Below are 64402 nucleotides of genomic sequence, written 5' to 3' on the forward strand. Positions count from 1 at the left end.
CTAGTTTTAAAATAAAATTTTTTTAGGGGGCCATTTGCAAAAAAAGCGCTATAGATGATCTTATGTATTTGGCAATTTAGAATAATTTCTCCTATTTTAACTCTTAAATTAAAATTTTATTTATAAAATAGCTACTAAAACTATTAAGTTTGATTGAATTTTTGAATAAAGTTATTAGAATACTTTAACTCTACAAATATTAAAAGTTAAAAATATTAATAAAAAAATAGCTTTTATTATATATAAAAGGATATATAAGTTTGTTTTGTATTTTTCATTATAAATTTTTTTAGTTTTAAAATTTTAAAAATTATGTATATTAATTTACTGAAATATTATCTACCCGCCATGAAGCGCGGGTCCTATACTAGTTATATAAATAGGGGAATTTATTAAGTAGTGTTTAATAAGGTTTCAGTATTCATATTCTGATTCTAGAGTGATTCAAATGATGACATATTTTCTTGAAGGGTCCATTTAAAAAAATCGTGTCACAAGCTTAGGCTCCTACATATGAGAACAAAGGTATAATTAATGTTGTAATTATATAATATCAAAATCTGAGCAAGTAGATGAGGGGCGGGCAAACCAGGGGCGGAGAAGAGTGTAGAACAAAGGTATAATTAATGTTGTAATTATATAATATCAGAACCTGAGCAAGTAGATGAGGGGCGGCCAGACCAGGGGTGGCCAGACGAAGGTCAGAGATTGAGAGGGGAAGAAGTACCTCTGGAGGCAGGGGAGTGGTGTGAGCGGGGACGGGAGGCGCGTGTTGGCGTCCCAGACGAGGCGGGGACNGTTAGAGACTGGAAGAGTGGGGGGCGGACCAGGGGCGGAGTAGACAAGGGGGGCGGGCGAACCAAGGGCGGAGCTCATGGGGGACGGAGTCAGACGCCGCCCCGAAGGGAGGGGGGAAGGGGGACGGGGTGTGTGTCTTGGGGGGCGGACAAGGGGTTGGGCGAAGCCGGGGGTGGAGCAGAACCAGGGGCGGAGAGGGTAAGGGGAGAGGGGCGGGCGCAGGAGTAGATGCAGCGCCGATGTGGGGGGGGGATAGGGTTTTTTGGTGGTGGCAGTGTGGGGAAGGGGGGAGGACATCTTTTTTGGGGGGGGGAATTAGGGTTTTTTATGAGAGAGTTGGCGGGAAAGAGAAATTTGAGAGGGAACTAGAGTTTTTTAAAGAGAGTTGGGGGAAAGAGAAAAAAATTGAATTTTTTTTTTACAGATATTAGAGGCAGTTTTGAAAAACTACCTCTAATCTGCCTGTAATATTATAGCTTAGAGGCAGTTATAACAACCGCCTTTTTACAATCGTCTCTACGAGCGTTTTTTTTGTATAGCCTCTTTGGGAAGTGCTTCATTTTCACAAATTGCTAAAATTGCAATATAACCCTCCAAATTCAAAGTTTCTTACTGAGAACTCACCAGTGCATGTATTTTCGCACAGTTGCATTTTTTTCTGGAGTTTCATGCAATTTGGCATATGAAAGGTTGTGCCTTTTCTATAAAAAAATTCAATCTTTTCAAAATGACCACTTTTTTTTTTCACTTAATACAGCACTTTAATTAGCCTCATCGAATTTGAAAACGGGTTTCATCATGACCTTCAGCACTGCCAAACCATTAGAGTGGTGATTTCGTTTCATTAGAAACGGGTCCAAGTAGCAAAAATACTTTATCCTCATTTATGTTTTCCTATTGAACTTGGATTCCAAATTAATATTTAAACTTAAAATTTGAAATATTAATTTTTCCAAATTTGAAATTTTGGTTTCCTACAAATACACAAAAATAGAGGTTTGGTTACAAAAGAATATGTAAGGTGTCGACGAGTAAATCAAGTCTAAGCAAAAAATCTCGTACTTTTTAAGAAGATTTAAGTCCTCTACAGTTGGCACAGCCATCAAACAAATGTAGCAGAATACCGACTTGTCCCCTCGAGGATACAATGGCTAAACTCTCGTCGTGTGGTTTCACCAACTCTGCACAAGTAAATGAGCCCGAAATTCTATAAAAAAAAAACACATTTTTTCGACCTCTCTCTTAAGTAGAATAGAGATAGTAAAAGTAGATTTATAAGTTTTTGTTGCATGTTCAAAGAGTAAAGAAGCTCACTATATATAGGCTTCACAAGCCTATAGGTTACAAGATATTAACTTGCTAATAAGTTACAAAAATTAAGGTGTGAAAGTTATAGGAATGAATGTACATAGGTTATGTCTCCTTTAGCTGCAAATTCAAAGCCACAATTGAAATACATAGGTCTTTTTTTTTCTTTTTTTTCTTTTTTTTGAGAAATAGATTGCATGCTACCCACTTCGTTTATTTCATTTAGAAATAAATTTAACTGGAAATGTAAATCAACTAGGATTCGAACTTGGGTCTCGGGTACCAACCACCAAGCCCTTTGCCACTTGCTGTAGGGACGGTCGGTTTAAAATAAATAGGTTAGAGACTGAAACATATAGGTTAATTACAAGCAATCATCTTCAATCCATACGTTATCAAAATTAAATTTTTCATATTTAATAATAAAATATTACAACAAATTCTAACCTTCATCCACAAAATAAATTTTTCATGTCATGCGTGCAAGTTATTACTAGATAAAATTGTTCGGAAGCTTGATAGCTCACGCTGCAACGTGGTGCATGAGGAACAAACATTGTGTTTGCGGAAGCATTTTATGAGATGCTTATTGTATCACAAAGTGCATGCAAAACAGAGAAAACATTATGCATAATCAGTAAGCTAGTAATTAATCAACTGGTTGACACGATAGTTAGAATAGAATTGTCAGGTTTCACCAAACTTCTAATCTTGCAAACGAAACAAGCCTCGATGAAACAAACACGCGCTGCACTCATCCATCCCATCCTTCTAGTGATGTAATGTGGGCAGAGCCAGGCTGGCAAGGTGGCATGGCACACATAAGCTTGGCGATTCTGGCCAACTTGGTTGAAGACTTGGGTTGGGCGACACCAGCCCGCTTTCAAAGAGCAAGGCCTGGCCTGGCCCCTCCAACCTGCCCAGCATGGGCCGGGCCGGGCCGGTCCGGTCCGGACCAGCTTTGTGCCAGCCGAGTAATAGGCAAAATTTTCACTTATTTTATTTTTTGAAAAGGAGGCATCTAGCCCTTAAATTATCATTTTTTGACTTTATACGAACAATAAATTTAACTTTTTAATATTATCAATTTGTAGTATCATATAGAATTTAAAACTAAAGATCAATCATTTTAACTTTTTATTATTATATAGAGTTTTAATATAATTTTTTTAATTTACTTTTTTTTTGGTCCAACATCCAACTTTAATATAAAATTAATATTAATTTTTTAATAACTTTCTAATATTATTTGAAGAGATATTGATATTCTATAAAAAGGATGATGATAAAAAAAATATATAAATTTTGAATTAATCATATTACAAAATTACATTGGAAGAAAAAAAAATCTATGAAAAAAGTGAGACGGGCTAGACCGGGCCGCGTTGGGCCGACGGGCCCTGGGAGCGAGGGCGGGCCCAAAGAGCCTGGCTAGGCTGGCTGTACCCGTGCCAGGCCACAGCCCAGCCCAGAGTCATGCCCTGCCCGTCAACCCACGGGCCTCCCGGCTCGTTTCACATCGCGACATCCTGCCATACAGAACCTTCCAACACTTGCTGCTTGCCTGCTTGTTACAATTTGGTTAAATTCATAATTCAATTTTGGATAAATTAAAATAAATATTTAAATTTATTTAAGACAAATCGAGTAAAATTTAATTTAAATTAGAATAAAAATTCTAATGATAGTAAATTTGGGGTACGATTTCATAGATGCATTATGTAATGCATAAAATGCTAATTAGTTGTTCAGGGTGGTGCGGCTGAGAGGTGTGTGCCCTGATGATCCATCCCGGGTGGAATTAAGAGAAAAACTTGGCCGGTTTGCATGCACCCAGTGCTGGGATGTAAATGAAAGAGAGAGAGGATAGTCTCCTCCCCCGGGCCCCTTAGGTTCAACAGCTATGTAGCAAAATTACGAATTTGATCCTATTTGGAGTCATATTTCAAACCAAACGGAAAATGCTTCTTGCACACCCAAAGAAAGAATGTAGATCTTACATTCTCCATCCTAGAATTAATAAAAATTCAAATAATTTTTAGTAAAAATAAAAATATTGATGTGACAAATAGAGCGTTAATAGTTTTGTAATGGAATTGGTGTAAAATATATACCCTATTTTGGAGTATATTTGTAGCATTGCTTTATTCCAAATTTTGCCCGGTAAAAGTACCCTCTCCAACCATAACTCTTACTGCCAAAAGGGAATGTCCAAAATCATGACGACCTGAAGGTATGACGGATCATCCATCCAAAACTAGATACAAAAGGAAGCATCAATTAAGGGCAACTATAAAGGTTAATACTCTTTGAAAAGAAATGTTAGTGATGTTTGTATGGTTAGCCATTACTATATATTATATGCTCATAGGTTTAGTGCAGTTGTTAGTGTTCTAGTAGTTTTTTCTTTCTATGTAGGATAGTTAGTGGGGTATGGATAGTTACTAGCAGTATGAATGTTTTAAGTTGTATTTATTTGAACCTCGTGATAGAAAAATATTATCTATGTTCTCTTATCCAACAAATACTATTGTATCTTGTTAACAATGGAGGAAGGTTCTCCCTCGAAGAAGACCATCAACTTGCAAGAGTTGATTAAAGCTTGAATCTCTCAATTTATCTTGCAATTCTTTCAAACAACAACCACGGGAAAGAACAAGAAGAAGTCATCAGATTTTTGGCTAGTTAAGCCATCATCGGACTTGCCTGAGTCAATTCCATCAGAAGCTACTCGAAGGGTTACAAGATCCCAATCCGTCCGTAACATATTGGTATCAGAGCCAGGTTTGTCGGGGCATGATAAAGATTCACGAATCAACCAGTTAGAAGCCGAGGTAGGCCGACTATCCGAAAATTTGGACAAAATCTTTGCAGCCATTAATGCAAGATTTGATAGTTTGGAGACTCGACAAAGAGAGAGAGTTGAGTCCTCAAACAATCAGATGGGAAATAGAGGCTCTAGATTCACGAGGTGTCTACAAGATCTCTAATCCCAAAGTCTGTTAAAATAAATTTTCCTCGATTCAAGGGCACTGAGGATCCAACTAGTTGGTTATGTAGAGCAGAAAATTTTTTCGAGATACATGGCATGCTTGAAGAAGAGAAAGTGCAGATTGCTTCTATCAATATGGAAGGGGATGCACAACTTTGGTACTAATTATTCAAAAAGGAGCAAGGTCTGGTCACTTGGGAGTCATTCAAAGAAGGATTGAATATTCGTTATGGTCTGATGCAATATCAAGATTTCTTTGGAGATCTGACCAAGCTTAAGCAAATGGGATCAGTAAGAGATTATCAAACCCAATTTGAGAGATTGCTTATTCAGGCAGGCACGCTAACAGCAATACAACGAGTTGGATGTTTTGTAAGTGGGTTGAAAGAGAGCATTCGTACAGATGTGCAAGCTTGTAAGCCGTCTACCCTTTCAGCGGCTATAGGTTTAGCACGGTTATATGAGTCTCGTGAACAGGCATCTCGACGCTCTATCCCTTCTACAACTGATCTGAAGCGCACGCCAACTGAAAAGGAGCAAAACCAAAGTCGTTCAATATTACCGGTCAAAAAGCTAACACCCGCCGAGTTAAAAGAACGTAGAGAAAAGGGGCTTTGTTTTAATTGTAATGAGAAGTTTGGACCTGGCCATCGATGCCGTAAATTATTTTTGATAGAAGGAAGTTGGACAGATGATGAAGAAGATGATGTCATTGATAAAGCAGAATCACAATTGCTTAAAGAAAAAACAGAGATGCCGGAGATTTCTCTTCATGCAATATATGGAGCACAAATGCCACAAACTATGCGAGTCCGAGAAAGAATTGATCAGCAACGCATCACAATTTTAAAAGACTCAGGTAGCACTCATAATTTTCTTGATGATTGCATGGCTAAAAATTTGGGCCTTTATCCTCATCATAAAGGAAAATTTGAAGTCACTGTTGCTAATGGAGAAAAATTATGTAGCAGTGGTAGGTGTAGAGACGTTTGCATATTATTGAATGGCCTTTCTATTGTTGTTGATCTATATCTTGTTACCTTTAGAGGGTTGTGATGTTGTATTGGGTGCTCAATGGCTTTATACACTTGGCCTATTATATGGGATTTCTCAAAACTTCAAATGAAATTTAATTTGGATGGAAGAGAAGTGGCATTACAAGGAGTTTCATCACCTGATGATAAAGTTGTTGGAGAAGCCAAAATAGCAAAAGAAGTGCAAAAGCAAAAGGAGGGGATTTTGCTACAAATAAATTCTCTTTCATTACAGGATCCATTCGATATTGCTCCATTTCTAAATCAACTCATCATTAATCCAGATTTAGAACAATTAATGCAAGAATTCACTGATGTATTTAGTGAACCCCATGGATTACCACCACCTCGTGCGCATGATCATCGAATACCATTGATTTCCGGAAGTGGAACACTATGTGTGTGGCCTTATAGATATCCACAATTATTGAAGAATGAAATTGAGAGGCTTGTGACTGATTTGCTTGTTAATGGGGTTATACGCCCTAGTAATAGCCCCTATTCCTCACCGGTATTACTTGTCAAGAAGTCCGATGGTTCATGGCGTTTATGCATCGATTACCGTGCACTAAACAAAATTACAATTAAGGATAAGTTTCCAATTCCGGTGATAGATGAGCTTCTTGATGAGTTGTATGGTGTGAAATTCTTCACTAAATTGGATCTCCGTTCCGGCTACCATCAGATCCGAATGAATCCGGATGACATATCCAAAACTGCATTCCGCACACATCAGGGGCATTATGAATTCTTAGTTATGCCCTTCGGCCTCACAAATGCACCGTCAACCTTTCAATCATTGATGAATGAAATATTCAAAGAACATCTCCGTAAGTTTATTCTAGTCTTTTTTGATGATATATTAATTTATAGCAAGACTTGGTTGGAGCATCTTGAACATTTGAAAATCACTCTACTTATTTTACGTGCTCATCAATTATATGCAAAGAAAGAAAAGTGCAGTTTTGGGCAAAAAGAAGTCAAGTATCTTGGTCATATAATCTCTCACAATGGTGTAGCAGTTGATCCAGAAAAAATTTCAGCAATGATAGAATGGCCAAAACCATTAACCATCCAAGCACTTCGTGGATTCTTAGGCCTAATAGGATATTACCGGAAATTTATTCAAAACTATGGCAAGATAGCGGCTCCTCTCACTAATATGCTCAAGAAGGATGCTTTCCAATGGGATTCACGAGCAGAGGCGGCTTTCGACAAATTAAAACATGCAATGACGGATGCTCCGGTACTCTCTTTACCAGATTTTTCTAAGCCTTTTATAGTTGAATGTGATGCTTCTGGTATAGGTATTGGAGCAGTTTTAATGCAAGAAAATAGGCCCATTGCGTTCTTTAGTCATGCTTTAAAGGAAAAAAATTTGTTACTATCAACTTATGAAAAAGAAATACTTGCACTTGTATTAGCTGTGCAAAAATGGAGGCCATATTTATTGGGTCGATTCTTCATTGTACGTACAGACCAGAGGAGCTTAAAATTTTTATGGGAGCAAAAGATAACAACTGCGATGCAACAAAGGTGTTGGCAAAATTAATGGGTTATGACTTTATCATTGAATATAAAAGAGGAGTGGAAAATAAAGTTGCAGATGCTTTATCTCGTAGAGATAAAGAATCAAATTTATATGCAATCTCTAGGCCTATTCCAAATTGGCTTGAACCCATCAGAGAAGACATCCAAACTATACCAGAGCTTCAAGCATTAGTTGAGAAGTGCAAAAAAGATGAAGCTTTGGGTCCATGGGAGTACATCGATGGAATTCTTTTCTTCAAAAATCGGATCTATTTGCACCCTAAATCTTCATTAAAAAATACCATTCTTGCTGAATTACATGGGAGTACTCATGAAGGGTATCATAAAACATTGCATCGAGTTCGATCAATGTTTTACTGGCAAGGAATGCGGAAAAACATCAAAGAGCATATTAAGACTTGTGATACTTGTCAACGGAACAAAGGGGAAAATACATCTCCAGCTGGATTATTACAACCACTTCCTATTCCCTCTAAGGTATGGAGTGACATTTCTATGGATTTCATTGATAGCCTTCCAAATTCAAAGGGCAAAAGTGTTATATTTGTAGTTGTGGATCGACTTTCTAAATATTCACATTTTATTCCAATCTCTCACCCATACATAGCGACCATTGTGGCTCAAGTCTTCTTTGAAAATATTTCAAATTATATGGAATGCCGGAAACTATTGTATGTGATAGAGATAAAGTATTTACAAGTTTGTTTTGGAAGGAATTATTCCGTTTACAGGGAACTCATTTTAATTTTAGCTCTTCATACCACCCTCAAACGGATGGGCAAACTGAAGTAGTTAATCGAACTTTGGAGATGTATCTACGTTGTTTCACGAGTAACAAGCCAAGAGAATGGGTGAAATGGATCCCATGGGCTGAATATTGTTACAATACAAGCAAACACTCATCAACAAAAAGAACACCATATGAGGTGTTATATGGCCGAGAACCACCTACTCTTTTGTCGTACGTAAGCGGCACAACAAAAATTGCAGCAGTTGATATGTTATTAAAGGAAAGAGAATATATCATGAAGGATCTAGAACATGCAGAAGCACAGAATCGTATGAAAAAAATCTATGATGCACATCACACTGATCGAGAGTTCCAAGTGGGTGATTTTGTTTATCTAAGGCTTCAACCTTATCGGCAAGTTTCGCTCTCTCTTCGCAAAAATTTAAAGCTTTCACCGAAATTTTATGGGCCATATGAAGTGCTCAAACGTATAGGGGCAGTTGCATATGAGCTTAAGCTACCACCTGAGTCGAAACTCCATCCGGTATTTCATGTTTCATGCCTGAAGAAGAAACTTGGTGATCATCAATTGGCTCAAGATACCCTTCCTATTGTTCCAACAACAGAAGATTCAATTGTACCATTACCTCAAGCTATTCTAGATCAACGAATCCGTAAGGGTAAGAAGGAAGTCTTAATCCATTGGCAAGGGCTCTCACCAGTTGATGCAACATGGGAAAATTTAGACGAGATGAAAATTCGATTTTCTGAATCAGTCCTTGAGGACAAGGACACTTTTTAGGGGGAAGAAATGTTAGTGATGTTTGTATGGTTAGCCATTACTATATATTATATACTCATAGGTTTAGTGCAGTTGTTAGTGTTCTAGTAGTTTTTTCTTTCTATGTAGGATAGTGGGGTATGGGTAGTTACTAGCAGTATGAAACTGTTTTTAAGTTGTATTTATTGGAACCTTATGATAGTAAAATATTATCTATGTTCTCTTATCCAACAAATACTATTGTATCTTGTTAACAATGGAGGAAGGTTCTCCCTCGAAGAAGACCATCAACTTGCAAGAGTTGATTAAAGCTTGAGTCTCTCAATTTGTCTTGCAATTCTTTCAAACAACAACCACGGGAAAGAATAAGAAGAAGTCGTCAAATTTTTGGCTAGTTAAGCCATCATCGGACTTGCCGGAGTCAATTCCATCAGAAGCTACTCGAAGGGCTACAAGATCCCAATCCGTCCGTAACCAAAGTACAAGCGAAAACAAGATAATTCAGGATATATGTATTGTCATATATTTTTTTTTTTTTTGAGAGATAGGTAGCACGCTACCCGCTTCGTTTATTTCATTTGGAAATAAACTCAGCTGGAAATGTGAATCAACTATGATTCGAACTTGAGTCTCGGGTACCAACCACCAAACCCTTTGCCACTTGCTCTAGGGACGATCGGTATGTATTGTCATATATTAATAAGGATAATTCTAGGGCATGTTTGGTTTATTGTTTTCTCATTCTGAAATCGAAATCGGAGTGGACGAATCCGTTTGTCCGTATTTGGTATGCGGAATTTTTATTTCAATCTCGATTTTCGGGTGAACGAGAATCCCCCAATTACCTATTTTTCTAATCCGGCCTAGGAGGACGAATTGGAAATTGAATCTGGGCGGAATGGATTTGTTCGGATTAAATTTAACTTCTTTAAGCTTATTTTTTAATTAAAACATAAGTTTAAGTTTAAAAATTATATTTATAAATTTTAATTTTAATTTGAAATTAAATTAAAAATTAAAATTCAATCAAGAATTTTAAATCTAATTTACAAATTTGATTTTAAATTTAAATTAAATTTCAAATCTAAAGTTTTATTCAAAATTTATTTAAAATTTAAATTAAATTTATGGATTCAAATTGAAATTTAAATCATAATTTTAAGTTTGAATTTGAATAAATTGAAATTTAATTTTATAATTTGAATTATCCATTCAATTTCAAATTTTAATTTTTTAAAAAATATATATATTTAAAATTTTTGACATCATTTTAAAATTTTGACCTATATTTTTAATATTTAATTTTTCAATTTGAATTTAAATTAATATATTATAAAGATAAAATTTACATATTAATTTGATTACGTTTCTGATATCTATCTAAACCAATCGTCGACAATGGGAATGATTCATTCCGATTCCGATTGAGTTGACGAACCAAACAGAATGAAGTAATGAATCATTCTGATTCCGTTTCCAGCTTATTCTCATTCCAATTCTGATACCGATTCCGACTTCGAACCAAACACACTTCTATAGTGTCTCTCCACCCAGCAATTACACAACCCAAAACAACAGAATATTTTCAACAACCAAAAAGATGAGCACCTAGTATTGATAGTACTAATCCCAAGTGTGGCTCCCACCAGTACTCTCAACTAGAGGTGGCAATCCAGCCGGCTATTCACAAGCCAGCTCATGTTCAGCTCGCAATGAGCTCGAAATCGAATCGCTCGTTTAGTAAATAAGCCGAACATGAACTAAATTTTTCAGCTCGTTTAATAAACGAGCTAAACACGGGCTAAGATCAGCTCACTCGTGTTCGACTCAATAACAGCTCGAATATATATATTTTATATTTATATAATTTATATTTATATATATAATACAGATTTTTATTATTTTATTTTTAGTCCAATCTAAATATAAAATCCAACTAAATTATAAAAAGGCTCAGTTATATGTAAAGTTTCAACCATTAGATCAAAGTCTAATGGGGAAGATCTCACAAATTTATTTTCTATACATACCCTTTCTAATCTTTTTAACTTGTTGTTCGTGAGCTAGTTCGTGTTCGGCTCATTAATAAACGAGCCAAATACGAGCTAAACTTTTCAACTCAATACTTTAATGAGCTAGCTCGTGTTCGGCTTATCATTCGAAAATGATTGTATCTTGAAAATGATTGTACTCTCGATCGGAATGACCATTCAAGATATCACAGATCAATTGATGGCCAGTAAAACGTCTGGTACAACATTGTCGTTTATTAGATGTATTACTATATGTCAAATATCCTTGGTCAATGAGCAATACGAATACGTGATCCCAATAGTCATCATCTTCATCTAATATTGTCATCAGATTGCTTATCACTGGTGAAGAAAACACAATGGAATATAACGACTAACCCATCACTGCTGTAAGGATTTCATATTCATCACCACAATATTAGAATCATTTATACAATTTCATTGCATGACATGTATTCACAATACATGTTGAAAAAAATATATAAATCACACAATTAACATGTAGTAATAAAGTAAATAAAACATAATATATGAACATGAGCATTCCTTACCAATGCAATCTACCTCAGTCATCATAGTATGCGAAAGATAAGCATTACATGGAAGTAAAGTCACGTACGATTACATACACAGTACTAAATTAAAACATAATATAGATACAAAGATTAATGCTGAAATAAGTAAACATAAATAGTAAGCACCGTCCACCAACATTTCAGCCTTGTTCTACAAGCCAGGAAAATATTATTTGTATAAAATATTTTGAGCTGCAACTTGCCGGTCGACCCACATGCATGCTAGCTCATCATAATAGTCATAAAAACTTGACGATTCTTGTTGTCTCTTAACGCATCATCCGCTACCAAAATTCGCTCATTTGTCATCCGAGGGAGATTATACATTCTTATCATGCATGTTTCGATTGTAGGGATGCTTGCTCGATTGCAGACCTCAGTATGGTAAATTTGTCGTACTAGATCTAGTTTTTGTTTATCAAGTTCTACCATCTCTACTACCGCGTCACTCGTGGTATTATTTTTTTTGCGTCGTCCTCCAGATGATGATGCTTGTTTCCGTGGAGGATTGCAGGCTGTGGGGAACGAGGCTTTTTCCTACCAGAGGAGTGGCCAGAGCCACTAGCACTTGCTCGTGCAATGGTGGGAATAGCGGTAGGGCTAGGGGACCGTGAGATATCACTGCTTCTGAGATTAACATTGGAAGCCGAGCTAGATGACCCTGCTTCGAAGGGTGTAGGTTCGAGATTGAATGCAAACACTCTCTCCAATCATACTTTCATCCTCACCAGGAGACGATAAGGATGAGCTATCTATCGAAGGGGTTGCTAGCATTCCTGACGAAAAATCATATCTTCCTGTAGCCGTTGTCTTTGCAGTAAGGAACGCAATGTCCTCATAAGCTGGAAAGGGTTTATCCCTACACTTTACATACACTAGATTCTCCTGAATACAAGTTATTATAGTTATGAAAATATAAGTATGATTCTTGTGTAATAATAAGTTGAAATGAAAGTCGTTAAATTGTACCGCTATTATTGCATCCCAGTCACTTGGATCACCAACCATAGGAATGTTCTGGACATAATCCCATCCCCACCCGCTCTTATCTGCATGATAGTTGTACAATATAAAAGTTCTCTTTAAAACTTTAAGCCGATTCTTTATTTGCTCCCTGGTCAAGTTTATATTGGTCCTACAGTTGAAATCAGTTATTATCCTAGTCTACGCAACGTTTGTGAATGACCCATTGGTGTAGTTTCCTAAAGCGTGTTCTTCTATCAACAGACTTAGCATGCTTGCATCCATACTGTCGGTTCAATTTGGAGTTCGCTTTCATGATTGGTTATACAATCTGCTACTACCATCAATCTGTATATTTTCCATTGGTGTGGTTTCAATCACCACACCTTTCTTATGAGCAGACTTAGATGGTTTCTTGACATGAGGCATCTGTGGTTCAAGCAAATAGCAGTTCACCAAAACCATTCATGTGGATTGACACAATCAAGCATGTGTACGCGGCAAGCTCACAACATCAGACATACATTACAGCCAAGAAGCTAATAAAGATGGCGAGGGAACTGTACATAATGTAGCAGCTAAGCATATATATGTTTGAGTATGTCCAAACACTTGCACGACTATTTCCAAAACTGAAGTATTAGCAACTTATTACAATGAAATACAAGTGTGTCTGCCGCGAACGAACCGGCCCCGCCGTAGGGTGTTTCTAGGACGAGTGGTCATGCATGGTAGAAGTTAAGTTTGTTTATGTTTTATTTTGAAATCAGGATTATAGGTTCATGGCTTCCAACAGACTCAAGAATCTGCTATTAATTACCACACACTTTCGGTGTTAAGGAACTCTCGATTAAGAGACCAAATATAAATGCTGATAACAAAGGAGACAAAACAGGCAAATAAAATTTTATTCATATAATTTGCCGTATACATTGCTTAAGCAGGGGCATACCCCCACTGTACATGAATTGAATCCTAAGTATATGTATTAGGATTCAGTTGGATTTGAGATTGACTAGGTCCTAAGTATATGTGTTAAGACCTAGTCAATATTAGACTCTATGTATTAGAGTCTAATTGGCTCTAAGTATATGTTTTAGAGTCCGATTATATTCACCTTAGTTGTATGTTCCAAGTTAGAGATGTGACCAGACCTCAAGTATATGCATTGAAGTGGGTCAAATTACTCGAAAATAGAGAGTGGCTAATTCTTGAGTATATGTATCAGGATTAACCGAGTTTAATATATTTTCACTCTAGTTATATGTGCTAGAATGAAGATCTGACTATGCCCTAAGTATATGTATTAGGGGTAGTCGGATTTGATTTGTATGAGCTCCAAGTATATGTATTAGAGCTCGATCAGGTATGAATTTCACTCTAAGTATATGTGCTAGAGCAAAAGGCTGACTAGACCCTAAGTATATGGGTTAGGACTAGTCAAGCACGGTTTGACTTCCATTCTAGGTATATGTGCTAGAGCAAAATATTGACTAGACCCTAAGGATATGTGTCAGGATTAGTCGGATGAACTCTAAGTATATGTATTAGAGTTCGAATGAACTTGACATCATTTGACTGAATTCTAAGTATATGACTTAAAACTCTATCCATTTAGAGATATTTTCCCTTAGTTATATGTACTAAGGTGATTGACTTAGCCCTAAGTATATATATTAGGAGTAGTCGATATTTAATTTTCACTCTAACTATATGTGCTAGAGTAAAAAAGGTTCATGATGAACTTAGATTTAGTTTAACGACGTTTCGGTCGTTTGGATTTGGGTTTAGTTTGACAACGTTTCGGTCGTTGGGTTTGGGTTTAGTTTAACGACGTTTCGGTCGTTTGGGTTTGGGTTTAGTTTAACGACGTTTCGGTCATTTGAATTTGGGTTTAGTTTAGCGACGTTTCGGTCGTTTGAGTTTGGGTTATTTAGTTTAACGACTTTGCGGTCGTTTGAATTTGGGTTTAGTTTAGCGACATTTCGGTCGTTTGATTTTGGGTTGTTTAGTTTAACGACTTTGCGGTCGTTTGAATTTGGATTTAGTTTAACGACGTTTCAGTCGTTTGAGTTTGGGTTTAGCTTAATGACGTTTTGATTGTTTGAATCGAGATGTTCATGAAACTGATTCATGAAATTAATTCATGCTAGGAGCCCGTTTGTAAAGTCCATTGAATTGATGAAATTAATTCATGATAGGGGCCATTTGGAGAACCCATTGAATTAATTTATGATAAGGAGCCATTTGGAGGGCCCATTAATTCATAAAATTAATCTATGACAAGGAGGGCCCATGAAATTAATTCATAGAATTAATCCGTGATAAAGGGCCTCTTTGGCAAACCCATGAAATTAATTTGTCAAATTAATTCATGATAGGGGCCTTTGGAAAGCCCAGGAAATTGATTCATAGAATTAATTCATAATAAAGGGCCCATTTAGATAGCCCATGAATTCGGTTTGGGTTGGAGATATTTGGATGACATAAATTTAGTTGGATTTTATTTATGGACTTTGGATCTTGGATCTTTGGGTTTTGGGTTTTGGGTTTTGGACTTTATTTGTGGACTTTGGGTTTTGGGATTTTATTTGTGGACTTTGGGTTTAGGATTTTATTTGTGGACTTTGGATTTTGGAATTTTGTTTGTGAACTTTGGGTTTTGGGTTAAGAAATGAATTTTTATTTATTCTGGGCCCACATCTACATATGGGTTGAGATGTGCTGCGGGCTTTACATGTTCTGGGCCCGAACCTGTATGTGGGCTGGACTTTTATTGATTTTGAATTTAAATCTGCACATGGACTGGATTTCGGGCTTTACATGTCTTGGGCTTTGAACCCGAATCTGCATGTGGACTGAAATCAGTCTTGGACTTTACATGGTCTGGGCCCAAATCTGCATGTGGGCTGAGACGAATTTCGTGCTTTAATGCTCTGGACCTTAGACCCGGATATGTACGTGGGCTGGATTTCGGGCTCTACAGGTTATGGGCCTGAATTTGCATGTGGGTTTGATGCTTTATTATTATTTTTTTTTTTACTGCTTATCGAGTTTTTTCATTGGGCCCATGATTAAGTAATGAATTGGATCATTTTCAAATTAAATAGCCCAAATCCATTCCCTCAACAACTCTGTATTTTTTTTTTTTATTTCTTTTCTTTTCTTTTCTTTCTTTTTTTTTTTGTTGACTATAAGAGAGAGAGAGAGAGAGATCCAACCATAGTTAGTTCATTCGGATTCGGCAAAAATTCGGTACAGGTATAATTCGGATAAAATTCGTCTTCGAATTTTTAAATTCGTTGAAAAATACGGCTAAAAAACGGATTTATCAATTATTCGGATACGTGATTTATACGGATATTATACGTTTACTAATTAAAAATTCGGGATAAAAAATTCGGCTATTAAATTAAATTTTTTTCTCTCAAGATTTATGCTATTAGCATAAATATTCATATCTTTTAAAAATANTAGGTGCAATGTAGATATCAGCAACATGGTTAGACCGGTTAAATTGGATAACCCCTAAATTGGACCATTTTTTGTGTTTGTGTGTTTTGCTGTTTTCTTCTCTTTTTTTTTGGTCCAAATAAACGAAGTTGATCACGTCGAGCCATACAATCGGATCGAACAAAGATGGCGAATCGAAACAGAACCTGTCCATTTTTTTTATTATTATTTATTTTATCACGTTTTGTTCAAGTGTGCGGGATTTAATCATGTCGAACCTATCACGAAGATGGCCGCTTGATTAATTTTTTTGACCATGTCGAGCCTATCACGAAGATGGCCGCACGATTTTCGTAGCAAAATATCCGATATTCGATTGATAATTTCGACCATGTCGAGCCTATCGCGAAGATGGCCGCACGATTTCGTAGCAAAATATCCGATGTTCGATTAATAATTTCGACCATGTCGAGCCTATCGCGAAGATGGCCACACGGTTTAGATAATAAAATATCCGGTGCTTGTTCGACCATGTCGAGCCTATCACGAAGATGGCCGCACGGTTTAGAGATTAGCGATGCATACATAAGACGGAAGCGACGATTTGATGTCAGATTTGATCGGTTCGAAACCTATCACGAAGATGGTCGGATTGATCAAACCAACAAAAACCGCACTTACGCTTTTCATATACATGCACATCTCTTGTTGTCGTAGAAGTCATTGCAGTTGTCGTTGTCGCGGAAGTCCTTTTTTTTGTGGTACGGACGAAAAGTGGAGGGGTGCAAATGGCACCCCTCCTCTGCCAGCAAGACCAAAAGGGGCTCCTCCCTTGGTACTTGCACACGAGAGAGAGAGAGAGAGAGAGAGCAGACCCATAGTGCCCTCCTAGCTCGGGTAAGAGCCACATTCATGCGTCGTATATCAGCAACAAATCCCACTCCATGGTTTGAGGCACGAACGCACGACATAATGATGACATCACGTTCCTGGCCTTGGAAAGCATCAACAGTGTTTATGTAAATATCCTTCCCCTCCTCTGAATTCAAAACATCCTCAAACTCTCGCTGAAGACACTTTAGTTGCAGTTTGTATGGTGTAATAATGCCAACAGACACTTTTTTCCCACCATTGGCTTTTAAAAACTTCTGGAGGTGCTCGTACAACCGCAAAGTGAACTGTGCTTCATGAATATTCTGGTATGAGACTGATCCCCCTCTGTGGGATTCCCGACCATGTACAACGTCATAAAATACATAAGGCTTCAATAAAGCATCTCTATAGTAGGCTTCCTCTGGCGAGTTGGCAACACTTTCGCTATCCGTAAGGCGACCTTGATAGAAATATCTNGTGTCTTCTCCCTTTTTTTTTTTTTAACTCCAACAAAGTGAAGCCATATGACAACTATAACTGATTACATATGAAAGATGCACCTGAAAGAGATTATAATGAAGCAGAACTCTTCATCTTATAGTGTGATTTTGGATCATGCGGCTCAAAGTGGTTTTCAAGGAGCATGGGGTTGTGTTGATTTCTAGATCCATGCCATCCATCTAATGCTTTTGAAAACCGTCATCATCGTCAAAATCATCTTTCGCATCGTTCATTGCCATACAAAATACTGTGTTCAATTCCTCTCTATATCTTACTTTCCGGCAATCATATACATCATAGTTAAAATCCAAGGTTCACAATATTAGGGACGACATAGAGTCATCATGAATGAAGATCAGATATGGTGCCATAGAATATTGTCATGCAAATCAGTATGTAATATATCCTCCAAACATAAAAGGTTAGAGATGTAATATATCCTCCAAACATAAAAGGTTAGAGCAAACTCGGATGTAAGAGTAATGAAACCTGGGTAAAACCAACCCTTATAGCGGATTGGGAACACCTTAAACAGGGAGGCTGTCTGCGACCACGAATAATGCACCTTGCACGGTTAATCTTATTTAGATTTCCCGTGGAGTAGTATTCATGATTCAGATTAATATTTAAGTATATATGGTTATCAAGTATTGTAGACTTATAGCTTCCAATAAACGCAAGCGTCTATTATTAATTACCCCTATAAAATGTTAGGACACCTTGGATTAAGAGACTTCTGAAATATCAAAATAGACTGAAATTGAATAAAAGATGAATTTTATAATACAACCCGTTGTATAGTTACATAGCTTAACCAGAGGCATACCCCCAGCATACATGAATATACTATAACATAAAAGAGAAAATGACGATCGATTGAAATTTGGATTACACCTTAGTTATATATTTGACTGGGCTCTGAATATATATTTTAGAGCTCAATATAACCACCCTAAGGTGCAGAATTAACTAAATCCCAACTGTATGTATTATGACTTAGTCGGATTTGAATCGACTAGGCTCTAATTATATTTATATATTAGAGTCCAATCAGGTTTAAATTCACCCTAAGATGAAGTATGGCTAAATTCTAAATGTATGTATTAGGCTTAGCTGAATTTGATTTAGATCGACTCTAATTTTACATATTAGAGTCTAATTGATTTAGTTGAACTCTAAGTACGTGTATTAGAGTCCAATCATATTTGAGTTCACCTAAGGTGGAGGATTGCTAAATCCTAAATGTATATGTATTAGGATTTAGCCAGTTTTGATTTAGATTAAATTCTAATTATACATATTAGAGTCTAATTGATTTAATTAAACTCTAAGTACGTGTATTAGAGTCCAATCAAATTATTTTGCTTTAGTGGAATTTAATTTATTATTCTCTTATCTTAGTCAAATGTACTAAGAAAAAGGATAGTTTGATTAATTCATATATGTTAGACTTCAATTGAGGTTTAATGCAATGGCGATGTGACTCTAGTTTCATTTGTTAGAGAATTGGGTTGAAATAATTTGTTTCTAAGTACCTGATGGAAGAAGAGGTTGCATTAGGTTGTGCAACATTTGAATTGGGTTAAACTGGAATTTTGATTTGATTTGGGTTTGAGGTTAGGTTTGGGCTTTGAATTGGTTATTATGGTGTAGGTTTCATATAAGGCCTGTCAAATTTGGAGTGGATTGGAATTACTTTTCCCATTCAATGGCTTTAAAACTTTATTACAATATTAGAGAAAACAAGGTTACTATATACTTGTATCAGAAAGCTCGAGCATTCTCCAACACATCCAATTTCAATTGTTTCACGCTATCCAACAATTAAATGCCTCATATAAACATAAAAATAACACATCAATTGGAAGCAGTTTGTTCTAATTTGAGTGCAAATCAAGTAAAAGTCCAGTGAATCATCTACTGAAAATAATCACAAATGGCATCATCTAGAATATTTAGTAAATCAAACAAAATTCACCAATCGTGAAGCTGGCCTCTTTGTTCGTTTAGCAACATGACAAATTTGAAAGAACATTTAAACAAATTTCTAATATCCACAAATTAAATCTTCAAACTTGATGCATGCTCTGTATCTGTGAATACAACACATGCATACTTTGCATTAACAATCTTGGAAATCACACGGCTGAATAAAATTATCTGATTGCTCTCCTTTGCTTTTAACTGTGAACTATTTAAGTGGAGATGTAATTCATGGTATGAATATTACAACAAAGATCAACAACAGATCAAAAAATAACACGAGACAAAAAAAAAAAAAAAAAAAAAAAAAAAAAAAAGGGTTACAGAGCAAACATTTTCACCCTGCGGCAAAGTAATTACTACACTACTCACAGGAGCATATAACTACAATCCCACCTGTAACTCATACCAATTCCATCAGAAGGGGGTCTCCAGAAGCCATGACTCTAATTAGCTTTATGAAATCCAACTCATTCTGCACCTTTACGGGATACACTGCGGGCGCTTGAGCTGTATAAATAGCTGAGAAAGACTCATTAGCCAGCAAATTTGTCCTATAAACTGCCTTTGCCAAAGCATCAGAGTCGATATTTTGATCCGAATCCATTGCCAGAAAAAACATTGGAACTGCAATCTTGTGATGAATGTCGACATCCCCAACTAGACCGACAAGGTCAGAGAAGTCACCAACGAATCTTCGAGGAATGTAGAAAAGTTCGCTGCTGCAATATATGAGCTTATCTTCGCCCATGGTTTCTTTGTAACTGACCTGGAAGTGTACGGGGAAGTTGCCCACGACTTTCTTTACGAGGTCCCCTTGCTTTGCAAACCAATCAGATCTGTCACTGCCATTTAGTGGAACAGTAATCCAAGATTGCGTGACCTGGAGAAAAAGGATAATTAGATGATGGCGTATTGTACCAGGAATAAAGAAAATTTTTAAGTAGAAGAAATAAAATGTAAGTTACAATACTATGATGCATACCTTCTTGGTTATCCACAGCTTATTCTTGTCAGCTTGTAGAAGATTCCAATAGTTTATGATTATATCATCTTGAAGGAACAAGAATCCTTCTGCGCCAGTGAATTGATCAAACACCTTGGGCAGGAACCTTTAATACAAACATAGCAGGTTTTAGTTGTAGTGAAGCAGATCTCAACACAGAACGTAATTATGTATCAATTACAACAGTTTAGCTGTAAAACAATTTCTTTTATTCTTGGTCCATCAGAAGCTAGATTAAAAAAAATTAAAAATATTTAGAATGATTACTGATAGATCACATTTAGAAAACAACAAATACGTATACATCTTTTGCAATATCATGCCAGAAACATATGATCTTTGACATCAAAATTATCAAATGACACATGACAAGCGATCAACCGACTTATCCTAAGACCAAAAACAAGAGGAACGTCAAGCATTATTGGCTGAATCAAAAAACAAAGTAGGGGAAAACTTCTGAATCCCAAAATTGAAAAGTCAACCAGAACTTTTGTTCCACTGACATTGCAGAGAATGGTAACTAAAAATTAACAAGATTTGCATACATCCTAGCCAATATGAGCACCTAATTTGACCCATTGACTGTCAATTTGAACGGATATTCAGCCCAATATGAATGACCTTCTCATGATGTATCAGTCATCCATATTATTAGAAGCAGCAGTGAAGTAGGCCTAAAGTAGCTGTAATGTAGTCAACAAACTTTATATTGCGTTTAAATGTTATCCGTCGGACCATCACATTTCATCTTCACCGAAACCACCCAATTGAACAGCTCATCGTTTTGCTTCGTAGTTGTCATCCACCAGCTGATCTAAATGCATATTGGTCAGAAGCAAAAAGAGAACACTTATTGGTTCAAGTTCCTTCACCAACTTCACCTGAATGCTATATAGCCCGCTTATAGGGACATCTACAGGAATTTTTAGCTTCGGGAACATGAATGCCAGCTAATCTGATATTCTGCCTATTATATTGTACTTTGAAGCTTGCATGGCAATCAAGGTTGTAAATAGCGGATAGCGGGTACATAGCGTTTGGAGAGTCTCATAGCGGAAAGCGGATAGCGGGTGCTACAGCAGGCGCTATGAATCCATAGCGGGTTTCATAAAAGCAAATTTAATATGTTTATACTCCTTATAAAAATACATATAATTTTGAAGAAAAGACAACTAATTATTCTCTTTTTTTTTCCGTATTGCAAGCCTACATATATTTAATATCATTATCTATTAAGAATTTAAGATTAACTTTATTTAGCAAACCAAAAAGACAAAATTTGAAAATTTATAATCCATTAACAATCTAAACAATTTGTAGATGGATGTCAAAAAGGATATCTTAGGTAAATAGTTATCTTCCAAACCCTTAGAAACAGGGTTTGATATTTATATTTCATTTAAGAATCCAACCCGATAAGCTATTTTAACTCGTTTGCACTTTTTAAAAGTTTGGGCTCACAGCGCCTCGCTTTCCAACCGCTTTATAGCGGCTGCTTTAGCGGGCCCTCTGCCGCTAAAGCGGCCGCTATGAACCCGATCTGCTATATACCGCTTTACATATTTTAGCATAGCGGTAGCACATAAAATCCGCTATAGCGGCCGCTATCCGCTATAGCGGCCGCTATGGCAGGCATAGCAGCCGCTATTTAAAACACTGATGGCAACAGCTTTTCCCCGAACTGTTTTGCAGATCTATACTCAATAGTATTCTAAAAAGGATTTGGGGCAACCACAAAGTGGTTGGCCACTTGATCAACCATAATACTTTGCCTTTGGAGCTATCTAAGAAATCAGTCAACTAGTCAATCCAACTGATAAAGATGTTTCTGCTAATAGTGTTTTTGGCATGTTTCAAAGAAAAGAGCCTAGAAGTTAACTTAAGATTCTACACTTCATTTGTCCATATTGTATGGCAAAACCTCAACCCAAGTCTTACGAAGATAGTCAAGGCTAGACTTTCTAACCCTCGAAGAAGATCATCAAAAAACTAGATGGATTAGAACAGACGAGTATAAGAACTTCCTCTCGAATCCTGAATGCCTAGAGTGCCCTCATACTAAGAAGGAAAGGGCATCCCAAAGCTCTAGATATTAGTTGATCACCGAAGATAACGACCTTCTAATTGTTCAAAAGTTTATTCTACCAGTGCATGCAGTTATCATCATAAGAATATGACATGTCAAAGTGCAACTGATTATCCTTTCAGATCAAACTTCTTGATCCTATAATTGTTTATTAGTTATTCTAAGTCAAATATCAAAAGGTGTGGCGAAAAATCCAAAAAATCCATGACCAAACCAGAATAGTAAGAAGAAATCTAATATTACATAAGGACTAGAAGGAAATTAATTTAGCTGAACTTTTTCATTTGGATTCTCTCTTTTGATGGTTTAAGTACGTCAAATAGTGAACTATGACGGCTTATCTGTTTATGCAAAATTTAGTGAAAATGGAGTTATCATATCAATTCCAGAATGTTAAAGACCAGCTCATAGACTTGACAAAGGAGTGAAGTAGAAGAAGCCAGGAGAAGACATTGTGAAGCACTGGGTTGCGCTGAGGAATTGGAAGATAGCATCTCATCTGATTCATAGAAGAAAAAAAGGAAAGTGAACAAGAAGGGATAGTAAATCTTCAATATGTCATGCTTTGCCCTCAAGAATCCAATTGAACTAAAGTAGGCATATTTTAACAACCCAAAGAAGTAACATTAAAGTCAGACGACATGTTTGCCACTTGCAAGTAGGAATGCAAACATTCAAACAAATAGGCTACCTAATAATGTCACACTTTTCGGAATGAAGGACAATCCTTCAGAAGTCCTAATAAATGTAAAAACATCGTGACAAAATTTTTGAGATGCAGATGCGTCAATCAAGCCAATATGCATGAAGCTCTGAGATCTGATTTTAAGGGAAGAAAACAAATGTGAAAGGAAATACATAGAAAAACCATAATGCCTAGAAAAGTATGCAAGTAGCCTCATGAATCTGTATAGTATAACATACAATATGCAAACATCAATGCTGAGTATTGATCTAAACTTAAATTTTTGGTTGCAATTAGTAGAAGGCATGACAGAGGACCTGCTAAGGCATTAATTGCGGATCAAAATTTATGTGAGCTGAAGCTGCAGCATGGCATTGATAATATGTCTCACAAAAATATCAAAGATTCACTTACGATCACGATCACACTTGAAAATATTTACATGAAAATCTAAACTGATCTCTGAAAGGTTTGTTAGAAGAAACTGTCAGCTGAAAATAAATCTTAGAAAAACTATAAGAGACTGCACAGTGAATAATGCTGTAGCATACCACTGTAGCAGTACTCTTCAAAGTATTGGATCTAGGATCCTCATATAGCTGAGACCTTACCCTTCCTGGCAGCTCACGCATAAGGAAAGATGAATGCACCTTGCCTTACATCCAAACAGAACACATCAGCAGGTATAGCTATACGTGGGACTTCAGTCCTTAAGTAACCTAACTTTGGCAATTCATCGTTTGGTAAGTTCCTAAATTACCCAAAATATGAAACCAGCCCCTGATTGTTATAATTTGGTCAAACTCAACTGAGCTTGACTGAACACTCCGCAAAACTAGAAAACAAATCCCAAGTGACTGAAGTAATATTGAAATATCCTGGTCTATCAATTATGCTCATCCAATTAAATCCATAAGCTCTATTGTCGCTGACGTCAGCCTTCTATGTTTAGGTACAATCCAAAAGAAAATTTTGTAATGCAAAATAGATAAGCCTTATCCAACTATAAGATCCAATCTGAAGGACACCTAACAAAACCAAAACCATCATAAAGCCCAAAAGAAATCATGCCAAAAGAAAGAAAATTAATCCAAGTCCATATATACAAAAGACAAATCATGAAATTATAGTTCAATGAATTACTCAAAATGTATATCTTTAAGCTAAACCAACAACATCAAGAAATTTAAGAAGACATTCAAAGAACTAGTGAGTTCACAAATAAGCATTAAAGTCACTATGAGGTGAAAAAACCATATGTGATGTATTTACAGTGGAACCAGTTTCCCTACTGGGTCCTCTCGACGTATATAAGTATATAACAAACCTCCTGCAAATGATATACTATAGCTCTCCACAGGTTTCACAGGTTCCTACTTACATGTACTTTCTAGTCCCAGCCTTTCGCTCATCGATCCAAGTTCTACTAACGTACAGATCACCCTTGTTAACAACCATGTGAATGCTGAAAACATCCTCAACTTTAATGGATCTCTGAATACAGACACGAGTTGCACAAAATGGTCTTTCAATAGAGAAGAATCACTAAGGAGAATTCACTAAGTGATAGCAGTAATTTCAGTATCTCTATGTGCATCCAATTTCATGATGAATAAATAGACAATGCAGTAGATAATGTGGAACTTAAAATTAATCAGAAGCGTCAAATCATTGAATCTGCAAAGTTTGGTGATTACAATTTTAATCTAATGAAATAAACATTGATATCATGTAGTTGCAAGCAGCAATTTGTGACTGTTAAAAAGTACCATATTGCAAACAGAGACGTCTAATTAGAAAAGTAACTCACTTGTATGCTTGTGCTAAGTGGCCATATTCCACAGCAAGATCTGAATTGCTCTGTTCTGCCATAATGACCACCGTCTTGAAGATCCGGCCGTAGAGCAACCTCCACTCAAGCGCAGTCCGATCCACAGGCCCACTGCAATGCATGATCAGCACGACGTTTCCGAAGTGCTTCCTCCACCTAATCAGATTCCCAATCTCATAGTTCACCGTTCCAGTCTCCTCCACGCCAAGATGGACCGAGGGCAACTTCTTGGGGACAAACTCCCTCCGATCTCCGTGCCCGATGGTCGCCCTCGGCCGATCAATCTCCAACGACATCAGCCTCGGCTGCCGATATCCAACCGAGAGCAGGTCCTGCAGCCAAGCCGCCGTGAACTTCACATCCTGCTCCCCCCAGAAGCCCTCCTCCGCCATCGCATAGCTTAGATGAAGTATCCGCTCAAACAGCGTCTGCTTGTTGGATCTCCACGAGATGAGGAACTTGATAAGACGGCCGACATTGACATGGAGGTCCTTCTCCTCTGCGAAGGGGTAGGACTCCGTCTTATCCATTCGGTGGATTGTTGGAGGATAAACAGCAACGAAGCCGCCGATCTCCCACAGGATCCTCTGCGCCCAGTAGCCTCTGATCACGTCGGACGCCATGGAGCTGACGGAGACAGGGAGCATGAGGCCCCAGAAGGCCTGCGTGTGGAAGATCGTATTGAACGAATTCACGGGAACCATGAGGCCCTGGGGCAGGGCAACCTTGGGCGCATCCTCATCGAACCGGATGTCGAAGCCCTCCAGCCCAGAGGACTTTCGGGTGAAGTAGAATACGGAGTCGATATCGGGCAGGCCGTTGGACAGGCCCTGCTGGATGAACTGCCGGCCGCTGAACACCTCGGTGTAGAACTCCTCGTGGGCAACCTCGCCGACGTTCTCAAGCGGCAGGCCGCGGGGCCACACGGAGCGCTGGCCGAAGTGGATGTACGGGTTGACGACGGTGCGGTTGGGATTGGCGTGGCTGTACTGGAGCAGAACGGGGTGCCTGGCGGCGGTGGCCTCGCCGACGAGGTCGACGTCGAAGTGCTTACCGAGGTCGTCGCTCAGGACCTCGGCGCGGGCGTCGGCGTCGAATATGATCTTGGCGCCGTGCTGGATGGCGAAGAGGTAGCCGGCGGTCTTGCGAGCGAGGGGGGAGGAGTAGGGCAGGAAGTCGAGGGATCGGAAGCCGAGCAGGGCCTGCCGGTCGAGGGAGAGGAAGATGGCGCCCTTGAGGGACCAGCCGGCGGGGGTGCGGGAGTCGCCGACGGCGAGGAGCTGCCAGCCCTTGGTGCGGGCGAGGGCGCGGAGGGCGCCGGTCGGCCGGGACGACGAGGCGGCAACGACGATCCAGCGCTCGGAGCGGAAGGAGGCGTAGCGATCGGAACCGCCGAGGGGCCGGACGGGCGGGACGGCGGCCCAGTCGATCCGGGGGTAGGGGGCGCGGCTGCCGGCGGTTCGCGAAGCGGAGAGGGTCTTGTCGAGGCAGAGCAGCGCAGCGGTGTCGCCGGCGCTGCGGAGGAAGAAGAGGGCGGCGACGGTGGCTGCGAGGACCAGGACAGCCAGGATCTTGTAGAAGTTCTCCGAGGCCCAGGTGGAGAAATCCAGGTTCTTCGCGAAGCGCTGGTGATGCCGAGGAGAAGCTGGAGATGCAGGCGACGAGGGCTTGGGAGCGGCCCGATCTTGGACCAGCATTTCTAGATTTATTCTAAATCTAGGGCGATCCAAAGAAAATGGAGCACTCCGCGATCAAGAGTGGCGGTGTTGTTGTTGTTGTTGTTGTTGTTGTTGTTGTTGTTTTCCTTTGTTAACAAGCTCGCTCTCACCTTCTGTCGGTGTGGGTAATAATTCTTGGTATTAAGGAGGAAGGAGGAGGAGGAGGTGTGAGTGTAGCGGTTGGTGGGAAGGCCCCTCTTTCTTTCAGTTGAGGTTTCGCTTTCTTTCTTTATCCCCCTCTCTCTTGGCGGTATGCTATGTGTTCATTGTGGGTTACTCCAAGTCCAACTCCTCCGTTTGCAGCAACAGCTCCTCCCTCTCCAGCGGCCAGATGAGGAAACAGAGAGCATGAAGAATTAGATTCGATATTTTCTGATTTATATAAAAAAAAAAAAAAATTCTCTTATTTGTGTTCCTAATTTACAGAGCATGTGCGCTCTATTTGCGGGTGTTGAGAAGAAGGGCAGAGCACTGCTGCAGCTCAGCAAGTCAACTGCAAGCCGCTTCGAGAAGTGTCGGTGTGGCGATCTCAATCGTGTGGGTGCGGAAGTATCGGTTATCGGGTCGGATTCACATCTAGAATCGATGGGCTGGGAAGAAATATATCTTTTTTTGGGATTGCCAAGAGTGTGCACTGTGTATGGTAGAAAAACGCGCAGTAAAAAAAATTTTAGACTACAGTAAAAACTTTTTTTGTCCTTTCACGTGTCTCAATTACCAATATTAAAGTATATATATTATGTCGTAGCCGATATAACTGGAGTGGTGATACAATAGCTTCATCAGATCTTAAAATAGCTTCTCCTCTCTTGTGTCGCTGCAACACCTAACATCCTAACCCATGATTCACCATCCAATAAGGTACACCATATGATGAGTGCGGTAACATTGCATCTTCTTTGCACCACGATGATAAAGAAATTGCGGGCTAATCCCACTTTATTTTGCTAACTATAATGTACTGAAATTCAGTATAATATACCAAACTTTAACCAAATTAGAAATGTGAAGATTAAAATCATATTAAACATGATTAAAATAGGTTTGGAGAAATTTGGGCCGTGTTTGAAACGAGTTAGAATCAATTCATCAAAACGGAGCTTTGAAAGAAGTAAAAATTTGACGCCCGAAAAAGTATTTCGCATAGCCAAAATCTTTCGAATCATCCGACCAAGTGCCCGATTCTAGCAAATGCTCTACCGCAAGCAAGGGTTTTGTCACGCCCCGGGACTAGACGGAGGCCCGCCCGGTGCGTGTCCAGACCCGCCATATGTCTGCACATATAAGGCGTCTACAATAAGGCGATATAAATAATAATAATAAGCAAATATCTAGAGATATCAGAGTAAGTAGCAGCTAAATTCTAACAACAAGTAGAATGAAAGAACACTAAACCAGTATGATAAAACATAGAGTGATACATCGTAATGTCTCTGTTGAGCGAATTAGGTGCGGACAGGTGGTACGCCGGTATTCCCTTCAAAGGCATCAATCTGGCCGTGCACCAGGAGCACCGGAAAAGTTTTAAAGTAAACCGTCGCGCCAATTGAAGGAAGTTACAATAACTGCATGCGGTTCCGATTGGCTGGAGGTGGTCCTGGATATTAGGAGATAGTTGGCGATCGTGTAAGAGCAATAATTGATCACGGGGCGATCTATAAATAGATCAACAACGCCCTAAAAAAGGGTCTTTTCTCCTGTGAACAAAAGGCCACCCTTAATTCCTCGCAATTTTTTGCATTTTCTAGGAGTAGTCTACTTGTAACTTTTCTCTTCCAGTATTTACTGTTCTTTCTAGGAGTAGTCCGCAAAGTAGATCAACCGAGTTGCATGCCATCCGGCACACTCGACCCATGTACTTCCTTCCACTCAATATAAAGGCATTTCGGCTCTTGAAGCCGATCCATTCCTTTGTTCTCTAATCATTCGGCTCCTCGGCCGACTTCGGTTCTTGTTCGGTCCGTACACTCGGCTCATCCCGCTGAACCAAATTTACTGTAGAAGTTTCGAACCCGGCTGATTTGATCCCTCATCAGCCTAATCGTTTGATCATTCGAATGGCGCAAACTTCGAGGGTCAATACCATAAGCCGTTTCAATCCCGACACGCTTTCGAGAAAGGTCTTTGATCGGGACAAGGACCGGGGATTGTGGCTACCAACAATTTTTGGCACGCCCAGTGGGACACATTTGAGGTAACTTTTATTTTTATTAATATAATGACTGACGATAATGCCATGAACTTACGTAATAAGGCCGTTCCTAGAAATTCTGGGAGTGAACAGCCCATCAATTCAGAAAATATTGCCGAACGCCAAGCGGTTTTGCCTGCTGAAGGTGAAACTAGCGGCCAATCCGGCCAGCAAGAGCCTAGTTTGGCTCAGGCGCTTGGGCAAATGACTCGAGTCCTGCAAGTTCTAGATCAAAATAGTCATGCTAGTACTGCAGAGCTAGACGCAGTATTGGTCGCAATCACGGCCTCTAATGAGAATATTGCTCGAATAGAGAAATTATTAACTCATAATGAACAACCGATAGCAGGTTTACAAGCGCATGTGATTACACCAGTGTTACAAAATCCCGTAACACCGGTAAATGGACAGCCCCAATACAAGGGGGCACCTTACCAAGCAGCTTATAGACCGGCTGTCGTTAATGCTGATCAACAGCCAGAGATAGCATGGGGGTTATCGCCTCCTCCACCAGTAGCAGTATATCAGCCCCAAAATGTAGGGGCTAGGGGGCAGGCTCCAAATGTACAAGGGGTTAACGCTGTGGTACAAAATTTCGGTCTGCCGCAAGGACCGAATCAAGCACAAGCGCAAGTCCCCTTACAGGGGATTAATAATGAAATATATGCACAGATCGAGGAAGCCATCCGAAATACCTTCGGAGAAGGCGCAAGGCCGGCAATGCGGCTTGTATTCAGATCACCTTACCCTGCGAATATAGACGCAAAACACCTATACCCGACAAATTGGAAAATGCCAAAGTTCGACAAGTTTTCTGGGGATGAGACCGAAAATACGGTCGAGCACGTAGCGCGGTTTACAGCACAATGCCGAGAAGCCGCAGCAGACCTATTTTTGAAGTTAAGATTATTCAATACCTCGCTGACCAAAACGGCTTTCACTTGGTATACAAGTTTGCCGGCTAATTCTATCCGAGATTGGGACGAATTAGAAGAAAAATTTCATGAACAATTTTATAGAATGGAACTGAAATTATCGGTTGCCGATTTGGCTCAGTTCAAACAGAGAACGGGCGAATCGGTTGAAGAATATTTGAATAGGTTCAAAACGGCTAGGAGCTGCTGCTTTGTGAGAATGCCAGAGTCAGAATTTGCTAAAATGGCATTTAATGGCCTGCATTTCAAAATTAAAGATCATTTCGAAGACAAATACTTTCCAAATCTTTTCGATTTGGGAGTTCGGGTTGATCAATGAGAGTAATTCCGAAAGGTAATAATGAAGATCGGCCCAGATGGAGTTGAAATAAAGAGTGGAACAAAGAGAATGAGAAAATTATCTCATTCCTTGAAGAGTCTTGGGCCCATGAAGAGCCGAATTTATCTGAAGAGACTGAAGATTCAGCTGATGAAGCCGAAATATATGCAGCCGAGATTGTAAAAAGTCGACAGCCATACAAATGTGCTTTGTTGAAGCCCGCTAAATCAAGCGAGGCAAAAGCACATGTTTCGGCTTACACATATTCTTTCGATGTATTGAAAACCGATCTAATTTTTGATCGACTGTTGAAAGATGGTCGAATTCAACTACAAGAGGGTCAAACAATACCCCTTGTAGAAGAATTAAAGCGTAGACGATATTACAAATGGCACCACTCATGGAGCCATAAGACGAATGAATGTACTGCCTTTAAGAGGCAGATTCAAAAAGAGATAAATGAGGGTCGGCTCATATTTACCGACCAAGAAAATAAAAGTATGAAAATTGATACGAATCCTTTTCCATCCCAGGTCAACATGGTGAATATGAAAGGAAAAGAAAAGACGACTGCAAAAAGGCAGATCCAAGAAGAAATAGACGAGGGTCGACTCATTTTAGCCAATCAAGAAAATGAGGATTGACAAAAATTTGTTTCCTTTACAGGTTAACATGGTGAATGCTAAAGGAAAGGAGATTGCGGACAAGACGACCTTAGAAAATATTGCACACGCCAAAAGAAATCTTTGGCTTTGCATAAGATGTAAAGTCGAAATGACAAAGAAAGATTGGGAAGCCATCGTCAACGACAAGAAAAAAGGCAACGAATGGAATGAATTGATAGTATTCCCCGAGGAATAGGATGACATTCCTGAAGGAGATGATCAAGAAGAAGATGGCTCAGATGAAGCCTCCAACGAGACGGAACCGCAAGTCGATTCGGTTCAACACAAAAAAGACTTATTGATGCAGAAAGTTCTGCATGACTACTATCACAACCGACAAGGTGAACGTCATAGCCGATAGAATTATCCAGAAAAACCATTCGGCTCAAAGCAAAGGTTTCCTGGGTATCAGCCGCACTGGCAGCATCAAGCCAGGCCGAGACCAGAACCGGAGTTCGAAGGAATGACTAACGGAGACATAGAATTCCTTGGTCAAAGATTGGTTAATGAGCTCGGCATTCAGCCCTGGCCGAGACCTTAGGAGATGAGAGAAATCTTAAAAAATCATTTAAGAATGGTGAAGGTACCGGCAAATGTGCCGGTAGACAAATGGCACAAAGTCGAAGTAAAACCATCGGCCAGATGGCAAGGGCCGATGTTAATAAAAACTCAAAAACGTCGGCAGCAAAGGATGTAAGCCGAGGCGATGCAACAGTACGACGAAGCGAAAGGGATAAGACTGAATGTGTGCGAACCACCACACCCTTTTCGCCCGATGCGAAACGACCATGAAGCAGGTGGCTCATCGCCTGTCCCTTGGTTAAAATCAAAGATCGAACGGCCGGTCTCGGCCGAACTGGAGGAGAAGATGACCAGGAGGGAGTTAGAGGACAAGATAGCCTCCCTCGAGACAATCATTAAACGAGAGAGATGGCCTTCTAAGAAGAGGGAGGTACGGTTGGAAAGCGATTCCTCGGCCGAGACGGCTAAGGAGTCCGAAGAAAAGAAACAAAGGATTCAAGAAAAATCGTCTGATGAAGGACCAGCCAATGTCAACATGGTTTATACGCTGCCACAGTCCTTTAAAGCAGAGTATACTGAGTATGAGGAGATGGGGGAAGAAGTTGGGCTCAATGTGGCCCAATTACAACTAGAGGATGCCAAACCGGCCGATGCAGTGGTTTTCGAGTAACCATCAGCCATATAGACGAGGTTCATGAGGCCTTTGTTATTCAAGCCGCCCGAAGCAGAGCGAGATCAAAAATACGATCAGTAAACTGATCCCAAATTGTGGCATAGCCTTCGAGAGCTACACCTGTGTAATTTGGCCTGAAGCTTACTAACTTGAAGAACCGTCGAAGACGATTCCCCATAGTTGAGATATTGTCAGCTTCGGCTATACCTTTGGTAGGAGGTCGATAATCGGCCGTATTGGCCGTAAAGAATTTAGACGGAGCTGGAATCGACTGAACAAATCCAAATTGGCGGGCCACATATTGAGGGGAATAAACGTCAGTATTGGGTAATAACTTTGAACGCAATTTGAGCCCCATATGAAGATCCCTGGAAGCCAAATAAGAATACCATACTTCTGAGTACTCACTCGTGTGAGAAGAAGCTAGTTTGCCTTGAATAGCCTCAAACCGAGCAAGGAACCACGAGAGGCCAGTAAGACGATCAACAAAAGGAGCCCAGGAAATAGCTGAGTCAGGATTCGGCTCATAAAAAGTTTTGAAATAAGTAAGAAAATCAGAAGGTTGACCCGAAGTCATCGGCTGTGGACAGCCGAGAGCTAGCCCATAAGAATCAAATTGGGCAGCTGAAATCAAATTAAAAGGAGATTGACAAAGAGCAGGAATATAAAACTGCAGAAACATTTGCAAAAATCAGAAAACGTCGCAACCAGAGCTGATGGCAATACCATCTCCAGAAGGCAGCAGTTTGATGAAATCAAAAATTTCTCTATAAACAAAGGCAAGAAAATAAGGCCCTAGAGCTAATCTATCGCCGTTAGACAGTCCAACGGCGATTGGAACAAAATCACAATTGATCTTCTGCGAACGAGTGCAGAAAAGATTATGACACAATCAATATAGGAGGAACGCTGTATGTTCTTTCCTAGTGACAGGAGCAGGGGATTCACCTGCAAACTTGTAGATAAACTTGGAATAGGCCAAGTCATTGGGTCTAGATAAGCCTCAAAATTAGATACGCCGTCAGGATTATAAAAAGTGGAGACAGCAACTCCATGAGGGCGTAAGCCGATAATGACAGCAACATCAAAAAGTGTGGGAGTGAGAGGCCCTCTTCTGAAAAGAAAAATATTAGAAGCAGGGGACCAAAAACAGAGAGCGGCGGCTAGAAGAAGGTTATCGGCTATAAGAGGGTGCCTAGACAATTCAATCGCTTCATAAATACCTACTTCCCACCAAAAATCACCAAAGGCGGCTTCTACCCTATCTAACCAGGCCAAATATGGCTCTGAGATGCTTGGCCAGGTTCGAAGACTCTTTCCTGTCGAAGCTGATGAGTACCAATACTGAAGATAAGTGGCTTTTCTCAGGGGAAGTCCATCACTAGTAAAATGGAAGTCAGCAGGGAATGGCTCGTCTGTAAGAGAAGGACCTAAAATAAACCGAGATGGGTCTAAATCAACGAAAGATTTTAGTATAGTATAATCTAGAGACGAGTGAGAAGGAAGAGGGGCAACCAAAGCCATTAGTTAGAAAAGAAGAAGAGAATGAGCAGAAGCTATGAACGAAGGATGGAGAACAGAGAAGTCAAAGAAGAAATAAAGAGAAGCGAAAGAGAAGTTTCGTCGGAGAAGACGAGAAAGAAACAAAAAAGGAACAGAAAAGACAAAAGGAATGAGAAGCTTGGTGAAGAAGAAAAGGCTGTCGCGTCGAACTGTCGCATCGAAGCGAGTTCCGAGAGCGACTATAATGATGAATAGACGGCGGTAATTAAGATGACCTAATTAATGCCGCATATAAGACAAAACTAGAGGGCGAGATCGGGGCCGCAAAAAAGAAAATGGACAGCCAAGATTAAACCGTGCATAAGATCACGCCTCGGATTACGTCAGTGACTCGTACAGAGAATTTGAATTTAATTGGATCGAGAACCACGCCTCGGATCGCTTTTGTTATTGAAGCGATGGCAGGATTTCGGCAGGCGAAAAAGTGGACGGTTAAGACGAAACCGTACCAAGAGTTTGAAAAGTAATCGCGCCTCGGATCATGCCAGCTACCGAAGCATTACTTCAAAAGCTGCCGAGGGGGCAATTGTTGAGCCAATTAGGCGCGGACAGGTGGTACACTGGTATTCCCTTCAAAGGCATCAATCTTGCCGTGCACCAGGAGCACCGGAAAAGTTTTAAAGTAAACCGTCGCACCAATTAAAGGAAGTTACAGTAATCGCAAGCAGTTGCATGCGGTTCTGATCGGCTGGAGGTGGCCCGGGATATTAGAAGATAGTGGTGGATCGTGTAAAAGCAAAAACTGATCAAGGGGCGATCTATAAATAGGTCAATAACGCCCTAAAAAAGGGTCTTTTTCCCTGTGAACAAAAGACCACCCTTAATTCCTCGCAATTTTCTGCATTTTCTAGGAATAGTCTACTTGTAACTTTTCTCTTCCAGTATTTACTGTTCTTTCTAGGAGTAGTCCGTAAAGTAGAACAACCGAGTCTGCATGCTATCTGACACACTCGACCCCTGTACTTCCTTCCACTCAATATAAAGGCATTTCGGCTCTTCAAGCCGATCCATTCCTTTGTTCTCTAATCATTCGGCTCCTAAGAAAAATTCTTAGATATTCATAGATATTCTAATTGGCACGCTAGACCATGAAACAAACTCAAAAAGGGAATTGAAGACGTAGGGGGGAGTTCACTAATTTCGATTAGGTCGAGCCCGTCAGATAGTTGCTAAAAGTCGTCTGTTTCTCAGATTAAAGTTTTCTTATTTTCCTTTGGCCCTAAGAAAAATTCTTAATAGGTCATAACCACTTAAAAACCTCTCCACGAAATTCACCAAAAATCACATAAAAAATAAATAAAAAATATCTCAAAGCAATAAATCCTTGCTAATCCTCCAAATCAAGTCAATGGGGCTTCAATTTCAACATACATATTCTAAATGCATCAATTTTATCCCAAAAGCCCTCATTTGAAAATTCCCAAAATAAACCCTACTTTCATCAAAACTAGAAATAGGCTGTAACAAAATACCCATAAGTCCTCTAAATTTCAAAAATTATAAGCTGTGCGGAAACATATTCTGCAACATTAAGTACCATTACTCGAAGCTGGGTATTTGTACACGACCACTGTGTTCTGATACTAAGTGTCAGTTCTGCAAAACTCAAACCCTGTACATAGTTGGTTTCTACTGCATATGGGTACTCCAAACATTAATATCGGTACTCCCAAACATCAATACAGCTACTCTTAGTTTCACAAAATTCTAGAGTTTACCAACCAGCTTTCTACTATGTACTAGTACACCACTCCCACTATCGATACGCTATACCGAAACTACAACCTTACAGATTTTGGTCTTCGAAGTACTTTTCGCGTCGTTTTTGCACCAAAAATGCTCGTATGCTCTCCAAACTCGGTAAAAAAACCTGAATAGTATTAAATCCTATTTATCTCACTAGAACTTTACAATTTGCCCAAGTCTAGTATGCTACACACTCTTTCTCTCTCTACTTTCTTTTTCTAAAGAGAAAAGAAAATCCTAGACTCCTTTTTTGGATCTCGGAGCTCCATCTCCTAGCAAGGTTGGAGAAGGATAAGAGCACTTGGAGGGAGCCCTAGAAAGGAGGAGACAAGCTTCCCACACTTCATTTCCCTTGTTGAGAATAGTAACGGTAAGTTGGTTTCAGAGTTTAAATTAAATGTTTTTGTCTTGCCTTGAACGGTGCTAGGAGTTTTTCTAAATAAGGGTTTTAAAGATTCTAGCTTGGTTAGAATTTTCTTTTTAGGACTTTTTTTGGGAGCCACAAGAGCCCAAGGGATATTTTCCAGAGAGTTTACAAATCGAAGTGTGGAACATCACTAAAATAGGCTTAATATCCCCTTCATCTAAAGTATTCCTATTTCTATGCATATAGCTTAAACTTTCATGTTATCTTAGTAGCATTCTTCATGAGCAAGTAGAACACTGAATTACATGGACATTCGGACTTAGTTGACATAGTGTGGCACTTAACATAAAGGGGAAATCCATGGTGTTGAACATAATGAGATATAGACAAATTATAAGAATTTGATAGTAAATGATATATATATAAACATGTGAATGAATTCATAGGTTAACTCTAATATTAGTAGTGACCTTCGTCTTGAAAGTTTTGAGGAGATCTAAAAGTTCAAAAGGAAGCTCTAGAAGGGTGAAGGCAATCCTCTCAACACATTTTCCCCATACTAGGAGGTGGAGAGGTAAGTTGGTATTTTTAGAATCTTATTTTTGAGAATTTTTCCCAAATAATGGATTTGTGAGGTTTTAACTTTGTTAGAACTATTTTTAGGATTTTCTTGATATTCTTAAGAGGTCAAGAAATATCCCTTCTTGAAAAATAAAGAGAATGTAAAGAATATCACTGAAATGGGTCCTTTTTCCTCCTCCTCCTTCTCCTCCTCCTCCTCCCCTCAGCGTGTGGTTGTATGAGGCCACCAAGGCAACCTATCCCATTCGCCTTCCTCTCGGCAATTGCCTACAAATAAGTCTGCATCCATGCAGAGAGGCTGCAACTTGCTTGCCCCCGTTTTAAAAGGTCTATTTCGACTAATAAGAAGTCATGAAAAAAAAATTGTATTACCATATTTCTTTAATAGATGGGAACCAATTAACGCCTTTGTTTTCCATGTGCTGCTAGGTCTTCCTCTAAGGTTCCCACCACTTTACCTGTGCCCGCCCTTTTGTTTTCTCATTGTTTTCGGTTGGTGGTGCCTGAACTGGTAGCCTTTTCGGCTGGTGACACCTAAGCTTGTTGCTTACGGTTCAAAGGTTGGCTTAAAAAAAAACTCCGCCCTGTGCCTGCTCTCCTATACCCTCATTACTTTTGGTGAGTTGGGCGGCACTATGCTCGCTCTAAATTATGATGTTTTTTTTTTTTTTCCCCCCTATTTACTTTGGCGGTTTGCCTGGGCTTCTTGAGACTACCGAATTTGATATTTGAAAAGGCACCTCCTCAAATTCTTATACTTAGCAAGTTAAAAAAAAAAAACAGGGACACTAAGCCTTTATACTTAACACAATAAAAAAGGAAAACATGCGGGGGTCCTCTTTGGGCCTACAAGCTCTAATGTTTTTAAACGTGCCTTCTCAAAACCTTATGCTTAACAAATATAAATTATGGCAAAAAGACAAGCATCCATGCATCACACTAGGAATGTCCCTTCTATTACTTTCGCTAATGCTCAATAAAATGTCCCCACTATTACTTTCACTTAACATACTCTGCAGCTGGCTGAGAGCATGTTTGACATTTGTGAATACTTGTGCTTAACAAATCTTTATTTTGAAGAAAAAAAGTAGGGATTCCTTTCATTATGTAGCTATATGTATTTTCCTTTGTATTGATTGTTTTTTCCTCCAATTTGCATCTTGGTGACAATTACTGAGATGTCGGTTATTCAGCTTTCATATACTAGACTAGATTATTTGATGAAATTGCTGGGAAGCTGGGCATTGAAACGCCCGAGTGCATTGTAACTATTGCTACAGAAGGTTGGTTTCTAGCATATATAGACCTTCCAATTGCGCGTAGTGGGACCGTTATTGAAATTGTGCGCAATTGGGGTCTCCATCTTTTGATTACATAGCGGCAAAGAAAGATGCAGCCTGTGTAGCTATTCAAAGGATGAAAGATGAGCTCGGTTTGCAAAAATAGGATGCAAACTATGATGATTTTATATTGTACAAGAGTTTGTATTCATAATAGTGATTTGCTTGGGCAGTTCACGAATCTTAGGCGGGAGCACAATCTTTTGAAAGATTGTTATGCTACTGCTGTTTCCGAAAAAGCTGACGCTATAGCTGAGCAGGTGAAAATGCATCGTGAAATCAACGATTGTCATGCGACCATTAACTGTCTACGTGCTGGCCGAGCTGCTACGGCGGGTGGCCCCTCCGAAGCAGGATCTACTTTTTAGCTCTATACTCCGTACCCTTTAGTATTAGAATGTTCAACCGCCTTCTTTTGTCCTATAGAGCCGGTACTCATGCCTCAACATATTTGGTGCTTTTGTCGATATGTAAAATTCGGCATGTATGATTTAGCTTTAAAAAAACTCACGGCTCGCCCAAAATAGAAAAAAGTAAAAAAAAAAAAAAACCTTTAGTCCGAGTCGTAACGTTCGCTTCCCTCCCCGGACTTTTTTTACAAAATAACCATCTAAAATTTTATAATTTGCGAAATAACTCTATCAAATTTCTATTTGGCAAATTAACACTTAAAACGCGGTGAATCATTCACCGCATTATGAAAAGTCTAAGATCTTTTAAAAGCGGTGAATCATTCACCGTCTTCTTCATGATTTTTTGGAATAGAGAAAACAATGAGGTTGTTAAAATTATACGTAGATTATACGGGAAATAAAAAAGGGAAATAAAAAAAGTGAGGTTGTTAGGATTGTGTGTGGAATATTAGAATTTTTGTTTGATTGTTAGAATTGTATGGATAGATTATTAAAAATTTATTGATTGTTAGAATTATATGGATATATTATTAGGATTTTCAAATGGTTAAGATTATATATGATGTTTGATTATTACGATTGTTTGGATATATTATTAGGGAGTTCGGCTATGGTGCTTGTAAAAGTACCAAGCACTTGGTGCTTGTAAATTTTTTACCGTTAGATCTTTGCCTTTGATCATTTTTACCCGTTAGATTATACTATTCAATCAACCACCCACTCAACCCTACGGGGTCCACATTACCCTAATCGCACATCCTTTAATCCAAGGGCCAAAAACTTACAAGCACTAATGACTTGGTACTTTTAAAAGCATAGGAGCTCAATTCTATTATTAGAATTTTTTTGATTGTTAAAATTATATGGATAAATTATTAGAATTTTTAGATTATTAAAATTATATGTGATTTGTTGAAATATTTATGTGGTTGTTAGGATTATAGAAAGAAAGAAACAATAAATAAGTGAAAGGTGGTAAATGATTCACCGTTTTTCTGAAAAATTAAGATCTTTATATAAGCGGTGAATCATTCACCATTTTTAAGTGATTAATTTTTTTTAAATATAATTTTGGCCAGGTTGTTTCACAAATAATAAACTTTTAAAAGGTTATTTTATAAAAAAAAAACCCTTCCCCTCAAAAAAAAAAAAAAAAAAAAAAAAAAAAAAAAAAAAAAAAAAAAAAAAAAAAAAAAAAAAAATCACTCGGTCAAAAAGTTTTTACCCTAACTTCTCACCCCTGCGGCCCTGCCACCGACTCCAGCCCCCATTCCTTCCCCTCCCCCTCTTCCCTTCCGGCCGTTCGCCGAACGCCATCGGAAGCCCCCGCGGGGCCGCGTCGAAGATCGGGTTCTTCACTCTTCAGAAATCAGAACCCTCCTCGTCGCCTCTTCCTCTTCCGCTTCAGCTTCAGCTTCCGCTTCCGCTCTCCAACGATGGATCAGTAATCGGGTGGTTCTTCACAAACTAGGTACGAATCGTCTGAATTTTTATGCTTTAGTTTCTCTCTCTCTTTCCTTTATTTCATCTTCTCTTAATTGCTGACTGTATGGTTCTGAGTAACAAGACCATGACTACAAAATGTGGCATCATTGTGAACATGCATTTATTAAGATTCGTTACTTCTTTTTTATCTTTAATCTCTACAGCATACATGAATATTCTAAGATACCATAGATATTCTTAAAAAAGAATAATCAGCAAATAAGGTTTTAAGACCTCAAAAGGTTGATATGCCCAGCAGGTTGTGAGTAAGGTTCGAAAGTCAGAAGCGTATGCATTGATTAAAAACCAAGGGAGATCTAGCAAACTTAACAAAGGCTAAAAAACATGGGCGTTAACTGGCAATACTGTGAATTTCCGATGATTTTGGAGAAATAGCAATATGGAGATACAGGTTTGAGTTTTCATTCTTCAATAAGAATATACAAACATTGTTGATAATATGATTACAGAAAAATAATCTGCAAAACATATCTAAAAAAAGAGAAATCATCTTACATTTATATGTTACTATATATGTACCTCACTGAAAAATGAGAAGACCTGAGGAATAAGAGTTTGAAGATGTCTAACTTTAAGATTTCCTGCTCCTAACATTTGTCTTAGATTGTGTCAAGCTCCCAAGTGGGATCAGTATAGGGAACCTCTCCATTCCTATTAAGTTCTTAGTAAACATTTTTTATTAATCAAGAACTACAAATCTCATCTTTAGATGATTGGAAAACCTTTTTTCTCACTATTTCTAGGAAATAATAATGCACTGAAACAAATCCATGCTTGCCATTCAGATATTAACCCTTGATATGTCAAGTTTCTTGAAGAACCTACCAGTCCATTTATTAGTTAAAAATAATATATACTATATATATATAGTGTAGTCAATTGTTAATTAGTTTCGTATTGGATCTGAATTTTCAAAGATAGGGCGACTGAATTTTGGTTTTCCTTGAAGATGAGAATTCTTGATTAATATTATGCAACAATAAATCTATTTCCTCCTTTACAATCTTAAGAATTATGAGTATTTATGCTAATAGCATAAATCTTGAGAGAAAAAAAACTTAATTTAATAGCCGAATTTTTGATCCCGAATTTTTAATTGGTGAACGTATAATATCCGTATAAATCACGTATTCGAATAATTGGCGAATCCGTTTTTTAGCCGTATTTTCAACGAATTTAAAAATTAGGAGACGAATTTTATCCGAATTATACCCGTACCGAATTTTTGCCGAATTTGAATTCTAAATCTGTAGTTTAAGTTGTACGTATCCCTGTAAGCTTACTCGACATGGCATGCAACGCTTTTCTCATAAACCTTAAGTATTAAAACCAAATGAAATGTATTCCAAATATTTTTTACTACCTTCCATTTATTAAATATTTTCTTTACTCTTTTAATTACTTTTCAATTATTTTAATATTGTCTTTTTGTTTTCAGCTGCGGTTTAATAAGTTTTTCAAGAATTTTATATTTTTTTCCCCTTTTTGACCAGGATTTACATTCAAAACGATTAGTTGAAATTAAGAATTTGCATGAAGAGAGAATTGCAATTTTGAAAAAGTTAGCAGATTTTCAGGTTGTTTATCTTTCTTACTATCCAACATTTTTATTTATTATAATACTTCTTTCTTGCTCATAAGGATTTACTGTACACAATATATGATTACCAGAATACTTTGATGGATCTCAAGAGTATAGCTTCATCCAAAGCTTTCCAGCTATTGAATGCTCAATTGCAAAAGTCGAAAGCTAAAATGGACCAATATCAGCCATTATTGGAGAAATTACATATTGAAGTTGTCTTTGCATATAAATAGAATCTTATAAAGCTTCAAAATTCCTGGGGGTGCTATAGCTAAAAACATTGTTGGCAGTAGAAAAATGTGGAGCCAAAGAGCTTCAATGCATCTATGACAATAATTTGAAGCTCCAGAAACCACATATCCCATATACCATAGCTTTGGGACTAGCAATATTAAAATATTTTAGGAAAAAATATTCGAAGACTCCCTCAACTGTAGTCAATTCGGAAATAGACCATCAAATTTCATTATAAGATCCTTTCAACCTTTTTTTTACTGCGAGGAATGCAAGCATTGAGTAATAGCTGATGTTTTAATTGCAGCTTTGAAAGAGGTGAAAAATTCTCTCGCTGTGCCGATATCAAGGAATGGATTAAAAGCAGGTAATATCACACTAATATTTGGATCCGTTATTGTTATTATACTCTTTCTCATGAAGAGTTCCTGTGTTTAACTTATTGAGAATACTATCTTTGAGTAATCAATTTATATTTCTTACGACATATTCATTCTTTTTTAATGCATTTTTTAACATTTCCTTTTATAGGATATTGGACATTTTCTACCAGCATTTCCCAATAAAGTGAAGTTGAGTATCCCGTACTCTGTTCCTAGCTTTACTCTTGGCAGTTTTGGTGTAATCACTCAGTTAAGCTACTTTATTGGTATTGTAGTTTAGCTCAATTTACATTTATTAGTTTAATTAGTGATATTTCTACGGTTGTTCCCATCAAGGGAGTAACTTTTACCACACTAGGCTACTGCTTTTTATTTCTATTTGACCCAAGTCTTCTTGATTCTCCAAGCCATAACTCTACAATTTTAGGATGTGTATGTGTAATCATCACCGCAATGCTTTGGAATTTTCACTTTATTAATCATAACTTTATAGTTCTATAAGGCTGGAAGTTGGAAAATGATTTTTATCTTCCTGTAGATGCTTTTCTCAATGCTAGGAAAATGCCAAATGTTCTTTCATTTTTTTTCCTATTTGCTCAGTATATTACTTATCTTTAGCTCTACAATAATATCTATCTGCTGTGTAGAGCAAGTAGCGACGCTATATTAACTAAATTTGAATAGATTATATCTCTAACCCTAATTTTTTTTTTCGTAGTATTAAATATTCCAATCCTTATCCACAAGGTTTAAAGTGCCGTGGCACGGGGGCGTGCTGTTATGTCCCTGGCACGGTACGGCACAGGCACGCTTGCGTGCCGACACGTGGCACGCTTGCGTGCCGATAGATACGCATGACCTTCTACTGGCACGGACTTCAAAATATAAGCTAATGACTTAATTTAATATATTTATAGTAGTGAGTATTGCATAAAGCATACTAACTAAATTTGTAATGATAAACAATGCATTCAAATTTTAAAGTCAAAATGTTGTTGACTGGCGCAAATTAAACATATTGAGATGTTAGGTAGTAAAATCAAAATTTAGAAAGGTTGGATAGCTAATTTAAAATAATCCATAATTCAAATAAGTTCCGTACGTTTTTATGAAAAAAATGAGATTATTGGATAAATATTTCACCTAAAGTTTTTCCCGTAGTTCTCTTAAGTTTTGGTGTGTTGATTATACTTGATATTATGCCTCCGTGTTGCAAATGGAGTGCAATAGTCTATTTGCATTAAAGGTGGGTCATATTCGTTGAGCTTCACAAGAATAACAATTTGCAGTTAATAAGTATGTATATATAAAAAAAGCAATGATGATAGAAAATTTAAAGTCAACCAGTCTGATGGTCTAAGGGCAACTCTTGCTTTTATTAATTGTTCACAAGCTATCGATTTGCAAAAAGGAAAAGGGTGTATTTTGTGCAAAAATACTGATGAAAATCTAACTATTTGAGCTCAAGTCACTAAATCTTTTTTGATCTCTTTGCTTTTGCTTGCTGCTCAGCTGGCAGTTGTGTAGTAGCTCTGTTCTTGCTTCGTGCTTTTTTCCGTCGTTGAATTTTTGCTCTATCAACTATTCAGTGGATTAGATATATTTCATCGCACAACATCATGATGATAAGTGCATTTGCAATTATTCTATTCTTAAGTAATTTATATTTTCTATTTAAATTTTAAATTATTTCAACCTAAATTATTTCAGTTTTAGTGCGTTAAGAGCTATGATACATTGAGAAAGACTTCTGACTACACAAGACAATTAATGAAATCCCTCTACACATTTGAAGAAAGGAAATTAAAGTTGTAGGATTTGCGAAAGTTTGTAAATTATAACGTACAGGAATTAGTAAGTTAATTCTAAGCCTTTTTGTATTGATAGATCATATATTCTCTCATAGCTATGACAAATATATTTTTAGACCACATATCTAACTAACATAGAGTAGAGTTTTCCACTATCATTTTATGCATTGGAAGAGTGGATTTTGTAAGTGCTTTTAGATGTTCTGTGTATTCTAACAAATGAAAGGTGATTATATATCAAGGATTTAAGTGCTGTGGCACGCGGTCGTGCCGGAAACTTGTTGGCACGGTACGGCATGGTGCGTGCAGAGCCGTGCCGATGGGTGCCGGTCAAAAAAATTCTTGTGTGCCGACACATAATAGCATAAAATATTTATTTTCTTTAGCAATAAAATATTCTAACTATTTATTATATTTTTTTATCACATCTTTTGAACTTTGTTGATAAAATTACTTACTAATTTAAAGAATAGAGGGTTTTGAGCTGTGCCATCGGTACGGGGTCTGTATCGTGCCGGTATCTTGTTGGCACGGTACGGCACGGTAGATACGGCCCGTGCCGACGGGCACTTAAAACCTTGTTATATATTATATATATTGATTAACTTCTATAAAATTGATCCGCCGCAACGCGTGGGTGCCTACACTAGTATGATTTTAAAGTCTTTGATGTCATTTAACAATTGTTTGAAAGTATCTTAAAGAGTTGTGCACCTTGCCTCTCTCAGGTGCGCGTTTGCTTTTTCAAACACCGATAGAAATCATGTAGATATGATGTGTAGTGTAGATGTCTAGCCATGAATACTATTATTGAAAATCCGTCTTGTTTATCCCACATTCGATAAATGCGATTTTTTCGTACTCCTTAATTTTCTCTTGGATCGCACCTTGTGCGAGTGCGGAACCCATTATTCCTAATGTCGGAATTCCATTTTACAATGTAAACGGCATTGAGAATCATACTTATTTTGCTTCAGTTGATATTGATATATAGATTCCGAAGGGATAAACATTGGCCACATGATAGAGAGTGATGAGATGGTGGGGGCAAGTAAGAATGGCATGGGAACGTCATCTCCCCACGTAGAGATACTCATACCGCCATGGTGGGCAGAGGCGGCAGAGGCTATTGCTCGCGCCGCTTCTCAGCCACCGGTTGCCTTCATCTGCGGCCCTAAGAATAGCGGGAAGTCTACATTCTCTCGATACCTTCTCAACATTCTCTTGGAAAGGTTCTTGTCTCCTTCTCCTCACTGTTCCTATTTAATAGTCGTATTTATTCTCGGTTCTTTCGTTCTTGTGGATCAGTAAAGATTTGGGATTGTGTGTAGGTATAAGAGAGTAGGCTATTTGGATACCGATGTGGGGCAGCCAGAGTTCTCTCCTCCTGGTTGCCTCTCCCTTCATATTATTGGTGAAAATATACTAGGTACATTTGTTTCCTGTTCTCTTAGTTTTTGGTTCTTTATTGACTTACTGAGAATTTGTGGAACCCGTGCTATACTTTCTTTTAATTCTCATTTATTGATTCTCTTTTAGATTTGATGAACACAAGTCTAAAAACACCTGAGAGGTAAGCTTTTGTTCATTCCTCTTGTTTTCTGTGTTTCTTCAAAATAGAAGATTTTCTTAGATCAACCAAAAAAATCAAATTGGAACTCTTCTATTAATTTCATTGGACTAAGTTGGAAGTTCAGTTCTATTCATTTGGGGAGCCAAAATAATTTGGTTTTTGGTGTCCAATTCTTTAGATAGACATCTAAAGAATTAGATAGACATCTAAAGAATATGTTGCAAGTTACAGTTTAGATGCCAATTTAACGATTGTAGACTTGTAGTGCTTAAACACTATAATGATTATTGTACATCTCTTGGTTAAAATTCCGATAGATTTTAGGTTCAAAAGTCACCCTAAGGAATGGGCTCAAGCCAATTTGATAGCTGACTTGAGATTACTCCTTATGTTAAACTGGTTTCCATGGTTTGTTTGTTCCTTCAATTTCAAAATGACAAACCATTACTTCAATTGAAGGCCATTTTCCTTACAAGATCAACGAAACTTACCAATACATATCCCCTTGTTATTCTTTTACCTGTATTTCTGCAATTATACAGCAATATAATTTCTATGTATGATGCATGATTAGTATACTTCTTTTTAGCACTTCAGCTAAAGATTTAAAGGTTATAGTAATTGCGTAATTAAGCTGATCGAAATCTTGATTTATGTCCTTTGTTTCTAAAGTGTTCCGTTGGGTTTGTTCATGGTCCCTATGCTGGTTTAGTTTTGATGCTTAAATGATCAAGTTTGATGTTAGATTGAGTCATCTAGAGTTATCCATTGAGGCAATATAGTTCTTGCTTGTGTAGTGACAAATACTATACAATTTGCTGCTGATATTATGCATTCTTTGTGAATATTACTTCCGGTTTGCATGTGTGGTGGCAACCAAAGCGGCTCGTTTTCTCTTGCAGGGCAGTATTCTAAAACAACTGCAAATATTATTTTAAGTTCAGCGACTTCAGCCCAGCTTCTTATATCAGGAATTAGCTACTTCTATCATTCACGTTCCATATAATTGCTTCGGTAAATCTATAGGCCTATAGCTTAGAGTAGAGATAAGAGAAATGAATGTTTTAACAGATGATACTCTGCTAGGTAGAACATAGATCAATTTCAAGACTAGATTTTACTCCTCTATAGGTGTCATTGTGTTGATGAATTGATAATTTATTGAGATAATGCTCTTCGTCATATATTCATTAGGAGATTCATATCACTGTCTTGACACATTCTGCAAATATTTTACTTTTTCTACTCAAAATGGCAAGATCGTCGCCAAGCAGCTAGGGTTGGGAGTGTGCTAGGGACTTAAAGATTCTTGGTAATGAGGAACATTATTTCTTGTGAAAGTTGCATTACCATCTGGTATGGGATTGTCAAAATTCCTCCTATCTCATGGTAATGTAAGATTCCTGTGAATGTGGAATTGAGGATAGTTTCACCTCTTCCTAGCAAGCCCTTTTACTCCTCCTGACATAATTTCACAGTTGCAATCTGGCTATTTTGACTAGAAAGTAGAGCATTACTGTTGCAACGCCTCTTTGATCTAGTAATTAGAGAGGACTAGGATATATGTGATATATTTCTGAGCTTAGAGATTCCTATTTCTACATTGGCATTAAGGGCTTTATGGAGGACTTGAAAAAATTTCAAATCTCGAAAGGCGAAAGGGAAAACAGGGAAAAAAATGTTGAGTATGACAAATAAATGTAATTTATTCACTATTTAGTGCATTTGTGTTTCTTTTATTTAATACTGGAGAAATCATCACCTATGAAGTATGAAACATGGTACCATTATAGCACTCTTCCAGTTCCCTTTCTCCCCTTCCCACCTTTATGGGTCCAGTAGTGATTAGTGAAAGGAAAAAAAAGAGAGTTGAATTCGCAAAAACCCATTGACCTTTTCCTAGTTGCCTTATGACCCATTAACTTTAATTTGGTGCAAAAAAAAGAAAAGCAAAGAAAAAGCTATAGTTCCATTGTAATTTGGCTCATAAAGCTTTATTTATCGCTAAAAAATACCCATCATCTTATGTTGTTAAGTTTGATTTGATGCGAATAGCAACATTTTGTCTACTAAGGTTTATTTGTTATAAAAATCCTGGCCAGTGCATTACTTTATGTAGTGACATCAGATAAAAGTGAAGCTTCTCTTGGCAAATCATGCTTTAAGTCTCAAATTGAAATGGTATATAAGGTGTTAGGTTTTCTCGCACCAAATTAAACTTAGCGGGATGAAGTGTAATTAGGGGAAATTTGATTTTTATGATCTAAATCCCGAAAAAAAGAGGAAAAAGGAAAATCAATAAGATAGAAATTTAAATAAACATAAAAATTCTAGAACCCTCGATCATTAGAAGGTGTTTGATGTGTGGATGATCTTTCAGTGCCCATTTGGTTTGGCTTTTGAAACAATTTCTCTAGTCCGAGTAATAGTAGTCACACATTCAGCAAGCAAAAAGGTTGGAGCTTTTGATACAATGAGAAGCTAAAATGTGCTTATGAGCACTGAAACAGAAACTTTAGTTTCATGTTTGTGTATCTATTTGAGGAACTGTTTTCTAGGAGCTTTGATGAAATAGCTGTTAGTGCTTTTGTTTGCTTCGCTGCTCAATGCTGGGCAAAGATCTCGATCGCAACACTCGCTGCATCAACTTCAGCCACCTCCACCAGGGAAGAAGAAGGCGTTCGCTCTGTCTCCGAAGGGCAGAGAGAAGCTGTCTTCGAAGGGCAAGGAGAAGGAATTCGCTCTGGAGTACACTTTGCCTTCGAAGGGCAAGGAGAAGCTGAGCATCGGACAAACAAAGGGCAAGGAGAAAGTTAGCATCGAACAAAAGCCGGCAGGGACAACGTATTCCCTCCGACCAGGCGCTCCTTCAAGCTTTCTAACAGGCCCGGAAAAACTATATTCATCATATGAATCTGAATTGAGATACTCAAGTATGCTCTTCTGTCAATGTTTGGTAAAATATATGCATACAAATTGGGCTTAGGTCAAATAAAACACCGAGCTGGACTTTGGAAATATGCCAATCGGGCTTTAGGTTACAAGATTCTTGGCTACATATATACATTATTAGTTCTGAAGTTTGTCAAAGGTTTGCAAAGCTTGGTGGTTAGCGTTTTATGTTTATTCTTTGTTCCAAAGTTCAAAGCCCCAGGTATTAAAAGAAAAACGTAGTTTCCCCCCCCTTTGCCATTTACTGTAGTCCCACATTGGCCGCACTCAGGCATAGAGAGTGTTTTCCAATATATTTAAAGGATCTATGCTTGAGCTGCTATCAATCAAGTCTATGAGTAGTTAGCAACTCTTGAGAATTACAGATTATAGATAATTGAAACTCTATATATCAAATTTTGAGTAACTCTTGAGAATTACAGATTATAGATAATTGAAACTCTGTATATCAAATTTTGTGTAATTTGGATCTGTATCCAGTTTTGAAAATACTAATAACTCATTGATCAAATTTGAGTTTGAATCAAATTATGGAGTAGCTAATTTATCAGCTGAAATGGGCTCTGACTTGATATCGATCCAAGTGAGGTCCGATATTATCTAATCCTTTAGCCCCCCGGAAATCTTATTAAATGCCAATAGGTGTTTGATGTGTGAATTAGTAAGGCAGTCATGTCTTATAACATGTAGAAAATCTTATGAAATGCCAATAGAAAAGTATTACCACCTTATTTTATTTAAACCAAAAAGTAGTTGGGAAAATGAACAGCTGTGTCTTGTTCTAAAGTTGTCTTACTCTCCACTTGGGATTGTGGGAAGAGTGCTGTGTGTGTGGTGAGAAAGTATGATAGGAAAATAGTTTGTATATTTGTGTAAATAATATTACATTGGGCATATTGCAAGAGTTGGTTAAGATATAATTTATGGGGTCCGATAGGAAGATGGAGAAGCATATCTCTATATGCTTTCGAGCAGTGTTATGCAGCCCTCAATACCAAATTGACCCTAAGAAATTGAGACAATAAGAGATGAATGAAGGAAACAAAGTAGGAAAGCCAAAATCCAAAGAAAAAGAGGCCCATTACAGGCTCATAACAGGGCCTTCAAATGACAAGTGTTGCACATTATTGAAGGTGCCAGAGGCTGCTTCACAATCTTAAGCAATTTGGAGTGAAGGGAATCGTATTAAAGCGGTGTGTTATAAACCTTTTCGTGCTGATATTGCTTATTTTTCATTTTATGTGCCACCAATTTCACTGTATGTAAGGTTAAAACTGAGCCTGGGGCAATAGCAGAGTAGATGGGCAGTGCTGGTCTAGCTAGAATAAGTGCCTAGGTCAACTGCCTAGGTGCCTAGATTGCACCTTTTACAACACAGGTTGGTCTCTTGATGTAACTTGCCATCGTCTTCTGCAATGGAATGTAGAAAATTCAGATCTTGATTTGTGTGTGTGAATGTTGGCGCTGGTTGATAAATCTATTCAGCTCTCATAATGTTCGCATATTTGAGGAAACATAAGCAGTTACATCAGTAATTATTCGATCTTTCTTTTCTATACCAAGTGATCCTCTAACTTAGGAGCCATTAGATGTAATATCTCTTAGAAAAGCATACCTCAACCTAGAACACAAAAATCTCTAGTCTGTCACTGTCAGATGTACATTCTCTTGAGTAGAAGTCACGTGGAAACCCATTTTATTGAACGCCTTTTTTTTTTTTTTTTTTTTCCTGGATCTATCTTAAATGTTTGATGAAATTTCTATTTTGGATTTGCCATACTCCTAAGTTGTTACTGCAAATGTCATCCAGTATTCTTTGGCCAGCTTCTTGTTTTTGCCTATTGCTTTGTGATTCTCCAGTGTGGGAAATAATAGTTTGTCATCTTCTTAATTTCTTTCAGGTGTTTCTTCTATGGTGATATTTCATCAAAGAGAGACCCAGAAGCGTATTTAAATTATGTTTTCAACTTATATGATTACTTTCTCAAGGAGTACTGTTCCTATAATGAAACCGAAAATACTGGAAATTCAATGCCACCTTTAATTATCAACACTCCTGGATGGATGAAAGGTACTATTACATTGCTTGGCATGGTAATGTCAAAAAAAGAAAGTTTACAACTTTACATAGCATAAATATAATACATGCTTTTAAACTGAAGAGTCGAACTCTTCTGTCTGTTGCATCTGTTCTTCATCATCTTTCTATTTGATCATGTTTGATACCTACTAAATATCATATTGCTGTGAACTTTTTCTTATGGCTTTCCTTTCCTATTCAGGTACTGGTTTTGATCTTTTGGTAGAGATGTTGAGATATATCTCTCCCACTATGGTGGTTAAATTATGTATCTCAACTAGGAGTAAAAATCTTCCTAATGGAATGTTTTGGTTTGATGGTGAACAAAAGGGACAAACTGTTGTTATTGATGTTTTTTCCGCACAACAAGACTCCTTAAATAGATCGTAAGTATGAAATGTAGACCTTTCTCTAGTAAAAAGTAGATTCTTGAGTACATATAAAACCAAAGTATATGTTATATTATTCAGTTTTAAATTTGATGTTTTCTTGTTAATTTTCTGGCTGGATGTTTTCAAAGGTGATAATAAATAGCAAGTATTCATAAATAGTTAACTATATCATGTTAATGATGTTAGTCAGATGTTACTTTCTGATTCCTCTTTTCACTTGTGAGATTTACATTCTTAAGTAAAAAAAAAAATGATATGCTTTTAGTGGATGCTGGGGAGAGAATTTTTGCGTTTTCTCACCAAAAGATGAATGGTTCCTCATGGAACAACACTACCGTTGTGTTTCTATATGCTTAGGAACCTTCTCAAACTCTTGTGGAAGGTATTGAAATTTAGGTCTGCCAACTAAAGATTTGGTTAATATGGAAATTTCACTACTAACTTATAGCTTGAAGGTGTAGTTTGAATTGTTTCTGGAACGGTTAATGGTAAATAGAAACTATGCAAGGTCATGTTCTAATAGAATGATGATACTTCCTGTTCTGTTTCTCCTCTTTATTATAAAATGCATTACTATATTGTGGTTTTGCATGATGTTATATACCAACACTTCAGTAATTTTTAGGTGAGAACATGGGTTATTTCACATGAAGATCTGCAATATATTTAACTTTTATCTAGTTTTCTTTTCTTCTGTAGGGTTTTGATTCAGAAGGATGTACGTGGTTTACGTGACCGTCGTCTTTTTGAATATTTCAAGCAATGTTTTCCAACTGATACGAATATTTCAACAAATAAGGAACTTGCCTATGCCCTGGCTTCTCTCCCTCCTTATATACTGCCATTTTCGAAAGTTAAAGTTATGCATCTTCACTGTCAGGTCAGTCAAAATAGTTGTGGTTTACATTTTTCAGATTTTGAAACATTGGTTTACAATTAATTATTAGAACAGGATTCTCTCCTGTCATTGATGTTATTGCTTACTTCTTGGCTGTTGTATACTTTGTGTCCATTGCGCAATGTTGAATCCTTCATTCCTCCATTGCAATCTTCCATCAATCACGTCATCAGTTCATGACTATGAATTTTTTAGCGACTGTCTTTCATCTTTATCCTTTGAAAGGAAAACCTAACTAATTCTTGCAATGATTTGAAAGTACTGAATGGCTAGAAACTTGATTGTTACCCACTAGATTTTTTTTAATGATGTCAAAACAGTATTATTTTTTAGGAAAAACTTTAAATATCACTCCCGTGGTTTCGCACTTTTTCACTTTAGTACCCTATGGTTTAAAGTGTACCCTATGGTTTTATTTTTCTCTTTTTGTTATCCCCTCCACTAATTTTTTTGTTAAATAAGTGACAAAGTTAAAACTAAAGGATATTAAAGTGAATATTCAATAAACTAAAAGTGGGGTATCTGAAGTTTTTTATATATGATTTAACGAGTTAACGGAGGGGTTGACAAAAAGAGAAATAAAACCACAGGATGCTAAATTGATACACTTTAAACCACAGGGTACTAAAGTCAGAAAGTGTGAAACCACAAGGGTGGTATTTGAAGTTTACCCTATTTTTTAAGTTGGACCAAAAGTTGTACTCAATTTATTATTTTTCTTGTGATAATTATCAAACTTGCTGGATTGTCAATTTTTTTTTTTTGGAAACTAGGATTCTCTTGAGCAATCTAGTGCCTGTGTGTTCACCTGTTTCTATATTTGAACTTTAAAAGAACTTTTTTGGTTTACCATTTTGCTTATGAAGCTTTTGGTGTTTGTTAGGTCCCAAGTAATGAAATATGGCACAGCCTGAATGCTACTATTGTGGGCTTGGCAGTTAGTACTGATGGAACTGTAATGAGTCGATCCACACCTTGGTGTGTTGGGCTTGGTACTCTCTCTCTCTCTCTCTCTCTCTCTCTCTCTCTCTCTCTCACCTTGGTGTGTGTGCATGTGTGCTCACGTGATATTTGTATATCAGTATTGTTTTGTTAAGACAATGTTTGTCCCTACTAATTTTTCAGTGGGACAGAAGTCAGGAAACGGTATTAATTTGTAGAAGAATCCAAATTGGTTGAAATTTTGTTGGAAAATTCAATTTGATATCTAGATGAACATAAACAATCCTGATCTTGAATTCAAGAGTCTTATCATTGATTTTCTAGGTTGTTTGATTTGATTGCACCTTTTGCAGCTAATTAATGCACTCGAAACTATTAATTTTCTTAAATCATAAAACTTTTTTTCTAGATACTTCAAAAACTCTACAAAACAAACAAGGACAAAGGCTTCCATCCTCTTAGTAGTAGTTGGATTTGGTTATGTCCATGCCATCGGCATGGAAGATTTGAACCATTTCTGTACCTTGTGGGCACCGTACGTGCCATCTCAAGTCACACGGTTGACATGTCAATCCATGCTATCAGTCACAGGAATGCCTTTTCCCGTCAGCTTTCTCTTTGATAACATCCTCCCATAGAAAGGCAATCACCTTTTCTTCCGTTTCTAGCAACTTTTGGATCTTCCTCTCCTACTTGTAGTACTTGCCATTTAAGTTGAAAATTTGAAACAAATAAAGCTATATTGGGCAGTAAATCTGGAAGCACAATGAAGAAGAACAAATCACTCTTTGCCAGTTAAAGGTGGGAAGGCAAACCAGTCAAATTGCAGATTGCCGGTTTCTTTCTCTACGTTTAATAGACTTCATTCATGCCTATACATCTGAAATGAAATCTAGGTTTCTTCCCTTCTAATCTAGTCTACAACTTGATTGGAACTTGATTAGTGCAAAAGTATATACTGCTCACTGAAATACATATAATTCAGGTATCGTCAGAGGTGTAGATGTCACTGAAGGTCTATTATATGTGATTACTCCTGTTCCTCTTCACTATCTTCGAAGTGTGGATCTTCTACTACAAGGCTTTGTTGAAGTACCGACTAGTCTTTTGCAGGTAATTAATTGAAGTACCGACTAGCGTTTCCTCTCTTTGTTATGTAGCACATTTGCAGCTTGTGGTCTAATGAATTAGTTGTGTTTATTCTATATGGTTATGCAAGCACGCCAAGCAACATACTTTTTCTTGTCGATGCTTTGTGAACTAGATCTTTCTTGCAGTTCGTTCGAACTAATCCTTCTTACAATTTTATGGAGGAAACTCTGTTTTTAACGACAAACTTTACATTATGTACCATAATTCTCTTCTACTAACAATAGACCTTTCTTTCCAGGTGCGCGGATGTGTTTCCCCTTACATGTCTACTAATGTGCTGCATAGGATATCAGATAAGGATTTATAGGATATCAAGATGGGGCTGTAAAAACAGCAGCAAATGCAACACTCAGAGCAGTTGAAAGGGGGGGGGTGGGGTGCAAATTTTGAGAGCACTGTTAGAGGGTTGCGTCTCACTNTTTTTTTTTTTTTTTTTTAATTATTATTATTATTATTATTATTATTATTATTACCCGGTTCTTATGGAGTGCTGCCTCTAAGTTAATTGGTAAATGTTGAGACTTCTCTGATCAGGATTTTGCTGTTTGATGTAAATTAACAGTCCCAATATATGCTTTATGTACAAGGAGGGTTATTTTGGGAAAGTTCAAAATAATTTCAGTTAGTGTTTCCGTGTACAATGTTAGGATGCAGTTTTCAACGAGTAATTTGATTCCGATGTGGGTTTGTGTGTGGAATGGCAGGTAGCATTCTGTTTTCTCTTCAATTTTTCTTTTTCAATTTTTTTTTTTCTTTTGAAAAATTTCTCTTACTTGTAGACACAGACACCCACCGCAGTCCACAAGAATATTATTGAATGTTCTCTGGAGGTGAACTTCTGTTTGAGCGTTTTTTTTTTCCGTCCTTAAGATTGAGAACATTCCTGTAAGCAGTATTTTCTGTTTTCTTATTTTCTTCGACTGTAAAGAGGTTATTATTTTACGCAAACCTGCGCCGGAGAAGGCTGTATATGTGTGAAGTATATGTGTGAAAGCTTGCTCGACTAAGATTCGGAGGCTTGGCAAAAAGATGGAAGTTCAAAACACGGTTTCTGCGTTGCTTATGAATATCATATTTCCTATATTTTCTTAAATAAGATCGGTATCACAATTTATGTTCGCTCATGTTAATGGTGGGTGGTTCCTGAAGGTGCTTCATCCCTTTCATTATTTTGGTTCCAGTTCAGAAAAATCTGGCGAAATTTGTGTTCCTAATTTTATTTTATTTTTTAACTAGGGACTGATTATAGTCGCCCAGGTGGAAGATTATTGAATTAAAGTATGCCACTGTTAAAATTGTATTTGGTTGGGGAATAAGCTGTTGGTTGTTCTTGGAAAAGCAACAGTATCGGTGCGTCCTATAATGGGTATATATCCTACACTTTATCGATTCAATAGGTGGGGTATTTTATTAGTCACTTCTTTATCCATCCAATAGGTGAGGTTTTTTATTAGTCACCTCACGTGACTAGTGAATTTGTTCATCTCTTGGATGGATTGGGGCCGCAGTGTTAGACAGTATTTCTCATCTTGAAATAGGTGGAACTTCTAAAATAAGTAAAGAGCCAAATCAATTTTGTATTTGCATGAGAATTGGTTTATTTCTAGAAATTAAAAGAAGTGCTTGGGTGAAGTTCAGTACTGATGTTCTCAACTTCAATATCACTACTTGGGTGAAATTTCACAAGTCCTGAGAGTTCTTCAAGCCAACTCATAGTTGAATACCAATACTCTAATTTCAGTATCAATAGTAACAGCAGAACTATAGTTTTGCACATTTTGCCTTCTTTTTCAAACACAATCAGGATCATCAAAATAGTATTATTACTAGTTTACTTGAGCTTCGCTATTTACAAAAGTTTAGTGCATTACAGAGCATCCGGAAAGAAATATGCACTCGATGCAAGAGAATTGAACAATTTCGAGCACCCGAGGGATTTGCCAAATGTCTAAAAGTCTAGATTTCACTCATTGCGTATCCAAACTCTTCCAAACCTGTAGTACACTGAACTTGGGCAAATTGCGAAGTTCAAGTATGGGAATGGTAATTGAAATCATTCTACATCTTTTGAAGGGTTGTCGTGGGGTTTTCGGCGAGTTAGTGGAGCGATCAAATGCTCGGAAGTGCAAAAGTGCATTGCAAACTGCAATTTCTGCACTCTGCATTGAGTACCGGTACGAGTGTGATGGGGTACCGGTACCTAGCAGCAGCAACTGCGTGGTAGCAAGGCTAATTTGGTCTTTTCACTGCCAAAGCTTATCCCTAAAAGCCCAGCACAATCTCTGCAGCTGGTTAGAAGGTGCTGGAGCATAGAAGATCAGGTTTAAACCCTTCTCTTTCTCTCTCTCTATGTTTTCTCTCACCTAGAGTAGGAAACAAGTGATTTGAGCCTATTTCTCTCCCTCTTTTGTTACTAGCTGAATTGGAGAGCTTGGAGCAGCTGTGGAGGAGAGGAAAAGTAGTCTTGAGAGTGGTTTTTCGCCACCCTAACTCAGTAGGAAGCTGGATTAAAGCTTGGTAAGATAAGCTATTCAACTTCTTTGTAGTGAATGCCATAGAAGTGAAGTTGATGTTGGTTCTTTGCTTTTTGTCGCAGCCGGTTTTGGAAGGTGCTTAGTAGTAGTATAGAAGAGGTGTTTTGCTGAGTTTCAGCTACCCTGAACCAGAGAAGAAGCTGAAGTGAAGGTTGGAAGGTGATTAGCTACCTACTTTCCTTGTTTTGATGCTATACTAGGTGTATAGATGAAAGTAATGAGGCAGTTTTTTGGATATGTTCACAGCAGGTTTATTAACCACTTTGAGCTGAGTTTAGTGACTCTTGTGAGCTGATTTCAGTGTGCTTCAACCTGATTTGAGGTGGAGTTCAAGTTGGAATCCTAAACTAGGTATGATTCTACCTAGATTAGATGCTTAGGAGAAATTGTTTAGTAAAGGTTGAAGTCAAGCTTCCAATTTAATTAGTATGTTTACTAGGGTGCCTGGAGGCTGCGGATTACTTTCGCTAGCAGGATCGACGAGAGTCGACGTGCTTTTGGTGGGTTTGACCTCACCGAAATGGATGAATTCCCCCTATGTTCTTATCTTTTGGCATAGAACTAGAATTATGCTTATGTGTCGCTATTGGCGTCATAAGCGAGTTGTTGGATGTAATAGTTGTATTTACATCATATCGCTGGTTATACTCTATTTGGTAGAGAGCTATAAAGGTTAAATTCCTTGCATGATAACACATATCATTGTGTAGACAAGTCGTGAGTGAATGTACTATGCTTGAATTAGCAAGAATGACATGTGGTTTTATATCCTAATGGTTGTTATATATGTATAGAACATATGAAACATGTATTAGAATATGATCAATATACTTGGGTAGACAAGTTAAACTTGACATCCTATTGACGAAACTACCATGTACTTCATGTTACTAGCTATGCTTTAGTTGATAACTAGCATTTGTTATCATATTTAAATTCCGACCTATAGGTCGGTAGAGGACATTCTGTGTTGAGACATGACGATTGAGGAACTTGTATTATGGATCATGCTTGCTTGCCATTGTGCTCATTCGCACATGCTTGTGAGGGTCGCTCCCCACAAGCTGGCACTCCGGAGTTGGCCTACGCGATAGATTGCTCGCCCCTGCAGGATTGGGTGCCGAAGTGGATTGCCGCGGGGAGTGTAAACTACCACGGGGCCATTAGGCGCGGCGCAAGCTGGACTACCTTGTGTAGCTCATGAATTGAATCAAAATCCTAAATTGTGTTGAGATAATGGTCACCACTAGATAATGTGTATTTACAAGACGAAATGACATGTTTACTTATGTAAAGTAGTTACTTTGCTTACTGCATAAAAGTGATTACATTGGAAATATAGTTGTAAGATCATTGCTTATTATCTTTGTCATTTCTATCATGTAGCAGTTATACTTACTTTTCTTTATGCATCATGAACCTAGTGGTATAATTCGCTGAGGTCGGCGGCTTACCAACTGGGAACTATTGTTTAATAGTTCTCACGCTCTCTTTGTTGTTATTGTGTTACAGAGCTATCCATTACGGGAGAGGCTAGGGATCGCGGCAAGGGAGTCGCGTCTAGCTAGACATAGCTTGGAGCCCCGCTAGGTAATCCCCTCGCTGCTTCGATTTTGTCGACGAGGGTGGTGTGTACCCTGTATAGAGAGACTACCACTTGTATTTTGGGCTGTTTAGTGATTTTGGGTTATACATATGTTGTTAGAGCGTTGTACTATATAGTCTTGTGTTTTTACTTTCTGTTGATCTTAGTGGAGTTTTATACTACTTATTCTCTAGCTGCTAGAACTTTCTGTATATTCTATGCTCTGATATCATGTTAGATTATTCTACCGATTATCTCTTTTCTGACATGATTTTAGTAGACGCCTTGTATGCTGTAGGTATATGGCGGGTCTGTACATGTATCGGATATGCTTCCGCTGATTCCCAGGCGTGACAAAACCCTTGTTCATGCTAGTTTTGATCCGAATCAAATCCAAAGCATCTCATGCTCATCCAAAAGCTTTTAAATAGTATCAATAGTAATTTATACCGGAACTTCACTAATTTGCAAAAGTTCATTATGCTATACTTTGGCCCAAATCTTAGGTTCTGACCAATTTATTTTCATGACATTTTAGTAATCTGTAGACTTTGGCTCCTGACATTTAAGTAATCTGTAGACTTTGGCTGAAATCTCAGGTCCTTTAGATTCCTTTCAAGTCGAGAGTCCATCGAACCTGTCTGCTCAAGTTCGGCCAGAGCTAGGTGGCCGATTACATCTCTCCGACATTTCAGTCGTCTGCTGACTTTGACTGAAATCTTTGATCCCTATAGTTCCTTTCAACCAAAAGTGAACTAGATCCAGTCCATCCAAGTTTGGCCTGAGGTAAACAGCCGAATATAGCGTGCTTTCATAGAGGTCAAGTCACAACCAAGAACCCAAGCCGAAAGCTTCCATTTTCTTCCATTGTATTCATTTTCTTTGAATCAATAATAACATTTTTTTCGGCTTCTCTTTGGCAAACATGCTTATTTAATTTATGTAAAATTTTTGAGTATTTGATGGTAACTCTTTAACCCAACAACCTCCAATTAACCTAAAGTGTTCGGATTTAAGTATTTTCATTAGTGATTTAGACTAAGGACACACTTGTTACAGGTTTAAAGTAGGTAAAATATTAATCCTATAAAATTTTTACTCTATATTAAACTGTGTTTGGTTCGTTGGCGTTAACTTTTAAGAGAGATAAAAATTTCACCTTCCTTTAATCTTCAACAATCAAAATTTGTTTTTTTTTGTTTGAGAGATTAGGTAGCACGCTACCCGCTTTGTTTATTTCATTTAAAAATAAACTTAGCTAGAAATATAAATCAATTAGGGTTCGAACTTGGGACCTCCGGTACCAACCACCAAGCCCTTTTCCACTTGCTCCAGGGGCGGTCGGTAACAATTCAAATTTGTTAATGTGCATGGACTAGGGTAAAAGAAGGTAAATGATATAATATATGAAAAAGTGATAAAATTTTGATCCTCCTTATATCATTTTCTTCACTTTCTATTTTCACTTCCTCTCTTAATTTCTCTCAGCTTACTTTTCTCTTTTTATTTTCTCTCTTTATTTTCTCTCTCCTTAATTTGTGGCTCTTTATTTTCTCTCTCTAAATTCTCTCTCTTCACTCTCTCCTTAATTTCTCTCTCTTAATTTCTCTCATCACTTTCTCTCTCTTTACTTTTCTCTTTACTTTCTCTCTCCTTTATTTCTCTCTCTTCAATTTCTCTCTTTCATTTTCTCTTTCTTTATTTCTCTCTCTTTACTTACTCTTTTATCTTCTCTCTATACTTTCTCTCTTATTTTCTCTCACTTATTTTCTCTCTTCTCACCTTCTCTCTCCTCATCCCTTCTCTCTTATCACTTTCTTTCTCATTATTTTTTCTTGCTTTACTTTCTCTCTCATTTTTCTCATTATTTTATCTCTCTTCAGTTTCTCTCTTTTCATTAATTAGTTGCTCATTTTTTTTCTCTTCTCACTTCCTTTTCTTTACTTTTTATGTCCCTATTTTCCCTCCCTCACTCTATCTCTCTTTACCTTCTTTCTCACCTTTCTATCTTTTATTTCTATCCCCTCTTTTGTTTATTCTCACTTTCTCTCTTTCTTCACTTTCATTCATGAAAGACTCAAATGTCGTTACAGAAAAAAAAAAGAAATAACCGAATGGGGCAGTAAACGGGTAGGTGGAGCTCCTGCACCGATCCGCCCTGAATGGGGCAGCAAACGAGAAGAAATAAAGGAATTTGGGACAAAAAGCGACAGATTTAGGGCAAGAAACAAAAAATTTTTGACCCACTCCAAATTCGCCCCGAATCCGCTCCACCATGATCCGCCCCGAATCCGCCCCACATTGATCCGCTCCGAATCCGCCCAAAAAATTATTTATATTTTAAGAAAATATTCCTAAAATATAATATATTTATAAAAAAGTCCAAAATACAAATAAATTGGTGCTCTCATTCCTCATGTATTTGAAATTTTTGAGTTTTGCTTCGAATTGTGATTGATATTTTTTATTTTTATAATTGATATTGTTAAGTTTATATATAACTTAATAATATTAGTTATTAATATTAAAAAATTATTAATTTATATTTTACAAAATATTAATAATATTATAATTTTTTAAAAAAATATTAATTGGCAGGACGGACTTGGGGCATCGTCAGGAGATGGGTTATGAGGAGGAATGGATTATGGGATATATTTTTTTAACCCGTCACGGATTCAGTGCAAGAAGCGAGGCGGAATTTTGGTAGTTGGTGCGGGAGATGGGGCGGGGCTCCCGCCCCCATATTCGCTCCGTTTGTGTCCTTAATTTGTCACACCCCGGGGTCCCTTTACAGTTTGCAGATCAGCAGAAAATGCCCAAAATATATTTTTTTTTTAACTTTGACCGAAGGGTGACAGACCCGTCACAAATGCAAGGAATCCACTGTTCACACGGACAGAGTCTTCCCTATATTTGCACGGCGTCGCATATAGTATAAGTTATAACCATATCCATTCACAGCACATATTTACAAATACTTAGACACAGGATCGTAATCATAAATCATTCACATCTATTAGTTGAAAGTGTTTTCTATCTGGAAACTCACTTTGAAATACTAAAATCACGAAAACTGTAAAACCTTTTTGAAAATCGTTTTCCATATGAAAATCCTTATCTTTTAAAAGCGAGTTACCACGAGGGGTAGAAAACTATTTTTATAAATCCCCACGATGTTCAGAAAACAGCTTTATTTAATATTCTAAAACATGCCATAAGCAAAGCAAAACCAAAATAAAACCAAGAAAAGTTAAACTAAACCACATAAAGTCTAAATTATTTATTAATGGAAAAATAGGTGGAATCTAGAACCGCATGCCACCAAGTCGAGATCTCTAACGCTCGCTAGATACGCACCTCACGCCTTGTTCCGACTCGGTCCACCAAGCTCACTTGAAATTGGGAAGGTGAGAAACCAAACAAGGGTCTCCCGGTGGGTACCGTAAGCCGACGAGGGCGAGTGTACTCACTGGTAACAAGAAATGTAACAGCGAAAGGTAATACAATAGCAATGCCAATAGTAAACAAGATATATACATATACAGCTACCGCTACTGTAAATAACATGCGTCAACCGAGCGATCAGTCCAAAATATCCAATTTAGAATCCGTCGTATCGGTCTAAGGACCTCAGGCAAGTGCCACGCTGCTCTAAATGGCATATAACCCTAGCATAAGCTCCTGGGCTCATGGGTCAAAATTCCGACCACTTTTTCAAAAAAGAACACCGTTGTGGTGGCCAAACCACTAGTGTACGTGAAATACATACGAGTAGTGGTGATCAATGCAAATATGATTAATACCGGTGGCAAGTAGCCAACAATCAACCCCTCAGGGTGTGCCAACCGAATAGGTCATTGTCACGCCCCGGGACCGGCGTAGGCCCGCCCGGTGCGTGCCCAGACCCGCCATATGCCTACACATATAAGGCGTCTACAACAAAGCGGAAGAATAAGATAAGAGATGAACTACATCTAGAGATATCAGAGCAAGTATACATCTAGAATCTATAGTAGATAAAACATAACTAAACAATAAAAGTAAAGCATAACGTTATACAGTATCCATCTCAAAAGTACAAAAAGGGGTGGTCTCTACAAATAGTACAAATCTCTCAACCTCTCCAAAAAGAAACAAAAGAGAGGTGGACCACCTATCCAATAATCCCTCGCTAGCTAGCACGAGGCGATTCCTTTCCCGCGATCCTGAGCCTCTCCCAAAATAAAATAATATAATAATTTAACGTTCAAAAAAATAAATTCAAACTCAAATTTTGAGTTTTTGCAACCAAACAGAAACAATATGCTACATAAACACAGATATTTTTGGCATCAACTAAAATACGCTGTTTTTAGCCTGGTTGTGAAACCCACTACCATTCAACATTAATTATCTTGAAAGAGACTTAAGAAGCAGCTCGAATTTGAAATGTTTTAGCTCCACTGATTTTAATTTGTACGTAAGTTCATGTAAAAACAAGAACATTTTGCAACATATGCAACTACATTGAAACATATATATCTATTGATTGTGAAATTAGTAAGTGGATAACAATATAGTGGCACAATAACATATTTTCTCAAGTTCACTAACTTTGCTCAAAGAACACATTGTGAAAATTAATGTATGGATAAAATATATTGATGTGTGTTTCTTCTCATATTACTTTTACCACCCAATCTGCTCTCCCTCCCCTCACTCTAAATTAAGTAGAAAAACTGTATAGCCTACACCCAGTTATGGATCTTATGCATTTAATAATATGCATGTCTTTTTATTAACGCCCTGAATGCATATCTTAAAGTTTTAATATACCTTATCATCTCACAAACTACATATCTTTTTCTTATTTAGATATTAAACAACGAAACTTTGGGGAAGAGAACAGAATATTATAAAATAAGGAAAAAAGCTAGTCAGAGCATCGATCACTCAGAAGTTTTAAGAACATAGAATGGAAACCTTAGCTGGAAATTTGAGACTGGTTAATCTAATGGCACAATACATTAATCCTCTACGGTCCATGTATGGAAGATTGTAATATCTGATATGTAAGGACTTTGATTCGGTTTTATGCTCATACAATAATTATTCAAGCTAAAGGCTAATGGTCTGTATCTAAGATCCCAAGTTCGAAACTAATTACTTCACATTTCTATTTTGAGTCTCATTTTTTTTAAAAAAATGCGACGAGCAGTAGTTTGCCACCGTTTCTATTCAAAAATTTAAACAAAAAAAAAGAAAAACCAAGGCACTATACAAAATTTTATGGAAGAATTAAACATGTGCTAAACTTTATATTTTTGCAATAAAAGCCCTCCCAAAAAACTTTATCCAGTAGTTAATAGGCTCCTCTTGTTAATTGGAGTTTTCTTTCTTAATGAAACGCTCATTTTAGTTATTTTCTTAAAAAAAATTTTATTCTTTTGTTTTATATTATTTTTTTTAATCCGAATTAAGGCTAGGACTTTTGTCCTTAATCAGTAATTCTACTTAGGATGATTATGCACTAGAATATTCGGTTTTAACTATAATTGGATTAGAGATTTGAGAAGTCATATAAGGTCATGAGGATCATATAATCGCAGATTTTTAGAGTTTTTAATTTTTTCTCTCTCAGAAGAGAATTATTTACACACTATTCCTCGTCATCCTTTTGCCTTAATTTCCATCTTAATCATACTTTATGTTGTGTCACTTGTTTAAGATTAGTTATGTTTTTCTATTTAGTAATTTGTATTGTTAATTTGTTCTAATTAATCAGTTTCGTTTACTATATATTTTCAACTGCATTTAATAATATATTTAAAGGTAGAATCTTTGGCTCAAATCAAAAAGGCGTTGACTTGATTGGATAAAGGGCAAAGTGGAAATTCTGAGAAATTTAAAAAAGAATTATCATCAATGTTTGATTAACTCTGATAATTTCTTTAAATTAGATGGATTGTTTGGGTAATCCACAATTTTTAGAGGGTTCTTAATATAAATTAAAAGGATATCTTCGTGAACCCAAAATATTTCTCCAACTCTCGGCATCCAATAGATATTGCACATGAGTATAAAGAAGCATATTTTATTTAAACGATACATATGTTATGTTAAATAAATTGCTAAAAAAAAAAAATGAGAAGACGAGAGCAGAGAGAGAAGAGATAGAGAGAGAGAGAGAGGGAAGTTGGATCGCCTGTACCCGATCATAGACGACAAGCGAATTCGCAGATTACGGACAGGAGACGGCCGGCCAAGACACAGGCACGAACGGCAGACAACAGGCATGACGGTGCTAGGGGACGAACGGCGGGCTCCCTGTCCGCATGCACTAGGGAACGTCAATTTCATTCTGGAACTGAGTATAGACTTGGAGGCGGATGTTTTCGAGGAGCTTAAACATCATCTGGGATATGGAGTTTTCGAACGCACCGTCACACCCTCAAGCTCCATTCGCATGTAGATGAATCGTCCTTAAGCGCTAAGAAAAGTGACTGTCGGAACTCCGCTGACTGGACCTGCTCCAAGTTACCCTTCTTTCAGTCACAGGACGAACTCCCTACT

The 64402-nt window shown here is 37.7% G+C and overlaps 3 protein-coding genes and 1 long non-coding RNA gene across 12 annotated transcripts; 2 read left to right on the forward strand and 2 right to left on the reverse strand.

Annotated features, from left to right (window-relative positions):
• On the reverse strand, positions 19654-27351 carry LOC109724083 (probable glycosyltransferase STELLO2). The gene is made up of 3 exons (XM_020252745.1): positions 25166-27351; positions 20561-20687; positions 19654-20458 (listed from the first exon to the last, which is right to left on the reverse strand). The coding sequence occupies exons 1-3, from the start codon at positions 26881-26883 to the stop codon at positions 19979-19981; spliced, it is 2325 nt and encodes a 774-aa protein (XP_020108334.1). The 5' UTR covers positions 26884-27351; the 3' UTR covers positions 19654-19978.
• Positions 32247-33733, reverse strand: LOC109724242. The gene is made up of 3 exons (XM_020252989.1): positions 33158-33733; positions 32936-33068; positions 32247-32833 (listed from the first exon to the last, which is right to left on the reverse strand). The coding sequence occupies exons 1-3, from the start codon at positions 33731-33733 to the stop codon at positions 32247-32249; spliced, it is 1296 nt and encodes a 431-aa protein (XP_020108578.1).
• On the forward strand, positions 39451-54404 carry LOC109724040 (polynucleotide 5'-hydroxyl-kinase NOL9). 5 transcript variants are annotated; one of them, XR_002219806.1, is made up of 12 exons: positions 39451-39691; positions 41853-41912; positions 42077-42117; positions 44734-44971; positions 45071-45168; positions 45279-45312; positions 50166-50335; positions 50547-50730; positions 51436-51616; positions 52518-52626; positions 53327-53472; positions 53562-53689. XR_002219806.1 is itself a non-coding variant. In XM_020252663.1 (12 exons), exons 4-12 carry the CDS (start codon positions 44760-44762, stop codon positions 54033-54035), a joined length of 1185 nt encoding a protein of 394 aa, XP_020108252.1. In that variant the 5' UTR covers positions 39474-39691; positions 41853-41912; positions 42077-42177; positions 44734-44759; the 3' UTR covers positions 54036-54353. The 5 variants fall into 5 exon arrangements, 4 of the variants coding, with proteins under 4 accessions (XP_020108254.1, XP_020108252.1, XP_020108251.1 ...); XM_020252663.1 differs by lacking the exon at positions 53327-53472 and adding an exon at positions 53967-54353 and having other exon boundaries at positions 39474-39691; positions 42077-42177; XM_020252662.1 differs by lacking the exon at positions 53327-53472 and adding an exon at positions 53967-54353 and having other exon boundaries at positions 39474-39691.
• Positions 55890-58760, forward strand: LOC109723647. Of its 5 annotated transcripts, XR_002219719.1 has the most exons (8): positions 55890-56049; positions 56146-56245; positions 56325-56421; positions 56512-56613; positions 56702-56762; positions 57775-57852; positions 58146-58286; positions 58447-58760. It is a non-coding gene; the product is annotated as an uncharacterized LOC109723647 (long non-coding RNA). The 5 variants fall into 5 exon arrangements; XR_002219718.1 differs by lacking the exon at positions 58146-58286; XR_002219717.1 differs by lacking the exons at positions 58146-58286; positions 58447-58760 and having other exon boundaries at positions 56509-56613; positions 57775-58094.

Source organism: Ananas comosus, linkage group 18, assembly GCF_001540865.1.
Source record: "Ananas comosus cultivar F153 linkage group 18, ASM154086v1, whole genome shotgun sequence".
Classification (NCBI taxonomy): domain Eukaryota; kingdom Viridiplantae; phylum Streptophyta; class Magnoliopsida; order Poales; family Bromeliaceae; genus Ananas; species Ananas comosus.

Coding starts and splice junctions, on each gene's coding strand:
- LOC109724242 (XM_020252989.1), bottom strand. CDS start 33,733: ATGGCTTTGGTTGCCCCTCTTCCTTCTCACTCGTCTCTAGATTATACT. Junction 33,069..33,157: donor GTTTATCTACAAGTTTGCAG/GTGAATCCCCTG, acceptor ACTCGTTCGCAG/AAGATCAATTGTGATTTTGT. Junction 32,834..32,935: donor ACTGCTGCCTTCTGGAGATG/GTATTGCCATCA, acceptor ATTTGATTTCAG/CTGCCCAATTTGATTCTTAT.
- LOC109724040 (XM_020252665.1), top strand. CDS start 44,760: ATGATAGAGAGTGATGAGATGGTGGGGGCAAGTAAGAATGGCATGGGA. Junction 45,313..50,165: donor AGTCTAAAAACACCTGAGAG/GTAAGCTTTTGT, acceptor AATTTCTTTCAG/GTGTTTCTTCTATGGTGATA. Junction 51,617..52,517: donor TTATGCATCTTCACTGTCAG/GTCAGTCAAAAT, acceptor GGTGTTTGTTAG/GTCCCAAGTAATGAAATATG.
- LOC109724083 (XM_020252745.1), bottom strand. CDS start 26,883: ATGCTGGTCCAAGATCGGGCCGCTCCCAAGCCCTCGTCGCCTGCATCT. Junction 20,688..25,165: donor CACTTAGCACAAGCATACAA/GTGAGTTACTTT, acceptor TTTGTATTAAAG/GTTCCTGCCCAAGGTGTTTG. Junction 20,459..20,560: donor AGCTGTGGATAACCAAGAAG/GTATGCATCATA, acceptor CTTTTTCTCCAG/GTCACGCAATCTTGGATTAC.